We start from the raw sequence: 72,089 nt of genomic DNA, 5'->3' as shown, positions 1-72,089 counted from the left end.
GTCCAATTCAGAATATCACAACCTGGGAATTAAATGTAATTCGAATTACAGAATATTTTGATGACACGGCAGCATTGGGTTTGCTGAAACCCCATACCTGACAGGATGTATAAATAGTCATGCCGTGTGGTTGTGTCTAAGCCAAAGACACGTGCAAGTTAGCATGGTTTCGTGCAACCAATGGTCCTAGGAGTGATACCAGGAACTGGTCCTCTCTTGACCCAGTACGTGTCCTCTCTTGGCCCAGTACGTGTTAGATAATTTGGAAATAAAGTCCTAGAGAAGCCTGTTTGAACATCATTACAAGAACCGTGTCATCTTTTTGGTTTTATTTGAAGTGTTAACAGATTCTTGAAGACATCCGCACAAAGGTCACTTTAAAGGCAACGTTTCTTTTACGCGTAGGCAAAAGAGATAAAATGCACATGAGCACACGCGCGCAAACACTCACATCCAGACACACACAGAGTCTCACAGAGAGAGAGAGAGAGAGAGAGAGAGAGAGAGAGAGAGAGAGAGAGAGAGAGAGAGAGAGAGAGAGAGAGAGAGAGAGAGAGAGAGAGAGAGAGAGAGAGAGAGAGAGAGAGAGAGAGAGAGAGAGAGAGAGAGAGAGAGCGATACACATGAGCCTGAGACATTCAGGCAGGCTGATACAAGCCCAGAGCGTAAATATATTTCAATTACACAATTGAAACCGAAAGTGTTACATTAGATATCTCATGAAAGCAACCCAAAGCACAAGCAATTACGTTTATTGCCGTGTCTCGGAGCACAAGGAAACGTGAGCATTATTCCAGTTATATCACGGCGTGTCAGTTTCATGTTTCAGGAAAGCCTGACGCGATGCAAGCCCGAGAAACCCACGAGCACAGGTTTAGGACAGCAGAAAGCGTGTTTATACACGGATAGAGTATGTTTAACAATGCAATATGTTCCTGCAATCCTTCTTCAGAAGGAATATGTTCACTCTTAGCACTATGTTCATTTATGACTGCTTGTCAAAACTCTTCGCCTCTTACGACAAGCATTATTGGGTTACTGAAGGTTCATTCTAACCCGGACCTTCACATGTCTCATATTTAAAACCAGAGTTGAGTCATGGCTTTCTACTCCTTTTTCTTTTCATCATTTTGATACGAAATATAGCTTTTAAACATAACAAGGGTACGGGAACCTATGGCGAATACGTCACATAAAATAATGAAAAATCTGAAAAACATAATTTAACCAAGTCTTCCTTGAAACACCAAATTCTAAACTGCCACTTTAAAGATATTTGATACCTCATTAACAATGTGTTAATTTTACTGACGCTGACATTTCACTGTTAAAAATGAAGGCAAGCTACGATGACGCACTCTCTCTTTCTGTTTTTGGTTTTGGTAAACTTAAGGAAATTAAATACTTATAAATAAGCTTAGAACAGACCAATCTTCCTGGCTAGTGATTTCCCTCAGGTTCCATCGATTGATCGATTTTGATCAAAGACTCGTGTATGTTTTAAGCCTGTAGGCACGTAACCGTGTAGTTAATCTTTTAAAATGTTGTGTTTTGAAGTTTAATTGCGTTCTTGTTTCTTTTAACACGGTTTTACTGCAATTTACTTGATTGGGATGTACTGAATGACTGACTGAGTTTGGGTTTCGCCGCTTTTAGAAATATTCCAGCAACATCACGGCGGGGGACACCGGAAATGGGCTTCACACATTGTACCCATGTGGGGATTCGAACTCGGGTCTTCGGCATGGCGAGCCAACGCTTTAACCACTAGGCTACCCCACCGCCCCTGATTGGGATGTAGATGACGATAGTGATATGTAAACATTCTCTTCAAGCCATATATAAAAGTACATGGACACAACTGCATTGAAGCAACATATACAAGTTGGCCTGCATTGCCGACCAAAATTATAGGCCTCATGCATGTCATGTCGATCCAAACTGTAACCCTTAAGAGTGAACGATTTGATCAGCATTTTGATATAAAACATGTCAGCTTTAGAAAGCTTGATTTGGAAGGTGTAAATGAAAGTCTTACAGGTTTACCAATTGTTAAACCCACAAGCTATGCGTGTTAACATCGTAATTATGACCCATGTCACAGGAACTCAGGTTTTTGCTTTTCTGCTACGCCAAGGGAAGTAACTCTTTTTCATCCAAAACAACTTCTGAACTTTTCAATAAACGTCAATTGTAGATGTGTCTGTTTGAGTTCGATTCCGGTTCGCCTGTTTATGTTTATGTTTCAAGTCTTACAAGCAGTATTCCAAGGCTTCAACAAAGTGGTAAACGTCTCAGACCAGCATCATTTCGGGGTTTCTTCCCACATTTATCTGACACACTATATGCTAACTGGAAAACTTCAAAACGGCGTTAAACCCACGAATGTCGTGAACTGTGATATGAGATCAATAACGTTACTCTCGGTCAGTTTCGGGTCTAAGAACGTCCAGGTTATTGGCAGTTGTGTTAACCACGTCGGTCTAGACAAAGCAGGTGGGTTACTCAAATATGAATCACTTTGGCTTCATAACGTAATCTGCCTGGAACACGTAACCCATCAATGTTCTTCAGATCGTTACTTTAGTTAATGTGGGACCGTCTCAGTGAGCTAGTGGATAAAGCAAAAGCGGAAGTCGGTGGTTCTCTGGCCGTGATACTAAAAGATTCCATAAATCCCCAGTTAATGCTACCCTGCTTGAGGGGCGGTGGGTTAGCCTAGTGGTTAAAGCGTTCGCTCGTCACGCCGAAGACCCGGGTTCGATTCCCCACATGGGTACAATGTGTGAAGCCCATTTCTGGTGTCCCCGCCGTGATATTGCTGGAATACTGCTAAAAAGCGGCGTAAAACCATATTCACTCACTCACTACCCTGCTTGAAAGCTCTGAATTAAAGGATGACGAAAGACGACTGGAGTCAGTATACTGTATGTTAAAAGGGTATCCATATTGGATTTCCGCACATGATCTCAGTAGTGATTAGTCCAGACTAGTACAAACAGCATACGGTCACACGCACATGCACATCTCGCTATATAGTATAATATTGTTGTATGTACTTCATGATGATTATAAAGATATGTCATACACACGTAGCACAGACAGCCTGCTCAAATATACTGACAGTAAACAGACGCAGAAAATATTAATAACAATACACTTTTTCATCTTCTTCAATCTAATGCTATGTGGGTGACAACAATGGGAAGACGTCAGACATAAACTTATTGTACGAGCGCAATGTCAACGTCAAATGGTCAAACCAAACGAAAAACGTGTGCTGCTATCGATTTTGAACTAACAAGACCGTTCAATTGTTAAATAATTGTCCAATCGACAATTCCTTTCCACCTGAACAGGAAATACATGAGGCCGGTGATGCTGCCTCATTTGTTTCACATATAGATCAGTGTCTTCAGTTTAAAACAGTGACAAAGGCTGTATGATAAGAGAAATGACTACGACTTTCCAATCATCCACTTTCCCTTCCTGTCAAGCAATACCACAGCTGCTTCAGCCTTTGATGTGTACATTTCACAGCGTTTGATGTACAATTGGTCACCGTCTTAGATTTGACTCAAATGTTTTTTGATTATAGTTGGATCCATGCAAGTCTAGTGAAGCTTTTATTAAGCTTAATGTGGAGGACATTTTCAAAGTTGACCAAAATGATGATGTCTGAAGTAGGTCGTTCACGTTTGTTCAGCTGGACATTCGACCTGCCTTTCTAAGTGATTGGGCGACTGATGGGATGTCCTCGCGAACAGCTTGTATCATCACTATTTTAGGGTTACACTTATGAAAATATATTCAGATGTACCTCATACAAAAATGTAATGTTCGGAAAGATGTCGTTGTTATTGTAGATTATGGGAAGTATCATGTAACAACTAAGTTCTTATTTTGAAATTTAGGGATTTCCGGTGATTTCCGGTGATTTGATCTATGTATGGTGTGAAGAAAAGTGACAGGAACCTTTCCACGTTCATAAAAAATGTCTGTTAAAAGCAGAGTGGACTGTAAATTTCGAACAATATCACGATCACGTACACCATGAGAAATGTGTAATTTCCCGATATGTTTTAACACAGATCTTTCGATGGCCTTGTTACGCATTTTGTGGTGAAATATTCTGTTCATCTGAAAGATATAAAATCTTGCTGATTGACACCTTAATAATGGGTATCACATAACGACCATCTCCCACGAGAACACACCATATTATTTCGTTGCATTTTTTCATGAACATCCCGTCAATGGTCTGATGAAATATTTTACCATCACATACAACCTGGCATCATATTCATCTTTGCCCAGCAATGTACTGGTATGCAAATGCGTCAATATGTATGCAGACAGTGTTAAGATCAAGTCTGAAGTATATATGTTTACCCAAATCTGCCAGAATATTCACCTTTGGTCATTTCTCAGTTATATTCATGAATATTAACAGATGGAAGTTAATATAACAAGGTATGAACGGTAAAGGCAAATGCCAGTAGTCAAATCGATCCTGGTTTTAATTGGTCAAAATTCTTGGATAAAGAGGCATATTTGCATGTTCTCAGTTGCCGGGTCTTACAAATATTGATGGACCGAAATATTTATAAGCAGGTGACAGGACATTCATAGCCAAACAAATTCATAAGCATCATGGGAGGCAAATGGCAATAGCAAATCAGTCGTGAGTCGACAGGGACAGCCCAGGGAGCTACTGATTAATAAATGAGGGCAAAATGTTGGTTTAGAAAAGAAGGTCACTGTGTTGCCAATATTAGGGAAGCCAAATGTCCAAAAATCATTATTGCAGATATTCCAAGTTGAGCACAATACAAAATTTTCCATTTGAATGGATGCTGCAACATGAATAATGTGAAGTTGTGACCATTATTCATACTAATAGTATTTAATAGATCAGGATATGTTTTATGCATATGTCCATCAAACAGTATTAGTAGTCAAAGCCTGTGTCACTTTGCCCTCTCCATTTGTAGGTCAAAGCATGTATTGATCGGGTCATGAAATAATGCAAATCCTGATGTGGCGGGTCGAGTATGTACAACCATTAGGTTTTCTTCATTACAACGCGTTGATCTGATCCGTATTTGACTGCTAATATGTGTCTCAGTTCTAGTACATGAGTAGTGTTGGTGCAGTTCGAAGTGTGTGCACTCACGTCAGTGATCCTATGTTTATGGTGTTTTCTCAGTCCTTATGTATGTATTGTATTATTGTCAAGTGAATAAGCAGGGTAAAAGTCCAATATCTCTGCAACATAAAGGCGAACGACACTAAAAATGTACTTCACACGTAACACCCAGTTGGACATTCAGTCTTTTGCGTTTGTTAGTTTGTTCTCTGTCTTGACCAGTATTTCAGTTATCTCATGACGTTATAGTAAGCCTTATAAGTGTTCCACTCTGTGAAACCCTCTAGTGCAGATGTTGTGCTAACAAACCCAGACATATAATCAGGGCTAGTCTGGATTCCAACTCCTGATCATAGTTTTCAGCATGACGTACCTTAAGTGACCTTAACTATGTCGCTGGAAACATTGAAAAACGTCCCTGTCTCAGATGAAAGAATGATGACATTCAAAGTCGAGATGAAACCAATACAGAAACGTAGGAACTGAAAGTGCAGAAGAGCCCTTTTCAATCCACTAATCACATCAAGGCAAATAAAAGTAGAAATTTCATTCAATTTTCAACCCCTTAATCCATTTAAGGCAAATAGACGTGGTAATTCATATCAAGTGATGGGATATTGATATCAAGGGAGCCGAATACATAAACGATAGTGGCAGACTGATTTCGAAGACGTTCTGTGACAAACGTGATTTTTAATAATTACAAACGGCCCCGAGTGAAATTTATTTTCTCCAGAAGTTATGAGCTTGCCCTTAGATATTTGCCTTGCTTTAACTCATAAAAGTGAGTCTTTATTCCGTTTCTTTATTCTACAAGTTTTCCGATATCGTTATGGCATTCGAGGTCCAATTCTTGCATATTACCTTTCCCTTCTAGCCTCCAAGAACTCAATTTCAACCTAATGCATGTGTGGGTGCAGAATGTTCATGGCCTCACATTTGGCAGAATTCTTGTTCAGTGTAGGTGTTTAACACTCATTGCGTGTTAATAAAATTCAAGGCCGGGTGTTGCAATGAAATGGGAGTATGAAAAGTACTGCCATGTCAGTGTCACTGATCACGCAGAAGAGCATGATGCACTGACATACCATATAGTATAACTGAATGGCTGTAACGCATGGACTGCAGTTGGTTCGACGTTTGTTTACGTTCCGATTTTGATGTGATTTGCTTTCATAAAAGAGTTAAGCCTGTGCATACCGACAAGTGAAGTTGTCACAGATGCTGAGGAAAAATAATCTCACCTTTGCGCAAAGGATTGGCATCCTCACTAATTGATAGTGGCTCAAAAACACATTCCCAAGAAATTGCCAGAATCCTACAATAAAATCTGATGACCATGAAAAGGATTTTGTTGCTTTCAAAGACAACCATCAACATCACTCGAATTACTTGTTCAATTGACCTTATCACTATCTGGGAATGATGACACGGTAGCATTGGGTTTGCCGAAACCCGATGCCTGACAGGGTGTATATGAATAGTCATACAGTGTGGTTGTGTCTAAGGCCACAGACACGTGCAAGTTAGTATTGTTGTATGCAACCAATGTTCCCAGGAATGATACCAGAAACTGGCATCACGAATTAAGCTCATTTTGGTCCTGTCTTGGCCCAGTACGTGTTAGATAATTTGGGAATAAAGTGCTAGTAAGCGTAGACGAGACGCCTGTTTGATCATCATTACAGAAACCGTGTCATCGGTTTGGTTATATTTGAAGTGTTAACAAATACTTGAAAACATCCCCACAAAGTGACGTCAAAGGCACCGTTTCTTTTACGCGTAGGCAAAAGGGATAAAATGCTCATGACCACACTCGCGCAAACACTCACATCCAGACAGACACACAGTCACACAAACACAGGCAGTCAGACACACACGCATACTCACACAGACATTCAGGCAGGCTGACACAAGCCCAGAGCGTAAATGTTACAATTACACAATTGAAACAGAAAGTGTTACAATACATATCTCATGAAAGCAACCCAAAGCACAAGTAATTACGTTTATTGCCGTTTCTCGGAGCACAAGGAATCGTGAGCATTATTCCAGTTATATCACGGCGTGTCAGTTTCATGTTTCAGGAAAGCCTGACGCGATGCAAGCCCGAGACACCCACGAGCACAGGTTTAGGACAGCAGAAGCGTGTTTATACACGGATAGAGTATGTTTAACAATGCAATATGTTACTGCAATCCTCCTTCAGAAGGAATCTGTTTCGCCCTTAGCACTATGTTCGTTTATGACTGCTTGTCAAAACTAACTCTTCGAGAATGCTGTTCTGTCAATAGTGCAAAAGAACATGTATGTGTATCAGTTTATTGCATGAAGGCCAGAGGCCCATATACAGAATAAATATGTATGATATGTACAACATATACAACATGCGACACACACGTTACATTGAATCTCTTCTCAATATAAGCGCGTGATAAATAAACATGTATGACGGAATAGGACAAGTAGAAGTCCAAAACACTGACACAATCGTATTTGAGACTGACGAAACCCAGTTGCTATTTCGTAATAAATACATGTTGAACTCAATTAAACAATCTTAAATGAATAATTTATTTGTTAGGTTGGAAGAAAGCACACTTAGCAATTGTGTGATGTTTCCTGAACATATATCAAAGGTCTTGGTTCCCTGACAAGGTTCATCCGCTCCGCAAGTAATTATAATTGACACGCGTTCAGTTGGAAAGTTGCATTATTGGAGTCTGGGTGTTGTTGGAATATTGCCAAAAGGCCACATAAAGTCATAATACCACTCATCCCCGTTAAATCAGAACAATAGCTCTTTTGTTTTAATCTTATTAGGAGAAGGTAAGTTATTGATCACAGGCATTGTATTCATTTATGCCCAAACCAGACAAAACACGTTAAAATTGTTTAATATATACCTACTAGTTCTTCACAATCCGTTACAAAACTGTTCCTGTGTGTATGGTCTACTATGTGTCTAGCTCAGAACCTCTGAGGAAATAAATTTGTTTGTCCATGTTAATAGAACACCTAACATCATCTGTTTCTATGTCAACCATGACTAGACTACCCATACAGATAGCCGATCGATATTGGGAGTTTATCTGACACACACAGTCTACTGCGGTGGCAAGTTTATACACTCGGGCAGCAAATCAGACTTGTTATTCTGCAATTTGCACTCCGTCCGAGGCTCAGTTCCACAAATTATTTAAATATTAACCAATATGAAGGTCAGTGCCTTCAGTAAGTATACGTGACACTTTTATGACGTATATAATCTGTCTGGTACCAGAGGTTGTATAGGGAGTACAGGATATGGAATTAATGGTACTCAGAGACATCTGGTTGACGGACCTTGCAACCTAATGGATCGATTGGTTAGGCTATCTGACTTGGTTGAATTGCGTGTTATTTAGCTCATGATATCATTCAATTGGCTGTCTAGCTATGGGTCTCTACCACACGCATATTCAAATGAATTGAAATGAATTCAAATGAATTGTTATTATTCCTGAAATCCGCCGGTACTCCAGGGAAGAATTTGGTCAATAGCAATCCTTCGTATCCTACCGCTGTTAACACCAGAGACACCATACGTGTGTTCCAGAACTGTGGGCAAGATCCTGAGTGTCTTCGGGGTTACCAGAAGATATCAGATCCTGCCAGGTCCTATTTTATGAACCGCTTCCATGGTGTAGTGGTTAGCGCGTCCGCCCGGAGAGCGGAAGGTCGCGGGTTCGATCCCCGACCGCGTTGTACCAAAAGACGTTAAAATATGGTACTTGTTGGTCCCTGCCTGGCGCTCGGCATTAATGGGTACAACAAGGACTGGTCGGCTCGGAGTCAGTATAATGTGTCTGAGTGGGGTATTCATGCTTCACTGCGGCATGGTATCTCAGTGGGCTAGCACTATAAAACCAGCTTCAGTCTGGGCTAGTACAAGAAGCCGCACACACACATACACACGCATGCACGTCGTCATATGAGCGAAATATCCTCAAGCACGACGTTAAACCCAATTTCACCTCACCTCACCTATTTTATGAAGTATGTCAAAATGTGTGGTACCAGAGATTCTGTGTGGATTACGGGATGTAGAATATATTGATTCTTTCTCACTTGATTGAATGGCGTGTTACTTAGCTCATTTGACGCATTGTTATTATTCCTGAAATCTGCATGGGCTCCAGAGACGAATTGGAATGTATGTAATAATATTGTACTCCATAGTATCCATCGTATCCTGACGACAGACACCAGAGATGTGTGTGCTCCAGAACCGTGGTGAGGATCATGAGTGTCTTCGGGATGACCAGAAGGTGTTGCAGCATTGGTCTTATTACACCAAAGACTTGTTTCTTTCCTGCCAGTTAAACAAAGGATAAAGCAGGGTCTGGTCGGCTGGAAGTCATAATTCTGAACCCGACCTTAAACCCCAGTTCACCCCACCAACAAGCCGGCGTTATACTGGGATATTGCAGACGGCGGCGTTCAATATCATATTTACCATAAAAAAAATCCATTTTTTCCCCAACAATATTATGGTTGACGTGTTCATTCGGAGGAATTTACTAGCTATAACACTTCCTTTGTGACCACGATACAGGATGACGTCACCATACTGTGGACTTCACAGAGAGTTTCCATAACCCCTCACACACCCCACTTCGTGCCTTGGTTGACGGCGTTGTACCACAAATATGTGAATCACTGATCATGTTACTGATCACTGGATTGTCTGGTCTACATTCGACGCTGCCATGATGTGTATTGCTGTATGTGGACACCAAACATCAAACCAACAGTATATGAAACGGATGCTGCTTGGCGTCATCCCTGATTTTCAGTGAGCCATTCATATAGTTTCCATTTTACTGCCAGTGGAATCAGTCCCGCAAAATACTCGACACTGAATCGAATACTTTTCATCTTACGACTGTATGATTCTACGTATTGACATGAGGGTAATGTCTTGTTGTCGTGAAACGGTCCGCCATGAATGCCTCTGTAAATGAAGAATCCGCGAATCACACAATCACGAAGCACAAACTAACCAGAACTGATTAAAAGTGCTTTGCCAAAGGGGTAGTGTCGCTATTCCCGAACTGATTAATGTTAGAAGCATGTTTTTGTTTAGAAACAACACATATAGTTTCTTTTTACCCGTTGTTTTCTGAAAAGGCCAACAGCGTTATAATTCGTTCGTGCATGTATGCACCTATAGAACTTACCAATTTATCGGAATCGGAATATAAGACGCTATATGCCCTGTATTGGGCTACAGTTACCATGTGTTGCACATTTTCGTGATAAGTAAGAGATTTGCAGACAGAAAATGTCCAAATTGATATTTGGAAGGGGAGACACATTGTGTTTTCTGCAGATGATGTAATTTGAATATTGCAGACACGCAGATGAAGAATGCATTCTGGAAATTGACAATAGGTTATTATGTTTTGAACACTAAACGTTAAGTCACAGGTTTTACAAAACTGAATGTAGACTGATAAGAATATTGCAGCTGTGATCGGATGGTACTGAACAAGATCTTCAGATTTTTCTGAATGTTAGGTCACCAAGTAATTATAACTGCGAATGTTTTTCAGTATTTAGTGTTATCCTTGTCAACATGACGACCTATGCTGAACGTGACTAGAAGACATTTGGTGCGGAGCTGGGGTTAATTATAGCTTACTGTACCCGGAAAAGGAGCTGACCTTTGGTGTTTGTATTGCAGTTTCAAGTCTAGGCTTGGCAGATGTGTGTGTAATGGGTATTTAATGTTTAGTTACTTACATATACATGTATAATTTTACTTTAAGAGTATTGGGGAAATACTTGGGTTTTTTTACTTGTGTTGCCTAAAAAAACCCGACTATCAATATCCCTTACTGTGGCTTTGTGAAGCTACCTACATTAACACAGATTCATATATCACATACACATTTCTATCAATAAAAATATGCTACTCGGACCTTCATCGTACATAAACATAAATCGAATCAATCGTGTCTAGACGTTGTTCATGCATCTACAGCCCAAGAGAAATCATGGGCGGTTTTCCCATCTGGATTATGTTTCAAGATCAGAGAAGCCATAAACTCACTTATTTTTACAATTGGTTTCTCTTGAATTGTATGTAACGTGCCTCGGGATAGAGTTAAAGGCACAAGTCATATCTTGCTGCAGCAACAATTCAGTCAGTAGTGACCCCGCCGCATTTACCCCTAATTGACCAACCCGTGAAGATCCGGGTTAGAATTGATCTTCAGTAACCTATACTTGACGTAAGAGGCGACTAACGCGATCGGATGGTCTGAATTGCTGATTTGGTTAACACATGCCAATTGCGTATATCGATACTCATGCTGTTGATCACTGGATTGTCTGGTCCAGACTATTATTTACAGACTGCCGCCATAGAGCTGGAATATTGCTGAGTGCGGCGTTAAACAAACCAACCAATCAACCTAATTGAACACTCGTCTATCTAGCAACGGCAAAGCTTTAATCGTGTAGTTGGTAGCTACAACATTCCTTAACCATGGCATTTTATGAATTGGCTGGCAAAATAAAGTAAACATATAAATATGAACTCCCATATCGCTTGACACCTAGCTTCGTTTGTCACAGTTTTCTGCTAAAGTGTGTTGCTATGGGTGTATGAGGGGTTCCATCGAGTGGATAAGAGATAACGCTTTGGTGATGTGATCTTGAACTAACGACTTACCTATAATAAAGTGCTCAGTATTTTATTTACAGTGATCAAAAGATTCTCTTAACATTTCAAACAGAAGCGATAAAACCTTTTCTAAATTTTTATGAAATCTCTACTAAAACAGAGCTCACTGTATGATTCGATTCCGACCATAATTATGAATGATAGTTCCACTTTTTCTCTCCATTTATGGCAATGTCAGATATTATTGTGACAGCATGTTTTGGACAAATGAATGACTACAATGTCATTTTAGTCGAATTGTTACTTATGGATTTATATTTATCCTTCAGTTCATCAATGATTATGCAGCAAACAGACTGTATATGACTGTTATCTGCATTATGTTAAAGGTCTGCTTCAGGCATTGGGTGATTTGGGTTTTGAGCATTCATCAAATGAACCTCGTAAGATATTTCATGTGTTATGTAATACAGTTCAAACTGCCATCCAGCTAGTTGTTTATAGCCATTCCAAGGTTACAGCGAGACCCACCAGAACAGACGACCGCATGTCTCCGATATTGCTTGGGTGTACAGATGGTTTGTAAAGCCGTCAAAGTCATCTGTTGACAATTTTCGTCTGGCGGAACGTTTGATTGTCGTGTTCGGCTCTTATGATCAGTCACGTTGAAGTGTTATCAGACCTCTGAAACGGACAACTGAGAAGTTTCATCTGAGAATTGGAAGCAGGTTTCTAATAAAAGACAGCTCGACAGAGAACTGGCAGTCAACACAGATCTTTCAGGGTGATACCATCAGACATCGTCTTTCATCCATTACCTGTCCATGCTGCCGTCCATACATCTCGCCATCGCTGCTACAGCCTGTCACGGGCATCTGTCGTAACCCAATGCAGTTGAAAGCATCATTTGCAGAAGAGAGTGCTCATTTCATGTTGCTGACCACAAATTACAAACCCGCATTGTTGGAATCTTTTGAGCAAAGGCAGACACACAGAAGTGATGAGATAACTCATTATTTTGAAGCAGTTATGAACAAATGTTGAATGTCCTTATATACTTCAACCTACGTTTCTGATCTGCTGCTGTTTAAAAATTTGTCAATGTCAATACTGTTTAAACATTCTCTTAAAAATTACGTGGCCGAGAAAATATTCAGGCTGCTGACACACGACAGGAGTATTGCTGTGCGGTGTCAGGCCACTTAAAGATATTGGAAACCGCATTAACAATGTGGTAATTTTACTGACGCAGACATTTCACGGTTGTAAATGTAGGCAAGCTACGAAGACGCACTTCCCCATTCCCGTTTTGTTTCAGGGAAACCAAAGGAAATGAAATATTTCTACAAATGTTCAGAAGAGACCAATCTCCCAGGCTAGCGATTTCCCTCAGGCTTTCCTTTCGACTGATCAATTTGATCATAGACTGTTGAAGGTACGTAATCGTACATTTAAACTTCTAAAATGTTTTGTTTTGCAGCTTCATAGAGTTTCTACTTTCGACGTGGGTGTCTTGTTTAGGAGCTTGATAGACCATTTGGACATGGCGACCACGAGCATCAATATAGAAACAGTGCCATTGTTTGGTTTAATTGATGTGGTAATATTACCTTGAAAACATTCTCACAAGGGTGACTTAAAGGGCAACGTTTCTTTTAGGCGTAGATCCATCGTCGACAGGTTTTACTCTTCAAAATGTTTTCATTTTTTATTGTAAAGATTGCATTCGTCACGATATGGCTGAGATATTGCCGATGTGACGTTAAATATTAACTCACTCACTCATTTTAGGCGTAGATAACACGATAAACTATTTTCATTCCAAGTTATTACAAAACTTCCCCAAAATGTTTGTTTTGTACAAAGATAAGGTGAGACCATTAGGTCATTCCTTATTTTCAGTTTCCTGACGGATTGTCGTTTTAAGCCTTGTGTCGGTTGACAATATAAAAATATACATGGTTGAATTAGACCCTTCACTGTTTTGTTAGAACGGAGAAAATAGTAAACGTTCAACGTCCTTATTTCTTATGTAGTTTTTTGTGTAAAAAGTGTTAGGAATGCTGAACATGTTATAGTATTAACGTGGTCACGCACGCTCTGGAGTACCAGCGAATCTAACAGTACTAAAGAAATGCATATCATTCTTCGCGGCTACTTTCAACACTGAAAGAGACAGGCATAGAATGCGCTTTTGGAAAACATTTGGAAGTGGACAATATAATTTTTTCACCAGTTTTTTTATGTTTGCAGAAAATATAAACCAGAAGCCTTATGGATTAAGGTATGGATATGGACTCTTAACGGATGAGTGAACTTTGCTTCAGGAGTGATGTTTTATGGTCATGGAAATGGTGTTAGTTGCTTGTATTTGCGTAGTCATTAACTTACAATGTTCATCCAGTAGCATTGTTCAGTGCAATAGAGTCCTGTCCACTCTTTCATGAGCTAATAAGGAAAAAGCAATTCTGTCGTAGCCGCGAAATATATTTTAGTCCTATGGAAACGGACACAAGCTTCTTAAATAACTCGTTGGACCTTGTTTGAAGGTAATGTAAGTTCATAATTCATTTACTGACAAGACAGTTTTCAGGCACCCGAAATTTGCTAAAGGTTCGTGGGTATGTATCATCAAAGTATAGTATACAATGATGTTTTTTAGGCCAGGTTTGCTTGTAGTCATTATCACTTAATGTTTCTTACTTCTACTTCACACTTCTCGTCAATGTGTCATTCAAAACACACTTTCATCTGTTTCTGTATCATATAATGGTCGCCTTTGTTCAATGGGAAATGTTTTGATGAGTGCGAAAGAAGCCTATATGAGACAGTGGAAATAAAGTATTACGAAAATGGCAATGAGATTTGATGACCAATGAACATTTTGCTGCATGTTGAGTACTTTGAAAGAGAGACTGATTAATTTAAATTAATGTTTCTGTTTGTCTGTATCTTAAAGATTAATCCTACTAAACTAATACACTATATTGTTGTTTTTGCCTTAAACAATACAGGATGATATATCATATAAAACACGTATTTCAACTTTTACTGGCTCTTCTCGTTTTCTAGTTAGAAAAAGTATTTCGTGGAGTGTTGAATATCACCCGTCTGGTTATCCTTTCCTTTTTAATTTAGTATTACTTCGCCTTAGAACGATTAAGCTTAAACTTTACTCGAATTATGATATCTAAGGTGTTAAACTTTGCGCACAATTCATATCGACTTTGAACAACATCAGCTGTATTCAGGTGCGTCATTTATGCGTTAACATTCCGTTGACCCATGACATCGTATCCCACTTTTGTAGACCGATGCTGATGATGTAAATCACAGGATTGACTGATCCAGACTCGATTATTTTCAGACCGCCGCTAAATGTCTGGAATATTGCTGATAATGGCGTTAAACAGCAACCAAAACAAAAACAAAACAGGCATTTCTGCATATATAATCAGTATAATTGATACGCAGTATTTTTAGGGATACCGTGAATCACAACCAACCTGTGACGTGTTATCGTCTGTCTAGTATTATTGCATTTCTGGATATCCTCTGGAAGTACAGAGCCGTGAAGATCCGGGTTAGAATTGATCTTCAGTAACCCATGCTTGTCGTAAGAGGCGACAAACGGGTCGGATGGTCAGGTTCGCTGACTTGATTGACACATGTCATCGTATCCCATTTGCGTAGATCGATGTTCATGCTGTTGATCACTGGGTTGTCTGGCCCAGACTCAATTATTTACAGACCGCCGCCATAAAACTGAACTCTCTCACTCACTCAATCTGGAAGTACAGAGCCCATGACGCAGAAACCTTTCTTGCATTTTTCCAGTTATAATGTCTCCAAAAACACTTCACTAAATTGTCGACGTTAAAACATGGCTTTTATGAAATGTGACGTACAATAATTATGAAGCATTGCTAAAATCTGTGCACATATGTTGTAACATCCTAAACCTGTGTTATTGCTTTTACTGCAATACTGCCATATTAGTTTGGATACACAGGCAATATTGATATTGGTCACTTACCTCACCAGTTCGGTTGTGTTTTCTGTTTGCCTGCTCACTGCGATAAGACATTTCTTTTCTGGGTTAATATAATCATCAAATGAGCTAGAAATATCTGTTCCCGTTTTTTAAAAATTATTGTAATCCTTAATGGTGTGCACTTGTCACATTCAGGTGCCACCAAATGTCACAAGAATTTGATAAAATACACATAGACACAGACGCTCACACAGACACAGGACAAGGCACAAACGCTCACATACAAAGACACAAACACTCACACAAAGGCACACACACAGACAGAGACACAGAGCCTATATAGTACGAAATATATTCATTACAAAATTGAAACGGAAAACTGTTCTAGTTTATATCTACTTAAAACAACAAAAAGCACAAGTAATTAAGAATATTGCTGTTTCTCGTAGCACAAGGAATGATTCCAGTTACGTCACGGAGTGTCTGCTTGGTGTGTCAGGAAAGTCTGACGTGATGCAAACCTGAGACGTTTACTACTTCACTACAAATCCACGAACACATGTATAGGGCTGACGAGAGAGTGTTCATGCGCGAATAGTGTATGGTCAACAATACAAATTCTTGCAATCTACCTTTAGGAGACACACCTTGATAGTCAGTGTATTAGATTGTTTTAGATATGGACTCAATGAGCTGGGTGTAGCGCCGCTTTGAACACAATCCAGATACTGCAGTATGTTGAATGAACTGGGATTCAAATCCATGGTCATAGGATACTGGCAAAGCAATGAGAAACGACAGAACCATGTGTTGCTATTCGGGTAATGACCGCATGTATGCCAAGGAATGCATTTGCGGATCAAGAGGGAGTGATCATTGAAACTCTCGTGTAAACTGGGTTTAAACCAAATATCCTACATGTGTACAACTATTGAAGTGTGGATGTTGCCAAAAAGTCACATAAAGCCATAATACCACTCATTCGAGTGCGATCAAGGCAACAGATCCTTTGTTTTAATCTGATTAGGGAAAGGTAACTTATTGAAACAAGGATCAAATGCCGATGGGTTCACCTACGCCTAAACCAGACAAAAAGACGTTAAATTTGTTTATACCTACTAGTTCTCCCCATTCCGTAGTCTGTTATGTGTCTAGCGCGGTTACTGTGAGGAAACAAAGAGTATCTGTTTCTGTGTCAAAATTGACCAGCCTACCAATAGAGAAAGGCGATCAATAAGTTTATCTAACACACAGTCTTCTGCGGTGGTAAGTGTATACCCTTGGGGAGAAAATGGGACTCGTTATTCTGCAATTTGCACTCTGTCTGTGGATCAGTTACACACATTACTCAGATATTAACCTGTACGAAGGTCAGCACGTTAATTAAATATGCGTGACAGTTTTATGATGTATGTAAAACTGTCTGGTACGAGTTATTGTGTGGGGATTACGGGAATTAATGGTACTCGGCGACATCTGGTTGCCGGACCTTGCGATCTAATTGATTGATTGGTCAGGCTATCTGACTTGGTTGAATTGCGTTTTATTTAGCCTATGATATAATAAGATTCAATAACAGCCTGGTTATGGGATTCTATCACAGGCATGTTGAACTGAATTAAAATGAATTAATATTATTCCGGAAATCCTCTTTGACTCTTCTATTCTTTCCGCAAATATTTTGGTTGACATGTATATTCAGAGGAATTTACTAAATGTAACACTTTGTTTGTGACCACAATGCAGGATGATGTCCCATACAGTGATCTTCACATATCGTTTTCATTACCCCTCTGCACCATAGTCACTGTACTTGCATCCATGGATCATCTTTGGTGACTTGGCTGATGGTGTTGTGCCACAAATACGTGATTCGGTGATCATAACAATGATCACTGGATTGTCTGGTCAAGATTCGACTACACGCCGCCATCATATGACAAGTGTAATACTGGTTGTGGACACCAAACATACATTACACGAAATGTGTGTAAGAGGCGAGTGCTGCTTGGCGTCACATATGTTCTCCAGTAACCCATTCATATAGTGTACATAAACTTTTTACTTTTAACAATGGAATGAACTGAATACATCTACTGTTGCGACTGTACGTGTCCACCTGTTGGTACAAAGCGTGAAACGGCTGGCCATGAACTCCTCTGTTCGGTGAAACACAGTCACGAAGCAGAACTGATTAACAGTGTTTTGCCAAATCAAATTTTGTTTCACAGAAAAAAGACCAACCGACTCCAAGGCATTGGCACGGGAGCATGTATATTCTGTATGTAAAAATGTCCTTATCTACTTGAGCTTATATTTTTGGTCTGCTGCTTTTTTACGTCACTGATGACTTTGTCCATGTTATTACAGCGCAAACAATCTCGAAAACGTCCGTGGCCGGAAAATATTCAGACAGGACTATTACTGTGCGGTGTCAGGCAATATATGCGTAGCCTTTCGCGAACACCTGGTGTGATAACATATTTTCAGAGGTCTTCTCAGATGTGTCTGCCTTCGATTGAACTGAACTGGACACACGTATCAAACAACTGTATGATTTTTAATGTTTCCTACGGTAAAGAACAGAGAAGCACAGGAAATGGGAAGAAGGTGTTAAGTCTTCTGCCTTTACAGGGTCCCATAGTGGTACCCTTGAGGTACCTTCAACAAAGCAAACACCCTGGACCACCTCATCTCCAGTACCCTACCACGGTGGACGGTTGGCAGTTCGATCTTTGGTCCCATCGTACCAAGAAACCTTCAAAGTTATTGCTTGTTGCCTGAACTGGTCACACATTTCAAAGTGTTTAGTTGGAAAGAATTTTGTTATCCTTAATGTTTTCCGTGTATGTGGTAAAGAACACAGCATATCCTCGGCCGCCCATACCAAAACACATTCAAAGATATTACGTGTTTAGTTGGATGTCAGTGTTAAACTTCTATACGGTATCTAAGTGAGACAGAACTATAACTATATATTCTTTGATGTCCGCATTAACAGAGTGGTAATATTACTGACGCTGTCATTGCACGGTTATAGAGGCGGACAAGATCATTGATTCCCGCATTAACAAAATGGTAATATTACTGACGCTGTCATTTCACGGTTATAGAGGCGGACAAGATCTTTGATTCCCGCATTAACAAAGTGGTAATATTACTGACGCTGTCATTTCACAGTTATAAATGCAGGCAAGCTATGATGACCTACTTCCTCTTTCTGTTTTTGTTTTAGGTAAACTCAAGGAAATAAAATACTTATAAAACGTTTACAACAGACCAATCTTCCTTGCTAGCAATTTTCCTCAGGTTGCATCTATTGATCGATTTGATCAAAGACTGTTTCACGTTTGAAGCATGTATGCACGTAATCGTAAAGTTAATCTTTATAATGTTGTGTTTTGAACTTTAATAGGGTTTTGTGTCTTTAACAATGTATTTCTGCAATTTAGTTTGATTGGGGTGTAGATAACGATTGTGATCAGTAAACATAATTCTCTTCAAATACATAGACACAACTGCATTGAAGCAACATATACAAGTTGGTCTCCATTCACGACCAAAATTATGGGCCTTTTGCATGTCATGTCGACCCAAACTATAACCCTTAAGAGTGTACAATTTGAACAGCATTTCAATATTTCACGACATGTCAGCTTTAGAAAGCTTGATTTGGAAGGAATAAATGAAAGTCTTACACGTTTATTACTTGTTAAACCCACAAGCACAGGAACACAGGTTTCTGGTACGCTACGGGAAGTAACTCTTTTTCATCCAAAACAACTTCTGAACATTTCAACGAGCCTCCATTTTAGATGTGTCTGTTTCGAGTTAGATTTACGGTTCGCCCTGTTTACGTTTACAAGCAGTATTCCAAGGCCACTGGGCTTCATCAAAGAGCTAAACGTCTCAGACCTACAACACTTCGGGGTTACATCCCACATCTAGCTGACACGCTGTGTCATAACTGGAAAACTTCAAAACGGCGTTGAACTGTGATACGAGATCAATAACGTTACTCTCGGTCAGTTTCGGGTTTAAGAACGTCCACGTTATTGACAGGAGTTGTGTTAATCACGTAGGTCTAGACATAGCAGGTGGGTCATCTCAAATATGAATCACTTTGGCTTCATAACGTAATCTGCCTGGAACATGTCGCCCATCAATGGTCTTCAGATCGTTACTTTAGTTAATGCAGGACCGTCTTCGTGATCTGGTGGATAAGAGCAGGAGCGGAAGTCGGTGGTTCTCTGACCGTCATACTAAAGACTTTATGAATCCCCAGTTCATGTAACCCAGCTTGACGCTCGGAATTTAGGGAATAAAACAAGCTCTGAGTATACTGTGTCTTGAAAGGGAATCCATATTAGATTTCGGCAGAATCTTAGTGTAAGTCCAGACGAGTCCAAGCAGCAGACACAGACACACAGACACACAGACACACAGACACACACACACACACACACACACACACACACACGCGCGCGCTTTATGAATCCACAGTTGGAATTAAAGGATGACAAAAACTCACGCACGCGCACCCGCCCATCTCTCTATATAGTGCAATATTGTTGTATGTATTTCGTAATTTTTATAAAAAGATATGTCATATACATGTATCACAGACAGCCTGCTCAAATATACTGACGGTAAACAGTTGCAGAGAATATTAATAACAATACACTTATTCATCTTCTTCAAGCTAATCCTATTTGGGCGAAGACAATGGCAAATCATCAGACAGAAACCAATTGCACGAGCGCAATGTCAACGTCAAATGGTCAAACCAAAGGAAAACGTGACACTGTGTTGCTATCGATTGAACTAAACACGAGCGTCCAATCTTTCAATAATGGTCAAATAGATAATACCTTCCACCAGAACAGGAAATACACGGGGCAGTAAAACTGCCTAATTTGTTTCACATATAGATCAGTGCCTTTAGATTCAAACAGTGACAAAGACTGTATGATAACAGAAATGACTACGACTTTCCAATCATCCACTTTCCCTTCTTGTCGAGCAATACCACAGCTGCTTCAGCCTTTGATGTGTACATTTGATAGCGTTTGATGTACATTCGGAGACCGTCTTAGATTGGACTCAAGGTCTAGTAAAGCTTTTAAAACATTTTATGTTAGAAGACATTTTCAAAGTTGTTCAAAATGATGATGCCTGAAGTATTTCCATATTTTGACGTGCACTTTTGTTCCCGTTTGTTCAGCTGAACATTTGCCAGTGATTTTGCCACCGATGGCATGTCCTCGCGAACACTTTAAATGATCACTATGTTATGGATACACTTATGAAAATATAATCAGCGGTAGCTCATACAAAATGTAATGTTCGGAAAGATGTCGCTGGTATTGTAGATAAGTTCTTGTTTTGAAGTTTGGGATTTCCAGTGATTTGATCTATATATATGCTGATCACACGAACCGTTCATTTTTCAGGAAATGAAAAAAGTGACGTTTACAAAGCTTCACTTTTTTTCGTTTACACGATTTTTTAACGGATCTAATTTTCCTGAGGAATCCCCGAGTGCAGTGTCCCTCTTCTCTCCCATGCATACCACGATCGTGAGGATCGGCAATGTCGTACAATACATTAACGCTTCTTTTTTACACAAGCTTTTATTAAAACGATTTCACACAACATAAAATAGATACACTGAAAAACTATTTGAATACGTTTCTGAATTTGATGTCAGAACATCACTAACATTCAATTTGCTTTGGGAATATTTCAGAAATTCTCGAACATTATAGTAACATTGAATAATATTATTTCCTTGTACTGAAGAAAAGGAGGAATGAGGAATGACGGAAGCTGTGTGTTTAGTATTCCACCAGAAAATGTTTTAACACAGACCTTGATAAAAAATAGTTATTGGATTGGTGTGAAGAAAAGCAATTAGAACTTTTCCACGTCCTTAAGAGATGTCTGCTAAACGCAGAATGGATTGTACAATTCGTACAATACCATGAGCATGTATCAGAATAATGCTGATAGCAGGTGTTTGGGAAAAGGTTAGCGTATCCTCCATGGTGTGAGCAATGTGTAATTTGCCGATACCTTTCGATGGTCATAAGCTTTGTGGTCATAAGCCTTTGAGGATACACAATATTATTTCGTTGCATTTCCTTCGTGAAAACTCCGTCAATGGTCTGATGAAATATTTTAACCAACATATACGACCTGACATCATATTTATCTCTGCCCAGCAATTTACTTGTAAGCAAATGCGTCAGTGTGTATGAAGCCAGCGTTAACATCCAGCCAATGGTCTGATGAAAAATGGGTACCCCATTCTTCGACCGGCCAGAAATTCACCTTTGCCCATCAATTTACATGTGTGCAAATGCGTCATTAAGTAAGCAACGAGTACTTTTTAGCTGTAAATGCATTACTATAATTACCGCAATGTTTTCTACATCAATTACCCTGTGATATAGTGATCTATTTCTCCTTTGCGCATGTTGTTCTGTGGCACATGCAAAATTACTGGAATGCCACCTGAACCCATCGACGGAGGGCAACTACTGGGGAAGCTGTGTAAACCGGCACACATCCGGACTGAAGAAATAATCCGGTTTAGACAGCGTATCGGATTGTAGAGCTGACTCGGTTAAATATGTAAATAATTCAGAATGTTACAGGTGAACGCGATAAGGATTCGATTGCAAGCCAAACTAGTTCATACTCGACAATCCTCATGACAAGTAAAGATATGATTCAAATACAAAAATAATCATTTTTATCAATGCCCTTTCTGAATAATGCTTGTCAATATTAGCAAATGGAAGTTAATATAACAAGGTACAAGAAGTTTGTTTTTCTGAACGGTAAAAGCAAATATCAGCAGCCAAATCCATCCTGATTTTAATAGGCCAAACGTCCAAGGATAAAGAGGCATATTTGCGTGCTCTCAGTTCATGTCTCTTAAAAAGATTGATGGACTGGAATATTAATAAGCAGTTGACAGAACATCCATGGCCAACCACATTCGTAAATATTATGGGTGACTAATGGCAATAGCAAATCAGCCATGAATCGTCGGGGAACAGCTAAGGGAGCTACTGATTAATACATGTGGGGAATATGTAGATTGGTTTAGAAAAAAGGTCAGTGTGTGGACATTTCAATGTAGAAGAAGAAGAATGTATTTCAAGTTTCAGGCCACAGGCCCATAGAACATACATATTACACAAAAATACAAACGAATAGTGTATAACACAAGGAAATATAATCATTATTTTTTAGTAACTCTCGTAGTTTAAAAACATCAAAAAGATATTTCGACAGTTGGGTAAGAGTTTCTTTACATTTACAAGACATTAGATGTACAAACTTTTCCTATGATGGATTTGTATAAAAATATTTATCGATAAAATTAAGTCTTAAAGCTGAATAAGAATTACAGATAAGAGGAAAACGATATTCGTTTTCAATAAAATTAAATCCTGCTATTTGACACTGTGGGCATAATCTTTTGTCTTCTTCTGTGTTTTGATGGCATCCAGTTTCAATTATCAGTTTATGACAGCTGAAGCGAAATCTTGTTAGTGTTTCTCTATATACCTTGGTATCTATCAGTTGTAGGTGTAGTTCGGTGTCAAATACAGATTTGAAAGTGGCATAGGTTTTAAGTTTTGATTTTCAATGTCAATATTAGGGTAGCCAAATATGTCGTCACCATTGTTGCAGACTTTCCAAGTTGAGCACAATACCAAATTTCTCAACTAATTGGGAGACAAAAACAGCAGGAATGTCAGTGATTTCTGATCAATAAGGTCAAAGTGACATGCTGTCAGAAGTGAAAATTCAAACGCCAACAGTGGACTAATAACGGATGTAACCACCTCGAGCAGTAAAACAAGCAGTACACCTCTGTCTCATACTGTTCAGTGTTCACCAGACGTTGCATGTGGAAGAAGGCTTGGGGTATTGTCTGCCATTCTGCAATGAGATACTGGGTCAGTTCTGCACGGCTGTTTGGAGGGGCGTGGTTGTTACGAAGCCGACGTCCTTACTCGATCCAAGCATGTTCAATAGGGGCTAAATCTGCTGAATATGCCGGGCATTGCATGTGCTGAACATTGTTCTGTCTACGGAAATCCGTCACAACACGGACACGGTGTGGTCGGGCATTGCCACCTTCGAATATGGATCCGACGCCGGTACGTTGTAAACATTGCAAAACAAGGGGTCTGATAATCTCCAGTAGATAGCGATTTCCGGTCAGGGTACCATTAATGACATAGAGAGGTGTCCTTTGATGAAAGGAAAACGCACCCCAAACCATGACACCCTCGCCTCCATATGGCAAACGTTGGTTGACGTTAACGTCAGCAAACCTCCCTCCTGGACGCCGATACACACGAGTTCTACCATCATTGAACTGTAGAGTAAACCTAGACTAGTCGGAGAAAAGAACTGATGCCCACTGAGCACGTTGCCAACGAACATGGCGTCTACACCAGTCATGTCTTGCCGTCTTTTGTCGCTGAAGGAGCGGTGGTCGTACTGCTGGTCACCTTGCCCGAAGATTGTTCCTCGTCAGTCGGTTCCTGACAGTCTGATCAGATACCAGCGTACTTGTGGCAGTTCTCAGTTCGTCACGGAATTGTCTGGCAGCTACTCTGCGTTGTGGGAGAGCCATATTTGTCAGGTATCGGTCTTCTCTAAGAGTTGTTGATGGAGGCCTGCCAGAACGTGGTCGATTAGTCAGCGTTCCAGTGACACGAAACCGGTGCCATAACCTTCCAATGACACTCGACTCACATTTAGTCTCTGAGCCACACTGCGTTGAGGTTCGCCATCTTGAAGCCACGCAAGAGCTCTTCCCCTGTCTGTCATGCTCAGTTGATGTCTTGCTATTGTTGAATTTCAAGTGACAATAACAATGCGACAATTACAAGTTTTATAGGGAAAACAAGCATGCACAGCACTGATCCCACGAAGAACACGTGCACATGTTGTTCATGATGAAACATCATCTTTCACACGCACAGTGGTGGCGCTTCTGTGAAGCACTCGATGTTTCATTTTGTTCATTTTTTAACACCCTACCACATAATGACTATTGGCACCACGGTTATCTGCAGCCTTTATCCAGGTTCTGCAATAGTTTTGAATAAACTGCCATACACGGAATATAAAATGTTATTTATACATAATGCAACCAGCCTCATCAATAACATTACATGATGACATCGCATGACCCTTAACTTGTTTTGAGTAGTATATATAGCCATCATACAGTAATAGTAGTCGAAGCCTGTGTCACCTTGCCCTCTCCATTTTTAGGTCAAAGAATGTATTGATTAGGGTAATGAAATACTGCAAGTCCAAACATGGCAGGTCGAACATGTCATGTACAAACATCAAGCTCCCTCATGGAACTGATCCGTTGTCTTTGTTTCTGTTGTGAAGGCATTTGACTGTTAGTATGTGTCTCTCCTTCTTGAAGCTGATGCACCTTCTGTATGTGCAGTGGGCTCTGTATGCATTGACTTCAATGATTCTATGTTTGTTGTGCCTTCACAGTCCCTATAAATGTTTTGAAGTATTGCCTTTTGTAAGGATATTTTGCACATATAATCATACCGAAACTGTGATTCGAACTCCCGATCATAATCTTCTGCATATCGTGGCCTTACGTGGCCTGATGCGTGTCGCTGGAAACAAGGAAAAACGTCCCTGTTTCAGATAAAAGAATGATGACAATCAAAGTCGAGATGAAACAATACAGAAACGAAGGAACTGTAAGTGCAGAAGAACTCTTTTCAATCTCCTAAACACATCAAAGCAAATAAAAGTAGAAATTTCATATAATTTTCAACCACTTGATCCATGTACGGCAAATAAAAGTAGTCATTCATATTAGGACATAGGATATTGAAATCACTGGTTTCAACCGGGAGCTGAATAGATAAATGATAGTGGCAGATTAATTTCAATGATGTTTTGTCACAAACGTGATTTTTAATAATTACATACAGCCACGAGTGAAATACTTTTTCGTAGTCGTAATGACTTTTCCCTCAGATATTTGCCTTACATTAACTCTCCATAAATAAGGACTTTATGTTAATGTTAGCCGTTTGTCCGTTTCTCTCTTCTTCCAGTGTTCCGAAATTGTTAATCCATTTCAGTGCTAGTTTTTGCATATTAAAATATTGAATCATCTCTAATTGACAGTGGGTCATCAACACATACTCCTGTCGGAATCGGTCAATAGAATCTTATTATTATGAAAAGGATTTTCTTGCTTTCCAAACATCACTCATCACATTTGATGAATGCATGATATCACTACCTTCACTACTATCAATGTAGTTATGTTTGCAGAAAATACACGGCAGCAATTGTAACGGGTTTGCCGAAAACCCCTGTCTGACATGGTGTATAAATACTCATACAGTGTCCCTGTGTCTAAGGCCACAGACATGTGCAAGCTAGCATGGTTTTATGCCCCCATTATTACCAGGGGTGACACCAGATATTGGCGTCACGAATCGTGGTCATTTTGAACGTGGGCCACTGGAAATGTCATGGCCCATTACATGTTAGTCAAATTGAGAAATATAATGAACTAGTAAGTGTAGACAAGAAGCGTATTTGACAGACACACGAGAGACGTTGTAGAAGACGTCAATAAACTGCAATTTCTAAAAAACACCCGCAGCATCCATTGTTTAATCTGCTACAACATAAATGTCTTATGATTGTCGCTTCTATTTCTGTCTGAAACGAGCGTATTAGGATGAGAAAATTGTGTATAAAATATCCAGCTTTGTAATAATAAATCATGTCAGAAATACTCCTTACTGAAAATATTCAATATATTTAAGCCTGTGTCCGTAGTCGAAATAAAGATATTCATAATCAAATTATCCCTTTAATTATTTTTTGTTAAAACATATGGTCGGAGAAAATAGTAAACTTTATTTCTTATATAGCTTTTTCTGTTTCTGTTTGTGAAACGTGTCATGGATGTTGAACCTTTTTTAACGTCTTCACGCACGCTCTGGAGAACCAGCGAAACTATAAGAATTATAGACATAAAAAGCTTTTGAATTGGACATTTGAGACATTCTCTATCATTTGTTTTTGCAAACATACGCAATAGAACGCCTTATGGACTTATATTAACGGATAAGTAAAGAGATGTTTTTGATAATAAAAATGGTTTCAGTTGCTTTTATTCGTCTAGTCGTAAGCACACAATATGTTAACATTGTTAGCATTGTTCAGTGCAACAGAGTCCGATCCACTCTTTCTTAAGGAAACAGTAGATCTGTAGTTGGCGTGAGCTGATTGTTTAGCTTTATTGACACAACCACAAAATTAGTTCTAGGTTTGCGAACGGAATGCTATATAATCTGTTGCAGTTCATTTAATGAAGGAATGAGCGAGTGAGTTGAATGACGCGGCTAGCAAAGGTACGATATATAATAGCAATCTGTGATTGAAAGCATGAGTATTGGTTTACGAAATTACTTTCAAAGTCAAATAGACACCAAGAACACCTGGTCCATATTTGAAACTCTATTTGGATTTTCTCTAGTCAATGTTGTTAAATCAATCGTGGAAATCTGTTTGAAGGTCAACTGATCAACAGCTAATAATTCAGTTACTGATAAGATGGTTTTCAAGCACCTGAAATTTTAGAAAATGTATGCAAAATGTAAAGTAAATGTAAAATATATAATCATGAGATTTACGCCAGGTTTGTTTGTCGTCATCATCACTTCATGTTTCTTACTTCTACTTCACACTTCTCGTCACTGTATCATTTAAAACTCATTTCCACATACTTCTGTATCATATAAGATCGTCTTTGTTCAATGAGAAACCCTTTGTTGAGTTCGAAAGAAGCCTTCTCAGCTGTTTGATGAAAGTTGCAATGAAATTTGACAATCAATAGACATTATGCTGCATGTTGAGTACTTTGAAAGAGAGACTGATTAGTTTAATGTTTCTATTTGGCTGTATCATAAATACAAATCCTACTAAACTAATGCTTTATAGAGGCTGTTTTTCTCTTTGATGATTTCATTGGGTGAAATGCACACGCGGATGTAAACTATATATATTTGATAAAATGCATTTCAAGTTGTCTTATTTCTGCTGGTTTCTAGGTCACCTGGCGAAAGATAAAACGCAGTATTTCGTCGAGTGTTGAATATCATCCGTCTCGTTATCCTTTCCTTTATAATCTATTACTTCTCTGAAACTATAAAAATAAACTTTAGTGGCATTATGCTAGCTACGGAGGTTTTTAGATATGTGGCACACATTCAGATTGTTAAACAACAAACCAAACAAAAAGCAAACAGGCATTTCTTCATATATAATTAATACATTTAATATGCATTAAATACGTGTAGAAATGTATTAAGTACATGTTTATGGGTACTGTAAGCCAGAATCTCTACAATCTTTGACGTATCATAGTGTTTCTAGTGTTATTGCGTGTTCTACATGCCTTCTGGAAGTGCAGGTGCATTGAAGCTGAAACTTCTTTTAAAGATATTTCCAGGTATAATGTCACAGAAACAATCACTAAATTGTCAATAATAAAACTTGTCTTTCATCTGAAAATATTAAAACAATGACTGGTTGCAATTGTTTTGAAATGTGACGTAAAATATAAAATTATGAAGAATAACTGAAATGTTGTGTATATACGTTGTATTTCTTACATTTAAAACATCTTACACCATTGAGCTCATTTGTTTTAGCTGCAGGTATTGCCGTAGTAGTTTGAATAAACGAGCAATACTGGCCACTTACCTCAGCAGTTAGACATGTGCTGAAAATTCCTCGAGAATGTTCTTTTTTTTGTAGTGAAGACAGTTGTTTCTTCTGCTTTTCCTTGCTCTCCACCATGTGGCCTTTCTTTTCTTAATTAATATGATCATTAAATGAGCTACAGGTCTCTGTTCCTGTTTTTTAAACATTGTAATCTCCTTAATGTTGTGCATGTATCATATTTATGTGCACCTAAATGTCACGACATTTGGATATACTTGTCCTTTGTGGATGATTATGTGACACACAACTGAAAATGTTATTGTGAAGCAAACGACACGAGACGTCCTTACACACGCACGCACACACTCACGCACATAGACACAGACAGTCACACAAAGGCAGACACATACACACACACATATGCATACACAGCTAGTAATGATACATTATATTATTATAAAATTGAAACAAAAATACATTATGTTTCTTATCACATATAGTATGACCAGAAATTATTGAGAATTTTAGGAATATGTTTAATTGGATTTCTAGTATAAACAACCTTGACAAGCTATCAAGTGCTTGGTTTCATTCAAGAGAGACAACTCCGTTAATCCTTTTTCATTAGTTTGTGAAGAGTTATTCCCCTTTGTTTATTTGCTGGCAGACGACATTTTCAGTGATCCTCAGTATGGATGATTTAGAGAAGAGGAAGTTGATTTTAAGGTATTATAACAAGGGCATCAGATCAGCTAAAGTGATTTCAAGTAGAACAGGCATCCCTTTGTCCACTGTTTATCGTGTTTTGAAAAATATTGCAAATGGATATGGCACTGAGCACCAGTGACTGTCGGTGTCGGCTGTCGGTGACAGGAAGTGGCTTGGTATTCTTGTTTCTAAAAACAAACGAAGGAGTTTAGAAAACTTAAGGCTTGATATGATTGATAGAGGAACTGTGGCTGTCTGTAAGGAGACAATTAGAACTGAGCTGCATGCAATGGGTTGGCAGAAAAGTCGAGGAATTCCATCACCGATCATGAAACCTAAACAAAAGGAGCGAAGGTTGAACTGGTGCTTACAGCATAGAAAGTTTAACTTGGACAAATGTGATTTTCTCAGATGAAAGTTCTGTGTGGCTGTTTCCTACTACAGTGAAATTCTGGAGGTAACAAACTGAAAAACCTTTGTATCAGCGCCCAAAGTACAGTCCGAAATTTAGCGTGTTGGTTGGCATATCTGTGTTAGGGGCAACGCCCCTCTGTGTATTTGAAGGGAGTATGAACAGTGAGCGGTACACAGATATTCTCGATGGACATTTACTTCCATCTGCTCACGTGTTCTATGGAAATCTTGGATTTCCCAGCAGGACAACGATCCAAAACATCGTTCAAAGCATTCGCAGGCCTGGTTTCGGACCCAAAATATGACATTATTAGATTGGCCAAGCTATAGCCCTGACATAAATCCAAAAGAAAATGTTTGGGGACTTATGAAGGAAAGTGTCAATAAGAAAAATCTGACAAATATTGCTGAAATGAAAGAAGAGGTAGTCCGATATTGGGACAGCATGGACCACGATTTTCTAACTTCTTTGATCGGTAGTATACCCGCCGCATTGAAGCCTGCATTGCTGCCCATGGTGACTTGACAAAATACTGACTGTTCACCTGTCTTTGAATCTGGAGTTATGTTCTGCTAATATTCACATTTAATACGTGAGTAATGAGTGAAAAACAATTACAATCTTAAATTCTCAATAATTTCTGGTTGTACTGTAAATGCAACCCAAAACACAAGTAATACAGTTAATGCTGTTTCACGTAGCACAGGGAATTATTCCAGTTATATCAAGGTGTGAGGAAATGATGTATCAGGAAAGCCTGACGTGATGCAAGGCGGACGCTTACTACTTGTAGAAATCCACTAACACAGGTACTGGGCTGGAGAAAGAGTGTCCATACAGCAAAGTATGTTAAACAATGTAAAACTGTTCCTACCATCATCATTTAAGAGTTGTCTGTTGACATCCTTAACACTGTCTCGTTTATGGTAGCTTGTCAAAACCAATTGTTTGAGGCAGCTGTTTTGTCGACAGAACATAAGAAACAGACATGAAGACGTTTGACATCACAAAAAAAGAGAATAACATAATTATGACAAAATCGAATTTGAGACACATTTCTGCGCCTGACGAAACCTAATTGCTATTTCGTAATCGTTTAGTGTAAAGAAGCGTATTTTGTCGATCTCGTTCGTAAATCCAATTAATACATGTTGAACTCAACTAAGGAATGTTAAATGAGTAAATTTGTCTTTAGGTTTTTAAGAAAAACCCATAATAATTGAGTGGCACTGCTGTTATTCCTGAACATATAGCAAAGGTGGAAGTTCCCTGACTAGGTCCATCCGCTCCGCAAACAATCATACATGACACGCGTTCAGTTGGAAAGTTGAATTATTGAAGTCTAGGTGTTTTTGGAATATTGCCAAAAGGCCACGTCAAGCCATAATACCACTCATCCCTGTGAGACCAGAACAATAGTTCTTTTGTTTTAATCTCATTAGGAGAAGGTAAGTCACTGAACAAAGATCATGTGTTGATGTGTTCATTTACGCCCAAACCAGACAAAAAGACGTTAAATTTGTTTATACCTACTGGTTTCTTAGCAATCCGTCACAAACCTGTTGCTGTATGATCTGTTATGTGTTTCGCGCGGAAATCTCTGAGGAAACAAATTTGTTTGTCGATGTTCAGGCATCTGTTTCTATGTCAACCATGACCAGACTACCAGTAGAGAAAGGCGATCAATTTTGGAAGTTTATCTGACACACACAGTCTACTGCAGTAGCAAGTCTCTGTCTGGTACCAGAGATTGTGCTGGGACTACGGGAAGTAGAATTAATGGTACTCAACGACATCTGGCTGGGGGACCTTGCAACCTAATGGATCGCGATTAGTCAGGCATTCCTAGTTGAATTGCGTGATATGTAGCTCATGATATCATTCAATTTGTTGCCTGGTGGTATGTCTCCATCACATGCATATTTAAATGATTAGAAATGAATTGAAGTATATTGTCATTTGTCCGGAAATCCTCAGGAACTATAATTAATCATTAATAACTTACGGAACAGTTTGTTTGTCAACATGATAATGGATGCTGTCCCACGCTGCAGAGCGTTTTCATTACCTCCCACTCACCGCTCTTCCATTCATGGATCATGGATCATGTTTGGTGACTTGGTTGACGATGTGTCGCCACAAACGCGTGAATCACTGAATATGATACTGATCACCGGATTGTCTGGTGTAGACACGACCATACGACGCCATCACATGACAGCTGCATTGCTGGATGCGAACACCTAACAATAAACTTACATTGCATAAAATGGTTGAGTGACAGGTGCCGCTTGGCGTCATCACTGTTTTTCAGTGATCCAATCATATAGTTCCCATGACCTTCTCACTCTTCCGTTTCGCAAGATAATCGACACTGATTATTCACTGACGTTTTGAATTGAATACTTCAATAATAATTGAATACTACCACTGTACTGTCTGTGTAAAATAAGATTGTCAGAAATGATTAAACCTTTTTGATGAAATGTGTAATGACGCTATTCTGAGTTAATTATGAAAGAGGCGTGTTTGTTTGAGGAACAAAATCAATTTATAGTTTCTTCTTCCGGGTAATCTGTTATCTGAAACACGCTCGTACATGTATGCACCTAAATGTATATACATTACCAACTATTCCGCATTGATATATAATTATGCAATATTTCCCGTGTATGTGTTACAGGTAATATGCGTTGCACATTTTGATCATGAGAAACAATTTGCAAACAGAAAATGTCATAATTAATATTTGGCTGCTCGATATTAGCGGGAAGTGGATACCAAATATTGTGAAGCTTAAGTTTGACCCTGTGTATCAAGTTGCAGTCGGACATTGTTCTGTCAGGCAGATGTAGAATTCCTTCTGGATATTGACGACAGGTTTCTATTGTTAAGTCAGTAAGTCATAAAAATGGTTGAGTGACAGGTGCCGCTTGGCGTCATCACTGTTTTTCAGTGATCATATCATATAGTTTCCATGACCTTCTCACTTTTTGCAACCAGTGGAATCCGTTTTGCAAGATAATGGACATTTTGATCATGAGAAACAAGATGCAAACAGAAATGTCATAATTGATATTTGGTTGCTCGGTATTATCGGGAAGTGGATATTTGCGAAGCTCCAATTTGACTCTGTGATCAAGTTGCATTGTTCTGTCAGGCAGATGAAGAATGCCATGCGGCTATTGACGACAGGTTTGTTTTGTTAAGTCACTAAGTCATTATAACTGACAATGTTTTTCAATATTTAGTGCTGCTTTTGTCAAAACGATGACTTAAGTGACCACAGGTAATTTCAAACCGGTGATATTTGGTGCGGAGCTGGGGTTGATGGTAACTTCCTATACCCGGAATAGGAGCTGACCTTCGGTGTTTGTATTGCAGCTTTATGATCAGGCTCTACAGAGATGTATGTACAGTGGCATTGAATACCTTTACGCATTTAATGATACTATGATTGCTGGGTACCACTTCTAAACAGGAATCATCAATGGGATTCATCTAAGGATATAAGTTGATAGTGGACTGTCGGATGAAGGGTGGACGACGGACAATGGTTAACGGACACAGTGGCGCATACAGTTTTGGGTGTCCTGCCCTCAAAGGCGCTGCAAGTTCAGAGTTGAGTACCTTGGGCAACCTGTTAAACCTATGATCGTGGTTTAGTATCCAGGTTCACCCCGATTATATTTCAAGGTCAGAATGGTTTTAAACCCAAGTCATTCATTTTCACAGTTATTCCCGAATAAGCATTTGATCACATTTCTCATGAATTATATGTATCGTGCATCTGGACAGTATTGGGGCACGAGTCAAATCTTGCTGCAGCAACAATTTCATCAGAAGTGACCCCGTCGCTTCATCACTCAATTTAACACAATTCAGGTGTCTCTTTAGTAAAGGCAAAGCTTTTGCGGAGTCGTTTTTAAATCGTGTAAGTGGCAGCTGCAACATTTCTTAACCATGACATTTCGTGAATTGGCTAAGAGAACAAAGTGAACACATAAATCTGAACTCTGAGTTCCTGGTTAACTCTTGGTGTTCTGGGTGGATGAGAGGTTCATACAAGAGGGCGCCACCTTACTAGCGCCTTGCTTAAAAGCATAGCTAATTGATTTCTCTCTCTCTCTCTCTCTCTCTCTCTCTCTCTCTCTCTCTCTCCCACTGAACTGATCGTGACAAGTTATGGACAAATGAGTTACTGCAATGCCCGTTTAGCCTATTTATCATATATTTCATCAAAGATTTTGCAGCAAATGGATTGTATATGACTGTTATCTGCCATATAGATATGACACATGTCTATGTCCCACTGCGGTAATAGGGACACTGCATGTGTTTTGTCATAAAGCTCAATGCCGCTGTCCAACTAGTTGTTTAAACAGCCATGCTAAGGCTGCAGGGGGACCAATGCGATCAGACGTCTCCGATATGTGGCTTGAGTGTAACGATGGTTGGTCATGCCTTCAAAGTCATCTGCTGACAATTTTCGTCTGAACGTTTGATTGTCGTATGCGGCACTTAAGAGTGATCAGACCTCACAAGACGGACAACTGACAGGTTACATCTGAGAATTGGAAGCAGGTTCCAACTTTCAGCTGAGACAGCTGTACAGAGAACTGGCACCCAACACAGATCCATCCAGGATGATACCGCAGATATCGCCTTGCATCCATTTCCTCCCCATGCAGTCGCCATTACATCTTGCCATCATGGCATCAGTCACAAGCCATGTTGAAAGCATATTTGTCACGAGAGAATGCTGTCTTTTCGTATTTCTGCTCAGGGTTTACAAAGCCGCATCGTTGGAGAATTAATAACGCAGCTCAAACATTCTCTAAAATATCCGCGGCCGAGAAAATATTTAAAGATGTTCATGTTATTACCCTCAGGACGACCAGCGCTCGACCGAAGGTGTCCTAGGGTTTAGATGTCAGTGTTAAACTGCTGCATGGTATCTGAGTGGGATTGAACTATGAAATCCAAACCTGACCACAACTAGCTGCCTCACCCACACGTCGTTTAATAAATGCAATATTATTTCATATTTTACCTCATTTCATATGACTTCAACAATCTCGTCATTCAAGACAGAGCTGTGTCATGAATTTTCAATTCCTTTCTCTTTTTTTTAAGTTTCAGCACAAAAAACCCAACTTTTAAACTTGACAAGGATACGGAAATATGTGGCGAATACGTCAAATAGAATGATGAGAAATCTGAAATATATGAATCAAGCCAGTCTTTTCCTTCATACTTGAACTTCTAAACGGCCACTTATAGATATTTGACACCTCATTAACAAAGTGGTAATTTATAAATGGTTATAAATGCAGGTGAGCTACGATGACGTACTTCCCCCTTCCTTTTTTGTTTTAGGTAACCTTAAGGAAATTGAATATTTATTAAAATTAACAAACCAATCTCCCTCGCTAGCGATTTCTCTCAGGTTGCACGCTTTCCTTTCGGTTGATCGATTTGATCATTGACTGTTTTTGAAGCGTGTAGGCACGTAAACGTACAGTTGATCTTTTAAAATCTTGTGTTTTGCAGTTTCATAGGGTTTATGTTCACTAATGGGTGTCTTGTTTCTTTTCACACTGCATTACTGCAATATTTAGCTGATGAGGAAGGTGATAACGATTGTGATGAGCAAACATCATTCTCTTGAAATCATACCCGACATGGCTTGTTCACCTAAAATCTGTTCTGGTGTGTTAAGATTTAACTAAATAATTAAACTAATTATTCATACAGATTTTATGCAAGATTGGGAACTGTGCACAAAAAGCAAAACATTATTGTCTGTGCAATTTGTCGTGTCGAGCGTTACCATAGACCATAGCCATTCTAACCCAAACTATAAGCTTTATGCATGTCATGCCGTCCCAAACTATAATTCTTATGCATGTCATGCCGACCCAAACTATAATTCTTATGCATGTCATGCCGTCCCAAACTATAAGCTTTATGCATGTCATGCCGTCCCAAACTATAAGCCTGATGACCCACATGTCATGATGCGACCCCACACTATAAGCCCCAAACTATAAGCATGTCATGCCGTCCCAAACTATAAGCCTTATGCATGTCATGACGACCCAAACTATAAGCCTTATGCATGTCATGCCGATGCCCCAAACTATAAGCCTTATGCATGTCATGACGACCCAATCTATAAGCCTTATGCATGTCATGCCGACCCACACTATAAGCTTTTTATGCAGGTCATGACGACCCAAACTATAAGCCTGCCGATATATGCATGTCATGACGACCCAAACTATAAGCCTTATACATGTCATGCTGTCCCAAACTATAATTCTTATGCATGTCATGCCGACCACACTATAAGCTTTATGCATGTCATGACGTCCCAAACTATAATGCTATAAGCTTTATGCATGTCATGCCGACCCAAACTATAAGCCCTATGCATGTCATGCGTCGACCAAACTATAGGCCTTATGAATGTCATGCCGACCCAAAACTATAAGCCTTATGCATGTCATGACGAACCAAACTATAAGCCCTATGCATGTCATGTCGACCCAAACTATAAGCCTTATGAATGTCATGACGATCGAAACTATAATTCTTTATGCATGTCATGCCGACCCAAACTATAAAGCCTTATGCATGTCATGCCGACCCAAACTATAAGCCTTCTGCATGTCATGATGACCGAAACTATAAGCCTAATACATGTCATGTCAACAAAAAACACAAACCTTAAGCGTGTCCAACCGATCAAATCTATAAACCTTAAGCATGTCATGCCGACCCAGACTATAAGCATGTCATGCCATTCCAAACTGTAGGCCCTATGAATGTCATGACGACCTAAACCATCACAGCCTTATGCATGTCATGCATGTCAACCATAATCCTTATGGATACCACTTTGTGAAAACCCTGAAGCATGGGTATGGTAATAACTCAATTATGACATATATGTATCTGCGTTTGGAACGCAGGTTTATGGTGCGACTAAGGGAGGGAACTCTGTTTATCCAAAACAACTTCTGAACTCTTCAACAAGCCTCATATTTAGATTTGTGTGTTTTGGCATTAAGACCTCTGCCAGTGGTTTTAGGGATGTTATTCCCTGGTTTGTTAACAAAGTGTCAGGTATAGAACCAAATAATTCAATACGCAGACAGATAATCATCAGGTAAAATCACCAAAACCTTGTCACAGGAGTTACATGGTGACACATTTGGCTGACATGGCATTAGTTCTGTCTGGTATTTCCTGATTGTTGATCTTGTTCACATGTGTTGGTTAGTAGCAAGTTCTATAAAGGTCAGTTTGGTTAAATTGTGAAACACGTTGTATTTCCAACAGTATCAGAAATACGGATACCTTGTTTACAGATGTTACACGATATGCCGGACCTTGTTTACGTTATCGATTATCGACTAACACGACCGTCCAATCATTCAATAATGGTCAAATAGACAATTCCTTTCCACCTGAACAGGAAATACATGAGGCCAGCGATGCTGCCTCATTTGTTTCACATATAGATCAATGCCTTCAGATTCAAAGTGTGACACACACTTTATGATGAGAACGATGATCTCCAGTCGTCCATTGTCCCCTAATGTCCTGGAGCCCTCCAGCCATTGATGTCTTCACTTCAGAGCGTTTGATGTACAATCGGACATAGCCTTCCTACAAAGAATTTTTTACGTTATATGACTGTTTTACCCAAATGTTGTTTGATAATGGTTCGATAATGAAGGCCGAATAAAGCTTTCAGACTATATTCCCGTTTGTACATGTCAACATATGATTTGCCTTTGTTGTGTCGGCCACCACCGATGCGAACCCGTAAAGATCCGGGTTAAAATTGGTCTTCACCAACCCAAGGTTATCGTAAGAGGCAACTAACGGGATCGGGTGGTGAGGCTCGCTGACTTGACTGTAACATAGCATCACCAACCCAAGGTTATCGTAAGAGACAACTAACGGGATCGGGTGGTGAGGCTCGCTGACTTGACTGTAACATAGCATCACCAACCCAAGGTTATCGTAAGAGGCAACTAACGGGATCGGGTGGTGGGGCTCGCTTACTTGACTGTAACATAGCATCACCAACCCAAGGTTATCGTAAGAGACAACTAACGGGATCGGGTGGTGAGGCTCGCTGACTTGACTGTAACATAGCATCACCAACCCAAGATTATCGTAAGAGACAATTAATGGGATCGGGTGGTGAGGCTTGCTCACTTGACTGTATTATAGCATCGACAATCACTATACTGTCAAGCGTCGATTATTTACAGACCACCGCCATATAGCTTGAATATTGCTGAGTGCAAAATTAAACAAACAAACAAACAAACCACCAGTGGGGAAGGATAAGTACACGTTGTTTAACACGTTGCATCATCATTATTTTAAAGAAATACATATGATGTAGGTGACGTACAAAATTATGATAGTGGAAATATTGTAAATAATGGAAACAGTCTCTCATATAAAAAATATCCGACCATCCTACCCATCCACTTCAGAAAGACATAGGTCAGATTTGCTCACATTTGCTTGAGCAAATGTTTAACAAATGGATGAGGCCCAACTCCAACTTGGACCTTGACGGAAATCACTATACAGTGACATGGGGAAATTATAATAGAGCGACATCGGACTTAGTTGAACTTACTTCCGAGTGACATGGGCTTCACTGAAATTATTATCGAGCGACTTGGACCCGGGATGAAATTACTATAGAGTGACTTGGACCTTGGCAGAAATAACTCGTAGTTTGAGATTACTCCAGGTTGTTTTGAGCCTTGGCTTACATCACAATCCGTATTCTCAGACACCACCACCCACGTAGACCCAAATCACTCCCCAGTCTATCGCCAAAGTGATCGTCTTTGAACGTAATAGATCATGTATACGTCTATCGCATAAACAATTAGGTTTTACATGCCTTGCGGTTGTCAGCCTGTGTAGCGACTTCCGATCTGCAACTAACCACTCATTCTCCGTATTCTCCTTCGTCTTACTGGCTCCACACGCGTTCTTTAAATGTTGTTCTATGTAATATCTATAGTTTGGGTTCAGGAACCATATATCACTACTGCTTCTATCAATGCCTACGTTAACCGCATATCTATGACAACTCTCTCTAATTTACTTTTGTTGTATATTTTTATGTTTAAAAATCACACCAAAATGTCATATCTCAATTGCAATTCTTAATCTGTCACCACCCTACCAGTACACGTCACGCACCATTCACGCTGTGATGCAATCGAAATACTGTTAAACTGTTCTCGCAAGAAGGAACATGGTTCCATGACGTGTTGTTCATTGCTGAAGTATCTGGTTCCACCTTCGTCCAATACCCAATAACCTCAAAAGCGATTAAGTGTGAACACAGCGCCACCACTGCATGTGGTGTGAAATTTTTATTAAGTTATTCCGTTGTCGTAGAAAAAAACAACATAGTCGTTGAAATTCAAACTGTACAGAGAAGGAAATTAGCAAGTCCGAATCAATTATTTTCCCGCAGATGTACGCCATGAATATATATGTTTTTGTTGAACACTGCATCGAAGGTCTCTGGGCATTGCTAATAGTGCATCAGACAGAGAGCTCGATACCATGTTCTCTTGCCATTCTTGTAACCCCTTATCAAATAGAACCAAAATGATACTTTAGTTGGAATGCATGACACCGTCTATTTATCACAATATACAGACTTACATTAAAATTCTACAAATATTCTACATGATGATTTCGTTTTCTTCAGACGGAATGAATTGGTAAGTAGGTGTTGTTAGCAACGATTCATCACAACGTGATCCGACATCCAATCATCCAGGTCACAGGTCCTAATCACCCGACCCTCTAAAACCCGGGTATGATGACAGGCAACCATCCAGGTCACAGACCCTGACCACCCGACCCTCTAAAACCCGGGTATGATGACAGCCAATCATCCACGTCACAGACCCTGACCACCCGATCCTCTAAAACCCGGGTATGATGACAGCCAATCATCCACGTCACAGACCCTGACCACCCGATCCTCTGAAGCCCGGGTATGATGACAGCTAATCACCCAAGTCACAGACCCTGACCACCCGACCCTCTAAAACCCGGGTATGATGACAGCCAATCATCCACGTCACAGACCCTGACCACCCGATCCTCTAAAACCCGGGTATGATGACAGCCAATCATCCACGTCACAGACCCTGACCACCCGATCCTCTGAAGCCCGGGTATGATGACAGCTAATCACCCAAGTCACAGGCCCTGACCACCCGACCCTCTAAAACCCGGGTATGATGACAGCCAATCATTCAAGTCACAGATCCTGACCACCCGACCCTCTAAACCCTGGGTATGATGACAGCCAATCATCCACGTCACAGGTCCTGGCAACCGGACCCTCTAAAGCCGGGGTATGATGACAAACAATCACCCAAGTCATAGGTCCTAGCCATTCTTGTCAATGGTCATATATGTGCCAATCTTTCCCAGCAGGTAGGCGGACACATGATTCTTTGATTACATACTTAATTTGTTGGATTGAATGATGTTCCCTAATTTACTGTAGAAACAGTATCATGTTCTCACTAACAATGAAAAAGAAATCAAACACACAAAACCCCGGTCATTTTCTTCCCACAGAGGTTACTTGTCATATCTTCCTACGAACCTCTGTTCTAATACGGCCATATTTCCCGGTTCTCGTAAAATCCCCTAGCGGTAAAAGATCGCAACAGGAATTCTCTCCCTTCTTTCTATCCAATCAGAACACGTGTTACATCGACTTAGATTCAACTTGACTAATACAAGCAAATGTGGGGCCACAAATATCCCCCATCTGCCGGGGACTTGTGTTGATATTACACACAAGACGTTTAATGGCTAGCTTGTCCGTTGTCAACGAGGGCGATGGAGACGCCACTGATCCGCCATAACATGACTGAGTTCTGTCTAGAAGAAACGTTTGCGCATCGCGCAGGGGAAGAGGTTTAGTTTTCTCGAAGCAAACGGAAATTACCGAGGCCTTGCGAATGATCACTTTTGAAACAACGTCGCTGATTGCACAACTAAATCTGATTGCCTCCAATCACGAGTCTTGAACGCTCACACCATGAAAGGGCCGTATTAGAACAGAGGTTACGTAGCAAGATATGACAGGAGAAACCTCTGTGGGAAGAGAATGAACCCCGGTATGATTCGAAAATAGAACTCAAAACGGCATAGATATCCTGTAATATGGCCTTGTCATTCTAAACAGATTTGCCAACAAGGCAAAAAGACACCATCAGATGGTTCGGAGAAAATTAGAAGCTGATCATTCTCTGGCGTTGACGTCATAAGTTTTCGATATATCTACAAGGCGCCCTGTATCATTTCAAATAAAAGGTCGAATACCTCGAGGATATCCCGAAATAATCATTTTCAGAGAAGTATTAGTGGAAAATCTAAATCTATTCACAATATTTTCAGATACATTGAGGGCATCCAATTAGTACTTGCAAGAAGATGGGATACAATTCCTAGCATAAAAAGAACGAATCACCATCATGTCACTCGTGTATAGGCTCGGCAAACCTTCCAGAACCTGTCCCATCTTGAAACTTTCGGAAAGCTCAAGACAGCCATATTTGTTTTTGCACCAAGGCAGATAACTCCAAAGTACTCGATGACCCATGTACTGCATTTAAGTCATTTGCTGCCACATAACATTTTCTTGCTTCAGGAGAAGAAAGTTTGAATGCAGTGAAATCGTTCTTTTTAATGAACAATTTTATGGGTAAAGTTTATCTTTCACCCTCTATTAAAATGTAAATCCAACTTAGCGACACGACCAATACACCAGAGACATAGTTACCAGCCATACTCAGAAAGATGATATCTTTTCTGTCAAGGGACTGTTACAAAATTCTGATCTTCCCAAACGGATCCCAGACTGAATATGCTCACATGTGTTTCCAAGGGGCGGAGTATCTTAGAATCTTAGAAAACATAAATGAATTTTTTATAAAACTTTAAGTTTTCAAAACTATGACTATGACACCGAACAGACTAGGTCAGATGAAATGGACTGTGATATTATCACAGTACTATGGGTCAAACACATCATCCGTCCCAGGGGAATTAAAATCTGGTGAAAAATTCATCTCCCGCAGAAGCGTCAGGACATTTTCCATTTTATCATCAGAACAACTGCCACATCGAGAGAAAGTATACATCCAGTGAATGCCCATGATCTGAGTTTCAGGATCATCACGCGTTGAACAAATTACCTACGTTTGAGAGAAAACAGAAAAAAAGAAGTAGTTTCTCAACAAAAGTAGTCTCATTAAAATAGAATTATTAGTTATTCTGAAGAGAATGAACCATGATTGTGCCAGAAATCTTATTAGTGGCATCATTCCCGTTTGAAATGTCCTGGGGGATCGTTGTAGCCACGGGTCACAGCAAATGAAGGAAATATACCAGGATTTTTTAAATTGCTTCTTCATGAAAAAAATAATTTGCTGTGAGTAACGACGGGCGATATCGGAAAGGCAAAAATGCTCACCAATTTTGCGTACGTGTTGTGTCGGCACTGATTTTCAGTAGTCCATTCATATAGGTTTCACAGATAGTTTGTCAGTCACAGCAGATGAAATCTCTCTCTTCTGACTGAAGACTTATTATTCCCACTTGACGTTTTATATTGAGCCTCAGTAGTGATTGGCTCATTGCTAACCGACAAATCTGTAGCTCTGTCTGCAAATCTACAAACCGGAGAGGCGCACCTGTAACTCCAAATTTATAGCATAGGAATAGGTTTGTAATGTGTATATATCATCTTTAAGTGACTCAAAACCTTTAAAATATATCCATAGAAACGAATAAGGGAACACATGAAAGTACACGTGTTCCTTTATTTTTTTCCAGAATTTCACCCGCAGTGCAATACATACCTTGTGAAGGAACCTGGAAAAGAATAAAGAAACACTTGTACTTTCATGCGTTCCCTTAATCTTTTCCATGAGTATATACGGACAGTAATTGTTATGTAATGTTCACGGGTGCCAGATTCGGTCGCCTCTTACGATCAGAAATGGGGTGCTGTGATCACATTCTATCCCTGGGTCCCCATGGCATTTACATGCGTGAATCAAAGCAGTAGATACATATTATGTGTCAAGAATAAAATATATAATAACCATATCATTTTTAGAGAATAACCAACGGGGTACGAGTGATTACGGGAAATATGCCCGAGTTGAAATAATGTTCACATTATTTTAACGAGGCACTGAACATTATTTTAACGAGGGCATATTTCCCGTAAATACTGGTACGGAGTTTTGCTTATTCTATTTATTACCCATCATGTAATTTAAAAAGAACCACGAAATAAAAACCACCCGGAGACAGGACTTGTGACCTCAAACAGCTGATTCATATTCATGCGCGTATTAAACCTAACTTCTCCAGCGGTAATAACATAACTATGCTATGGAAGATAGTACCTAGTAAAATCGCTTTGAAATACAACAAAAATATTTTGTCTGGAATACTTAATTAACATTTGTTAATATGATAAAAATGATCTTTTAAATATATCATTGAACTTAATAACAGCTAAACCGTTATTTGATCAAGTCAGTGCGACGGAACATCGTTCATTCACGACTGACGTGTGTCTAGTGACGGGTGACAGTGTAGTGTGGAAACTTTGTCAAAAACTTGTCAATTTTGGGGAAAGTCGACCGTTAAAAGTTTGGAAATCTAAAAGGCAACCATCCCACGAGTTGTGTGCTGAGTTGAGTTGGGCTTTACTTAACATCGGCATTATTCCAGCTAAATATAGTGACGAGATCAAGTTTCCATTTATTACCATTTTAAGTATACAACTAGAAAAAGTTTTCTGTCAAGAAACTCAACAAGTTTGAAGATTAAACAACATTTTGTTCTGTGGAAGGCGTGTTTCAGTCACGTCATTGGTCCCAGTAGAGTACAGCAGTTCCAAGAAGGATAACTATAGTCGGAATCCGAGTGAATGGGAAGAATACCTCTCTTTGGAGCAGATGGTCGACTGACAGAGGAGTCATTCGGAGATGTTGAAGTGGAATACAGTACCATAAATTGGACCTGAGAATAGTGTATGTACAGAATGAAGAATTACGTCATGCGACAAATACTGTGACGTCATGGTGGAAGCCTGAGGCTGAGGAAGAGAGGGCAGAGTGGTGGAGTTACAAGGGTTTGACAACAATTTATTGATGGACTGATGTTGTTTCTCATTAATATAAGAGTAACTGTTTATTGATTGAACATTTTTGTGTCCGGAAATTTGCATGATTTGATGTACTGGTACACCATTGTCTGAGAGGGTCTGGATGAGACGTTTTCGGGCCATAAACGGGGTTAGCCTAATGGCTGCCATGTAATTGTTTGTTTACAAACAATGCAAACGATTGTTGTTGTTTTTTAAGGTTATTTTAAAAAGACTACTATTTATAACGTAATTTTATTGCAAAATAATAATGTCTAATAAAAGGAGTATTCATATTCTTTAACCTTTATGTTTTCTTTTTTTAATCTCGGAATGTGTGAGTACAGCACGTTCTAATTATCAATGAAACGGTTAAAGTTGTCAGTGAACTTTCATCATGAAAAGTAGTTCCGTCAACCAATCATAGTTCTTCTCTGCTCAGCTGACAAATCAACGTTGAGAATCACTGAAAAGCACATGTGCGATTATTACAAAAATAATCACCTGTGTATCCCGTATGGGTAATAATTATAGTTATTCATCTGATGGCTGATTTACCTAATGTCATCATGTATGTGAAACAGATGTCTTTCAATAATACTACTAATGTTCACAGATAATAGCCACCGTCTATTAAGTAGGAATAAATCCACATTGTATTGACGTCAAGTCAGGTTGATGGATACTTTGACGCTGAAATAAACCTACTTATTTATCTTTGATGTACCTTGCAGTGAGCTTTACATGAAACAAATGATGTTGAAACTACGTTTTCTGTTCTATTTATGTATTCTTATTAAAAACAATATTACAATTTACGTAAATAAAAGATATTAGAACGTCAAAGAGTCAGCAATTCTATTAGGACCAATTCTTGTATCCTCGGTAAATATAGGAATCGGAATTCATGTGCAAACATATTCCGTATATATTCATATTTTATATACATTATATAGCCCGCCAGCAAGCGTTCATGTAGAGTCTTTTCGCTTATGGTGGCTACTTCAAGCAACAAAGAAACCAAGTGATATATATGTTTTTTTTCGGAATCGTCTCCATTTTTTCCAAAATAATTTTATAGTACAATGGATGTTTTCAAATGCGAGACGAACGTCATCAGAATGTGTTCGATGCAGTTCCATAATTTGGCTTGTACCATATGTTCGATTTTTCAGTTTAACAAATGATTGGCCTATATTATAATTAGAGGCCTATTAGAGCACTCTGTACAGCCAGAGTGAAGAGTCTGGTGAGTGAGTCTGGACTTTTAAAAAACATTGGAGATCACTCAACCCTACAGTGATAGGGTCATCACGATAGGCCAACATAAAATTGGCATTTTATGAGCGCATCCTTTGCTGCCACTTGCAATTAGCAGAAATAGTGTTACACTAATGTACTGCTGCTATACAGAGCATGTCGCTTTATAAGTGCAATAATCTTGCAAATACACAATAACGTGTATATATAGAACATCAGTGCAAAATAATCGGCAGTCTTAACTAGTGTCAGAAACAAATTCCGTTGGGTGTATAGGGAAACATAGCTGTGAAAAATAAGTATTGCAACTATAAGTCACTTCCAAAGAGTGCACTTAAAGCGCATCTATCCTGGCGTATGCGACACTGATAGTGAAGTCATGACTCTCTGGTATATGTAACACCTCCTTAGAAATGTTCTAATCATAGACATTTGAGCATCTGATTCATCATTTGTGGACAGCACCAATGACAAGTTTGATAAAGAGGGAATATGAACTGCTGTGATTGCCCTGAATCTTGAATATGACGTTATCGTTAGTGTAGTAAGATATTCGCCAACAATCCTATATTTCAATTAGTTATACTCCCCTAGGCGTATCCCACGTACCCCACGTATCTGTCCCATAGGCAATGTTAGTACAGGCAGCAGACATGACATTAGGCTGCAGCAGTAAGCCAACACTGACACTTCCTGTTTTGAAGTGTATGGCAATTGGGGGATATGATTTTTGTTTGTTCAAGATACAGTCCAATCAATTCCAACCGTATCATGAATCATAGTTTCGAATGTGAGAAAGATAAGCTATTGATTGCTATTTTAAGGTCGAGGCACGGTGACCAAGCCTGACCAATCGATTCAATTCAGTAGCCTGACGAGTGAGTGAATTGTGTTTTATGCCGCTTTCATCAATAGTCTAGCAATATCAGGGGGACACCTGAAATCTGCTTTACACATAGTTCCGTTGTGGGGAATCAAACCCAGGGCCTTCGGCGTAACAGGTGAACGCTTTAACCACTACGCTACAAACCCCCACCCCTCATACGGACCGAATGCTGGGGACATGTTCTAATAAATATGACATTTCCATATTTACAAGAAATCACAGCAGATTCGATTCCGGCTATATCATGAGCATGTCTGCACGAATCAGAACCAAACAGTGGTGTTACCAGGCATTCACGAAAACAATTGCCTCTCCTGCTCAACTCCTCATAAGTTATGCTAGTATCCTACCAAGATAGCACTAAGGTGCTATTACGAGCGGAAGCTAGTAGAAGTACGTCTAAACGTCTTGTACATGAGACATTTATACATGTAACTTCAACTCCCATTCAATACAGCGTGTACTGTCTGGGATTTGACATTCGAGATGACCTTGTGGTAAACCGTGATTATCCTGAAGCAACTGATCATGTTCCGAAATAACTGTACCTAATGTGGTGCTGAGGAGTCAAAGAGTCTCCAATGTAGGTAGATTAATTATCTCTTAGACGTTCAGTCATACGATACGGTGATACACTTGATAGAATGTATCAAGAAATACTCTAAGTACAGTCATTTATTAATAAAAATAGAAATGAAACAGTTATTTGGTCAGCTTTAGGTTCTTTTAATAGGAGACAAACAACAAATTTAGGGCCTGTATAAGATACATGAATGCTCACGTGTCTTTCACAACGACTGTGACGGTTACTCCTACAGGGTCAAAGAATCTAATCCCATATTTTCCCATATGATGACTAAAGGAGTGTGGTGAACTGTATAAGGCTATGTTTTTATAACTTATAGTATCTAAGGGGAATCTAAATTTGTACTTTTGTCACAAACAGAATAAAAGTGACGAATTCTAAATTCATACTGCAAGCTAATGACAGTTAATGTGTCCGGCCATTCAGATGGCCAATGCCGTTATTCTCGATATACATCATCAAGGCAAAGCAGCAGAAATGAGCAACTAGGTCCAACATCACAGAAATACAATGATTAACATAAAGACTTCTGATAATGTACACATACTTAACATAGTATCGTGGTGTATCATTGATGCTTTAAAGTAGTTTGAAAACTGAAAATAATATTTGAATATTTAATTATGTATAACTGCTAAAAATGGAGGAAACAGATAAGTTATCACAATCGCTCGTAGCATTAAAGATCGGGCCGGGGTTATCTCTTAATAATGCAATGTAATAGCTTTTGCCTTCAACAAACCGTTGCTTAACTGATGAAGGAGTAAGCATACACTCCGAAACGTCGTGTTATTCACAATAAAGAAGTTGACATCCATAAATCTTGTTTTTCTTATGCGTTCCACTTCTAAATGCCCTTCAAAGATTTAAACCCATGCTTGTCGTACAGGGCGATTGACGGGATGGGGTGGCCTGGCAAGACCATTTATGTCATAATATCCCAATTAAGAAGCAACTACTGACTGACTGACTGAGTTTAGTTTTACGCCGCTTTTAGCAATATTCCAGCAATATCACGGCGGGGAACACCAGAAATGGGCTTAACACATTGTGCCCATGTGGGGAATCGAACCCGGGTCTTCGGCGTGACGAGCCAACGCTTTAACCACTAGGCTACCCCACCGCCCCAAGAAGCAACTAACGGGATCGGGTGGTCAGGCTTGCTGACTTAGTTTAAACATGTCATCGTTTCCTAATTACTCAGATCGATGCTCATGATCTTGATCTCGTCACGCCGAAGATCCGGGTTCGATTCCCTACATGGGTACAATGTGTGAAGCCCATTTCTGGTGTCCCCCGCCGTGATACTGCTGGAATATTGCTAAAAAGCGGCGTAAAACCATACTCACTCACTCCCTTAAGCTTTTGATCACTGGATTACCTGGTCCAGACTCGATTATTACACACCGCCGCCATATACAACAATAGTGCTGAGTGCGACGTTAAACAACAAACCAACCAAACCAAACCCTGTAGACTAGTTGAAGCTGCGACACAAATGAGTCTCCCTTTCCACTGTTGGCCAACTGACATACAAAGTCTGCTCAAGGTTTTGTCCGGTCCACGCACATCTGCTCCTTCTTCATTTTTACAAAAAATACCAACGGCAGTAATTGCTGCATGTCAAATCCACCAGCAGATATTGATTGCGGCTTCAAGTTTTGTGGCAGGTGAAGATGCCATGCACAGCCAAGAGTCTTCTGTAGGAGGAAGTGCTTCCCATTATGACAACTCCCAGTATGACTACTCTACTCATGAACATATACTGGAGCACCCCTACACTTGATAACGTACTGTACCTGTATAGCTGATTACTCCCAGTTTGTCTACTCTTTGAAATAAACCTATAAGGGAGACTCCCAGGGCCTACATATGATGATTAGAAGCCAAGTGAATCGGGGATCTTGTGAACATTCATAGAGATAACTCCTCTACTCGGATTAAGACTTTGTAAACTTATATATACAGGTTGTTTGTTTTGAAAATTGGACATAATCCATTCAATTCAACTTCCATTCAAACTATTAACTGTAGAACGCAAAGATATTCTCAGTCATTTTTACAGGCCATTAAAACGTTATTCACTACATTTTTACATGTCGGAACTATCAACATTTAAGAACAACTGTGTATTTTTATATTCAAGGATACGATGTTAAATGTACTGGATCGGCGTTTATATAAGCCTCTAGGCTTGTTCGCCTATCCAGGCTTCTGCTTTGACGGAATAAAGATATGTTTAAGCCATATTATAGTACCAGAGTTTCATTGTCAACGGCGGACCCATGACAGTGTTTACAAAGTCCGTGTTGCTTATGCTCCTCATAGTTCAAAATATTATACAGCACAATAACTTCTTAATTCACTTACTATGTAGTGTATATCGTATATTGTGTAAGTCAGTATATGTGTACACTTGAACTCTTCCACAACAATGACCTATGTAATTAGCTGAATAAATATTTATGAACCTAGTACAGCTATAACTATAAGTGTTGGTGGAACAGTCTACCTAATGGAGGGGAGAGAACTAGTAATTTAAAACCACTCGACTGGAACAGGTTGTGTATTGGACGGGTAGTCAAACTGGGAGTAGTAATAATGGGAATGAACCGCAAGGACCAGCGGCGAAGTGATCTAAAACATAAATTGAACTACGTAACTATGCGTAACACACTGGTGCACTTATTCGCCATTATCTCTTAAAGGGATGAAACAAAATGTACTCACTCGGCCTCTCCTGTTTAGTATATTTTGATTTCGTCTGACTTGAATTAATTATTTCTGGCCACCACCTTGTCACACACCAAGCAAATAAACCGCTATATGAATCATTATGGGTCATATGGTGAATGTGGGAGATTTCCATTGTATATATCATCTTACTGTCGTTGTTTAAAATATTGGTGTAAAATAATTAATATGCCTGAACATCGTTTACCTAAAAAGCCTTCAATATATATGCTTGCACATCTTGGACATCACACATTCGCACCTTACTATTTAGATAAGGTTTGGGTTTTATTTGGTAATAACAGACAGTTGGCAATGTAAATATGTTTATTAGGCAGTGTCGTATGCGGCCTATTGATATGTTTAAGCAGGAATGGCATTCAACTATTCATTTAGCTAACGTACGCTACAGAAATGTTCGCAATCCTTTTTTATGTTTTAGGTTAGGCCTTAATGATTTAGTAGTTAACCGTGGAAGATATTTTCTTTGGAAAACACCCCAAAGTTATGCCCATTTTGTAACATTATTGAAAATTAATTCCATTTTATGCTTATTTGTCCTGTATATGAAAATCTAAGAAATAACTATCTTCCACAATTGCCTTTATTTCACATTATTGTTAAATTTTTGTCCCCCTTACTTTCATTGAAAGAACCTTCAAAACAACACAAAGTAGCCTTATTCATTTACAATGCATTTTTGTTGAGAAAAGAATTGGTCGGTTAGGAGTTGATTATATGTGCCATTGTTATTATGTATCTCTTTTGTATATGGGCCTATGACCTTTCATGCAATAAAGAATGGATTTCCAATATTCATCAACCCTCGGTGTCAAGATATCATAACTGTTCAGGTACAATCGAGAATGCTCTTTCTTCAATCTTGAAGAGGGTGGTGCAACTCGTTGCAAATTTGTGTACAACATTCAAGGTATCAGTAAAACTTTCAAACGGTTTGATGATAGACATGTGGATGACGTTTCAGGATGTGACACCCCTGTGAGAACAATGAAGTCAGTTCACTTCTATGTGTTTACTTGTTGAAACCTAACCTTGTCAATCTTGCTAAAGGAAGTGAAAAAGGGTTTTATGTCAGTTTTGATAGTCATTTCACTTTTAGGTGCAGCCACAGTGCATACACATAAATGCGATGTACGAAAACGTTACACGCACATTTAATGGAAACATTTTTTCCAGATTATTAGAGGGCACTAACAGTTGAAGCCATTGTATGAACAAGTACGTATACATTGTGTATGAGATATAGTACAAAGACCAAACACATAACATAACTGGTTGCGTTATTCATCAGACTTTCACCGCCATTTCAAAAGTAGTTGGTGCATCATGGGAAACGTGTACACATGTTGTACAGAGGATAATTGGATTTACGTAATAATTATTTCATTTTAGCGAAAGGAAGTCTCAGACAGGCAGATGTATGGCGCTACCGTTGTGAATACTTTCTGTCAGTAAGGGTACTTAACGGAAATTAAAACTTCCAGAACAGCTGTGTAATTGTTACCTATTCGCAATTGTGTACATTTGTATTTAGCAAACCTCGCTATTAGTATCTTCTGGTATCTGTATGAAACACGTAAATAATATATCTCTCAACATAGTTGGAAAGGTCGCGCAGTGTAAAACCACAAGGTAGAATTGTTTAGAAATACGACCTTCAAAGTAAACGATTCGCTCATTTGATGCAACTGATTCATTTCGCCTGATGTCATTGGGACAATTATTTATTTATTTTTAATCATTTATGGAGAAACTATTGACACATGTCTGGCGAGGCATTGTGAATTGTGCTTTACAAGGGAAACCAAATACAGGACGTATAACAGCAGCATTAGTGTTTAAGAACACACAAGTGAGTGCACATGCGCACTAATGACCCACTTAAGACAGGCAGCAGCCACATACTGCTGTGCGGGTGAACACAAATTCTGTGAGTTGCGAGTGTTTCTGGTAGTATAGGACATGTTTATCATTTTCGCGAAGTGACAGGTTTTCCGAGATCCATTAATATACTTTTCACCGCTGTGTTCCTTTTATGCTCAATGGAATCTGTTTCGATTGATAATCCAGACTTTTATTCTCTGGTCTTGACGTTTAGTATATACAGGTATTGTATGTTGAGAGAAAACTAGTTGTTTACATGATGGAAACGTCGAGAGATGAACGTGGTAATGGATGACCCACCAACAGCCAGACTTGTCAGGGGATTTATACATTTCACTAATAAGTTAAGTTTTCTGCCACCGTCTAGACAACCTCGACATATATCCGCGTGTCAAAGAATGTCGACGCAACTGAATATCCTGGCCCATCGGTGGCATCCGTCAGAAGCACATGTGCGGGCCTGTCATTTGTTTACGTGTGGACTGACTGACTGAGTTTGGTTTTACGCCGCTTTTAGCAATATTCCAGCAACATCACGGCGGGTTTACGTGTGGAACATGTGGTAAAAGAATAATGAGACTGATTAAACAACGTTGATAAATTTGAGCTAAAGATATGGCCTGTGGTCCTTACATTCAAATTTAATGGGATTTAGATGATTGCAAGGATGTATACATCTGAGTTAACTTCCGTCTGCATTTAAAGATGTCTTATTTAGAGCAAGGGTTATGTGACGCCTTTGGAAATGCTCACAGAAAGAGCATACTTGGTTGTACACCAAAGGTTGTTTCAATAGTATGCCAAAGTTTCTGTGACATTGGTGTACTTTTGCCGGTATTGGATTTACGACCACACCTGTTGTTCACTTGTTGTTTCTATATTCCATTAAGGGGGTTGTTTTTGCACACATAGGTTCACAAGATTTAATTACCTGTATACAAAAGTCTATTCAAATAAAATACTTTTAGATTACACAGAGAATTATTGAAACCGGTTCATTACGATCGAGAACCCTGTACTGGCAAATGACTGGTGATTATGAAAACACTGAGACGAGTTTACTGGATTGATATAACGGCTCTAGGCGAAGGAGTGAGAAAAGTCTAATTTCCATCTTTTTCTCCCCAAACCTTACATTACTTAATCGTTTTTCTGGGTGTATTCAGATTTTTGTGGCATGTTCATATCATTCAGTTTACATAATACGTTTTTGTATGGCAACATAAACCTTCCAGTCATACTGGATACCCCGTACTTGAGCAATTCATAAAAGCTCGGGTAAATGCTCATATTAAAGTGTGAAATCGATTGTGAGAGCCAGATCCCAGAAGCATTAAATCTCAGTATAAACATTAAACAATACGTTTTTGCACACCACCGCCTTTTGTTTAAACCAAAAAGCACGATACAACACAAGTAGCAAGTGAACACATAAGTGAACCTTATGTTGATTATGGGGACTGGAAACCAACGGAAGAATTGCATAATGGAAACATAGGGCAAGCATTGCCTACTGGAACCGGAGGACGATCCTGGGTAACTGGATCCAGAGGACAAACATTGCCTACTGGAACTGGAGGACGATCAGGGGTTACTGGAACCATTCGACAAGCATTGCCTAGATCTATCTATCCATTTAAGGATTGACTGTGTATTTCTTTCGTTGCATTGAACCAATATGAACTTTAAAACCAATGTGCGCTACGCGGATTCATACAGAATCCGCTACATTGGTTTTAGTTTCATACAGTTCAACACATTGAAAGAAATACACAGTCAATCCTTATATCATTAATTTCAACAACAAATACTATAGGCTTTCAACAATATTTTATTTAAACACAATCAAATTCATCGAAACAGATATCTTTGTTACCACCGATTTACGGATTAACATTTCGGTAATGGCGTGACATGACTCAGGTGACTTATTTACATAAAATGACACGCCTACCAAACCATTAGCCAATCAGCATAGAGCACCCCCAAACAGCTGTCAATCAACCAAGCTAACATCGGGGTTGCGAATCAGAGCGGAACAAGACAACGTGACGCATGCCGGTAACGGCAAAGTTTCAAGTTCAAACATTTGAATTATTACCAGCGAACTGAAAGACACAGTTTGAAAAGTGAGAATTGGAAATGAAGCCCGATGACATGAAGTTAGTGGAACTGAGATTGTTAGTGGCAGCAGTATTTGCGCAAGTGGAAAGGGGCTGTGATGTGACTGGGATTGCGATGCCATGAACTGATGTTCCAACGTGCGCATGCTCTTGTCGAGGCGTTACAATGGCGGAAAGCGTCTCGCTAATTCTTAGTTTTTGAGTAGTCGTTGTGTGGCGACTATAACTACGCACGGAACTTTCATTCCTATGGCCACTCATAAACATTATGTGACGAAGTTCAAAGCCAGCGTCACTCATGGCTTGGATTGCTGTGGCGCGAAGGCAATGAGCAGTGTATGACTGACTACATTGGGCATTGCGACATATGTCAGACATGAAACGAGTGAACTGGTATTTTTTTGACTGGGGTTGCTGTATACCAAATGTTGTGTGCGTCTGGAGAACTAAGTGCATCTTTTTTTATTTTCACTTTATTTCTTTTTTACCCATTGGTACAGTTTTATCATTCATACACAACATTATTTCAAATACACAGCACAATAAGTAACAAGCATAAGTGAGATCGAGTAGGTTATGTAAATAAGTTGTGGCATGATGACCAGAAAGTCGTGAACTTGCTATATTTGCATACAGAGTATGCATTATATTTGTGGAGATTGTAACTGTGGTTTAATTTGGCTTTGAGACTTTCAAGGGTTGGACGTATATTTGCTAGTTTTCTGGAATATATATATTCCTTTGTTATGATAAATATCAAGTTCAGAACATCGTTACGTTTTTCATGAAAGCCCAAAAGGATTGTTTTCGGATCCAGGTTTATAGTAGTGTCTGTTTTATCTTCAATCCAATTTAAAAGGTCTTGCCACAGCCTATTTACGTATCTGCATTCAAACATCAAATGAACAATTGTTTCTTTTCAGCCTTGCAAAATGTACATAGTGGTGATTCTAATATATTATAGTTGTATAGGTCTTTATTGGTTGTGAGAATTCTGTGGACAATACGATATTGAAACCATCTTTCATTAGTGTTATGAACAGCTCTGAATGGTATAAAGTGATAGGTATTCCATAAATCAGGTGGGAAAACTGTGATGAAGGTCGTTTTCCCATTTACATTGATATCCTAAACTTGGAATAGATTTAGCCTTGTTTAGTAGCGTTGTGTAGAAAATATTGCAGCCTCTCTTATTTTCATAGAGTATTTTACATTCGGGGAATAAAGGGTAAATGTCTTTGCTTTGTCAATAGCGTAGCTTCTTGCTTTGAATATTGTTTTATTGAAGATACTAATCCCGCAATACAGTGCGAAAAAGTGATCCGGCATTTGGGTCACTTTTTGTCAAGGAGCTGGCGAAGTGCATTGACGGGACATTGGTTTATATCATTCGTCGCGTACATTCGTTTGTCGCTTTGCGCTTCATCGCTGCTGAGACCACCCTGGATGTTTTTTTGTTTCGTTTCGTGGGACAGTGTGACATATTCAACATTGCTATCATCTACCGCAAATTCAAAGGATGTGGGCGTAAGCTGCTGGTGAAATTCAATACCACGACTTACAAAATGGATGGCCAAGTCGTACCATACTTTGTACCGGAGGATAACAGGATTGGATGCCGAATGCAGATAAGTGCTAATTTTCATCAGATCACTTGTTTCAATGATTGATTTATGTTGTGTGGGACGTGACAAGCCATGTTGTACATTGTACTTTAATTTGGCATCAAGCATATCATTTGCAGACTTAAACTGCTTATCTCTTACAATGTCAATATCTCTCCCGATATCATTTAAGTGTCTTTTCAGGGCAGAACGAACATTTTTTAAAGTGTTCTTGTGATACTCGGCAGCATGTGCAGCCGGCATATTTTCACATCTTGTTTCCTGGTTTTAGGGTGTGCCTCAGTGTAGAAAAATCTCAACTTTGTGTTAAGTTCCTCTGGTGTAATTGTTGAAAATCCACAGTCCTCCCTCGCTCTCGAACGACCAATCTAAATAAACAGAACGAAAAACAATATCTAGAAACCCGACTATGACAGACCCAACTATGTAAACTTTGAACTAGGTAACTTTATAGCAAATCATTTTTCTCGGTTAGATCTACATAATTTAATCTCATTCTGATAATTGTTCCATTTTTAAAAAATACAACTTTGTGCTGATGAACGGTCTTTCTTTTGAGAAAATATACGTAGGGATGGAATTTGAAAATAATATTTATATGAATTGTGTATATCTACCTTGGAATAGTTTAACACCCCATTTTGTGTTTCTTTTGTGGATGTTGATTGTCTGTAGTCGTCCATTCGAAGTAAATCATTATTTGATAAACGTTTGAAACGATGTGTTTGGGATGGCTTATCATCGACTTGCATTGCACTAGTCATCTCGTGATTTGCCGATGTTTTGTAGATCTGGTTGATGCTGTTATCTCTAACAAACTTTCAATTTCTTCCAGGTCTAAATCATCCGGAAAATCAATGTTATCCGTGCTAAGAGTTGCAACGTTTCCGGTAGATTGATCTTCGAAAATCGACTCAAAATTCCCCAGATCGAAACTTCCGTACTTGGAATCGGCCATCTTGTTGGAATGTAAACAAGACAAGTTGCAGACGACCGTTCGCTGACTGCACGTGGTAACCACAGTAACCAGTCAAATAATGTATTATGACAAACACTTTTTTATTAAATAAACACTTTATTAACGTTCACGGATAATTTTGAGTTATTTGTTTATGTTAACTTACAATGTATCACCTCAATGTTTATCCAAAGTTCATTAAGGTACCTGAGTGCAAGGGAATTCCCTCGCTGTGTAAAGGTTTTCCCTGACATTCCTCAGGTCCGAAAGTAGTCCGGTTCGGTGGGCGTGGCTTATTTTTAGATTCATTGGGAAATGAAATCAAAAGAAATGTTCCCAGTTAACCAATCAGATTGCCAGAATTTTATGAACACAATAAAAATTTAATTATTCATACATACATCCATCCATCCATCTTATGAACGAAAAACAACACGAAAAAATCTTGCTGTCACACATTGCGACACCATTTGTGCAAAAAGAAGACACTCTGCTGGATGCCAGTCTACAGCATCCCTGCAGCATGTAGCAGTTCGTCACGTTGCAGGCGTCGCATATATGGATGTGGTTTCTTTCTGAGACGATTCATGAATTTGTACAGCGACCTGAGTAATGAAGTCCAGTTGTGTTAACATGGTTATGCATTTACCGTCACATATTATGTTCCCTCTTTCTACAGGTGATTCATTAAAATTCATTTTTTAACACAGAGTACTAATGTATTTGTACGTAATTCTATAAAGAACTTTATGACGAGCATCCCTAACTTCAGAATGTAGTATAATAAGATTTATGAAATTTGTCGTTCCCCCTTTAGTGAATGGACAATTCATCTATTCTAATGCGCTAAAGCCTTTATTATTTCTTCCATTGGTTGAACCCCCCCGCAAGGAATCCGTGACTCTTTGAAACCTGATTGAAATGTTCTATACATCACATGGCTGTAAAGACATGTCGTAGAACCGGAACAGTCTTTGAAATTGAAAAAAAGAATTGATTAATAAAAACCACGAAATCTTATAAAATGTTTCCAAATTGAAAATGCCATCATTGATTTGTGTTGCCATTGAAAAATATTGATTTTGATTATTTCTGATATCATCCCGATCCTGCTAGGCATAGGGTAGTGATTCCTGTATCAGAAGCAACGTGTTTTTTTAAACAGCATTCAGTTGAGACTTCCTTGTCATCTCTGTGCATCGTACCCGTGAAGGTCCGGGTTAGAATATTGAGCTTCAGTAACCAATGCTCGGGATCGGGTGGTCAGGCTCGCTGACTTGGTTGACACATGTCATTGGTTCCCAAATGCGTAGATAGATGCTCATGCTGTTTATCACTGGATTGTCTGGTCCAGGTTCGATTATTTACAGACCGCCGCCATATAACTGGAATATTGCCGAGTGAGGCGTAATACTAAACTCACTCAATCTCATTCTAATTCTAATTCTAATTCTAACATTTTGTTCGTAGATGTGGTAATTTAAAAGCTTTTTTCTTTCCTCCGTGTTCTAAACATGTTACTGGGCTAAATGAAATACACCAACATCGTAAGGTATAGGGTTAATTTGAATATATCATTTTACAAACTAGGCAAAAACTTTAAGAATTAATTATTGCAGAAGACTCCTATGCGGAAAAGCACCAAACTTATCCGTGTTGAAAAAAATGATATTATGTTCTTTTAACAACTTACTGGAAGTACAACATCACCAGAGGGTAATATTTTTAAATCTACTTTTCTCTTGGAAATAAGAAAAAATGTAGGTATTAAGCTTGACATTTAAACCATTAGGGGGTATGGGGTGGGTTAATATTCTTTATTCAACATGGACACATGTATCCTTCCTAAAAAAATCCTCACTTTAAAGAAATGATGATACTTATTGTATTAATTGTTCACTTGGAACTGATGAAATACTGCTCAACATAAACGGAAAGTAGACTGCTGGAAAGTTGAAATCATTCCTCTTGTCCAACAGTCTTGTGGAGTGTTTTGCCAACGTGAACCTTTATGTAGAGATCCCAGTATAAACAGATGGGACAGTTTAGATGGTTTCCAATGTTTCATTTAGATAAAGTGTGCACGTGTCTGAACGTTTTAAGATTAAAATCAGTCAGAAGCTCTTTTTTAATCTGTTTCAGATTTTTAAAACGAAGATTTATTAGATTATAATACAGGTGTATGTTATTTGTAATTACATGTATCCTTTAAATAAAATTAGAATTGACATGTTGTAACGTACCCACATTTGCACAATAGTTGTCTTTCATAATATTTTAACTCAATTTAAATGATACAGTAACAATTTATTATAGCAACTTTGATACTATCTTTGTATAAGAGTAGACGCACTTACTAAACTGCTGCATTCACTATCGTTAACAGTATTCGGCACAGTTGTCGCAAGAAAGAAAACATATCAACACAAGCATATTATTATGTTTTCCTCGGCTATTCCAATTGGTGATTCTCTCTCAGTCCTTCCATACACATCTTGTAATCTTTCAACATATTTTTTGTCAAGGAATTGGTTAAGGACTGTTTGTGTCTGGCACCTCAAATGTATTTAGTGAAACAAATCTTAACTGTTTAAGACTTTAACATGAGTAAACAATTAAATAGACCCCGAGTTATTTATGGATTCTTCAAAAGTTATCAGCCTTTTCGAACGGACCTAGGTCCGGGCCTTACAAACCATGCCTCACATCATAGATGCTCTACTCGCATGAAAGTCCTCTCATATGGAAGTAAATGAAGCCAGTGAAAAATTGTACTTCCTTGTGAAATGAGTACACAAAATAGTTCTATTCGTATTAAATTTGACAAACGTAATCTATTTGTAACCGTTATAGATGTATTGTATCTATATTTCATAGATGTATTGAATCACGGTATCACAAATAAATGGGTTTCGCTCTATTTCAGAATGACATATTACACCTGAACAAATAGTAAGCGAATTTGGTAAGTGAGGTTATATTCACAGCGGGGGCACACCAGAAATGGGCTTCACATTTTAGCCAGATTGATGCTTAGCCTTCTGCGTGGGGAGTCAACTATTTAACAACATGCTATCTTCCCTCCCCCATAAGCAAATGGAAGTATATCTCAGCATGTCACTGGCAATGTGTAGCAAACAGCCGTTAAGCTGGTGGAAGTAATGTTGTAAGAACGACAAAGTTCAAGAGCGCCATGTGGCTTTCTGTTAATTTCCAGAAAGTTGTTTGTTTAGACGTTTTAGAACTAAATGGTTCATCGCCCAGTAGAGGAGACAAAAGTGTCTGTAAAGGAATTCACCTTCAACCCTGTTATTTATCAACAACATGACATCTGAGGACTGTATCTGATCGTCCTGGTCGGAAACCCCTGATGACATAGCGGCTCGGAGTAGACAGAGACGTACTGGTAGAAAACCCGTGACCATTATGTAAGATGATTGTTTTGTGGGTTAGACGATATACCATAACGCTCAGCAAGTTCTAATGTAAATCTGAGGGGAAGTTTAACGTTATAATAATATTAAAGGAATTAAATAAAGGGAATTTTATTAAATCGTTTATCACTGTATAAGTAAATAACCAAGTCTGGAGCAGACAATTCAGCGATCAACAGCATGAACATCGATCTACGCATGACATGTGTCAACCAACTTAGCGAACCTAACCCGTTAGTCGCTCCTTACGACAAGCATGTGGTGCTGAAGAATTCTAACCCGGATCTTTACGGGTCTTACCCAGAAAGTGCAGTATTTGTTTCAAATCAATGGTGAAGTGAAATACCACCGCAAGACATCAGTCCATTCATGACACACAGTTAACTACGGTTATGACGAACTCAAAGGGACCACTACTTTTAGTTCGTTAACCATAGTTCGATATACCCATTTCGACTAAATATACATCAAGTGACAGGGACGTCAAGAGTTTGTTCGTTATATCCGTCTGTTTGTTATGACCGTAGTATACTGTAGTCGATGTGCACAACACAGTGATTCTTGAAGTGGCCATTAGATTGACAGTTGCTCTATAGCTGAATATAAAAATTGCCAATTTCAACTCACTCATTAGAATGGCGCCTTCAGGGTGTTCCATCTTAGTTACAGAGCGTTGGAATATTGAAGTACCACTCCAAACACCAAAGTCATTATTCCATTTCTGAATGAAATAGTGTTTGTGGTCACCACAGTCATGATCCTGATTATCATGATTGACGCCTTCGGGTGGTTCTCAGGGGTTCTGCCTATGAATGAAGGTCTGAAGAATAAGTGTTTAGTATAATATTAATCTATACCATAAGGAGTGCATAGTTGACGATATGATTTTGTGAAAAGTTGATATAAAAACACAACGACATAATAATATAGGCAGCGAGAAAAAAAGTAAACGAAACTGCCAAAATATAATCGGGTAACGGAAAACGGAATTTCAAAAATTATATACAAAGAATTGAAACGAAACATTTCAATTTCAAAAAATAAATTTGGCTACAAACCTTTAAGGGGCTTTCGTATTGACGAGGGTAAATCGTACAGTAGCATTGAAACTGATAGTACATACAGTTGCTAAAGCACTGACTTCAATACATGTGTGCATTTGTGCAGTTTTACGATAATGTTTCGATAAACGCACAGCTATTTTTAAGTACATAGTTATTAATATATAAGTGAACATAACTTCGCAGACAGCTCTTAAAAAACATAAAAATGTAACTAAATTATTGCTTGGTTAACCACTGAAGCGCCGCCGCATATTTTGAATTGTGTTTAAACTGAACAATACATGAGTAAAACGTTTGAATAACGGAGTAATTTTACCACGCTGTCTACAGTCAAAAGTACTATGTGAAGGCAATTTCAGTGTTCCAAGTAATGGCCCATGTAATTCAACAACTTGATTTCTTTTGTTTCGCTATTCAAATTCGCCAACCGATGGAACACAGTTATTACAAACAGGCTGGAGACGCTATTCGGCTTGTTCCGGAATCACTCCCCACAAACCTTAATACATATGTAAGCTGTTTAAAAAAGAAAAAAAGAAAAATAAGAAAGAATCAAATAAGAAAGAAACTATCTGTTTATAATAAATGAAATACAATTTATAAGCTTGTAGCTAAATATAAATTCGGAATGTAAACCATTAGATATATGTGGGCGTATAGTGTCCGTTGTTAATGAACATACACCCGTGCACACTATACGCTCACAGGCACACATATAGCCGTAGATACACTTATAGGGCAATCAGTGATGGAGTATAAGTATCTGGGAACCTTCATTGACTCAAAGCTAAGCTGAACTGGAACTCAAACACTGAAGCTTTATACATCAAGTGTCAGCAGCGTCTTCATCTAATGCGTAAACTCAGATCTTTTACTGTTAACCTATCTGTGATGTTATCATTTTATGTAGCATTTATTCAGAGTATTTTAACATTTCCTTGCATTGTTGGTACGGGTCTCTCTCAGTTCATCTCAAATCTAAAACAGAAGAAATTGTTAACACTGATAGTAAAATCGCTGGGGACAAATTTGAATGTTCATCATCAATATATGAGGGTCAAATCGATAATCAAGCTGTAAAAGTTATATCTGACCCAACTCACTACTTAAATTCGGAATACAACCGCCGCTACAAAGTTCCAATTGTGAAAACTAAGAGAGCCCATACATCCTTTATTTCCAAGTACCATATCTCTCTTAAACAAATGTGAAGATAAATTCATGAATTTATGTAAATATGTTTCGTATTTGTATCTCTCTGATGTGTCAGTAGCTCTGTTGATGTTACACAAATTCCTGAAATGTCAATAAAGTATCATTCTATTCGATTCTATTCTATCCCATAAGGGCGACACGCAACTTATGTTCTCTTCCGCGAAGAATTTGTGATGTCATCAGTCAAGATGGAATTATATCTTAATAGATCTTGCATTTCTAAGGATTTACATTCTAGCATTTTGAACATGTAAATAAAGAAACCACCAACAGCAGCAACAACCATAATACAACCAATTCATATGAAGGTGTGCAGAAAATGGGTGGACCAGTAACAGTGCTGTCCGTTCGATGTTCTGAACACGAGGGTCAGTTTTGGGCCGGACAATAAATCATTATCTCGGTTCATGATCAAGTGTATGTGGAGGACCACAATGTGAAATTGATTCAAGTTTCTCTCGCGACAGTAATGGCCTTTGGCTAAAGACAAGCATGTGGTTGGAGAAAAATTACAAGCGTACTGTGTCTATAACAGTTATCGTGCCAGAATGATCTGATCAAGAACCTTGAGGAAACGATAATATTAGCAGTGCAATACACAGACCACCGCATTCTTTTTTTTAATACAATATAATATTGTTATCTATTGACAAACGGAATGAAATATTTTCCATTTTGAATTCTTTGGCCATTATTGGCAAGATTTTGATGTTATTCATGTAAGACGAGGAATCCTTGTCCAGATTAAATTCTTGTACGCATTGCTTTTTGACGGCTTCGCCAAACAAAGCCAATGCAAGCCCACGAAGAGGCTCATGTTTTCATGTTTAATTTGGAGAAGATGAACAGGAAGGTTAACATTCTCTGCAGTTAAATGTGTTACAAGTATAAGCACACCATCGTTTGTTCGGAATCGTGGAACCATGGTGCCATAAAGTCGTCTTCCTTGTAACTCTTTACTCCGATGATCAGCAAGACAGTCAGGAACAACAAGATCGGAACACAAATTACATAACAGCGGAGTTCTTCCCGACCGAGAAACCTGTCATATGATGTACAACATACAAACAGATTATGCAATCGGGGACGTTAGCCAGAAAAAGGACACAGTTTTCAAAATATAGTCTGTAAAATTATATATTTTATATGTACCATAACTCCAAACGTTTAATAAAGATGTATCCAAAGATGAACTGTATCAAATTAAGCCTATGCATATACCACTTTGCTACATTCAATTTGCGTCGATTAATGCAAAATCTAAAAACTCAGCTTTTATTACTTTTGTTCACAGTGTGATTTAAAACATCGTTATTATATAACATTTTTGAAATCTCAAATCGATGGAAGAAAATTGTCATAAATGATACAGCAATTTGAGATAGGTATAATTTCCGAAAAGCAACGCTTTGAATGATACTGATTTGTTTAGCTGCCAGTTGGCTTATCGACAATAAATGTGTACCATACGTTTCTGTGCTGTGCTGTTTTGCATTTAAATCACAGTATATTGGCTACTTTTATTATTTACCTCTGTCTGAAATGTACATACCCCCGTGTCCTATTGCTCAGTGATGTTGAATTGTGTTGTGTTAAATGCCGAAATAACCCGGGGAACACAAGCGGTGCTAAAGTTCTCTCTCTTTTTCGTGATGCTGGTCTCCGATTCCAAAGGGAGTACAATCGTATTCCACTAAGGCTACGCCACACGCAAACACGTTGGGATTTGACTGAACATCACGTAATTTGGTTAGATCAGTACTGGGCACCTGGACTTTTCATTGATGACCACTAAGATTTGGGGTGGGTATACAATCGAAACTGTATGCTGGTGCAGTCGTAACAGACTTCATCCTCATGCACGTCCGGGTCGTTATGGCTACTTTGAGCATGAAACTATTGACTTCATGGAGTGGCCTGCTTGGCCATCTAACCGCAACCCCATTGAACACGTGAAACGAGCTGCACGTTTCTTCATTAAACATGTCTTCAGAAATATTGTCTTTGGTTATTTCAGAGATGCACGCAATGTGACGTGTCACTTTCAAAATGGTGATCTTCAGCAACTTTTCGTAGTATATAACTGTTCAAATGGTGTATGCACAACATTATTAATGAATTGTGGTGCTGCTAACAAATCCAGAATAGTAAACAAAATATGTATCTGTCCAACAGAAAACAAGCGGGGGACGTGCATATTTGCAAACAAGCCTGTATTCAAGCTCCTCACAGCAGAGCACTCTGTATCGCCAGCGTGAAAAATCTGACAGGCTGACAAACTCTCGACATTTTATGAGCGCACCCTTTGCTGCCACTTGCAATCATCAGAAATAAAGTTACGATGGATATACTACTATACAGAGCATGTCGCTTTATAAATGCAATAATCTTGAACGCTACTTAAAGTCTACAACTTTATGGATGACAACTTCTTGTTTATTGCGTTAAGCGACTTTTCGATGTAGATTCTTACATCGTTATGTAGTAGATTCACTTTTAGCTTGATAACGATGTAGGAATCAACATTGAAAAGTCGCTTAACGCAATAAACAAGAAGTTGTCATCCATAAAGTTGTATGTTTCATTTTTGACTCACCAACTTCTAGAATGCCGATGAAACAATTACTTAAACTCTATATTTCATCTTTTCGTCTAAAAATAAACAATAACGTACACTGCGACTTATATAGTGAACGTCAGTGCAGAAGAATAGGCAGTCTTATCTATTCTCAGAAACAATTTCCGTTTGATGCATTGGGAAACATAGTTGTGAAAATAAGTATACTTCCACTTCCAAACAGTGCACTTAAGTCTTATCTATTTTGGCGTATGCAACAAAACTGACACTGATGATGAAGTCATGGCTCCCTGGTATATGTAACACCTCCTTAGAGATGTTCTAATGACAGAAATTATTAGAATCAATGATTCCAATGACAAGTTTGATATAGTGCGAACATGAACTGCTGTGACTGACCTGAATCTGGAGTATGACGTCATTAGTGTAGTACGATATTCTCCTATAATCCTATATTTCAATTACTTATACTCCAACGTATCTTCCCCATAGGCAATGTTAGTACAGGCAGCAGACGTGGCATTAGGCAGCAGAAGTAAGCCAACTCTGACGTTTCTTGTTTTGAAGGGTATGGCAATTGGGGGATATGAATTTGTTTGTTCACGACACAGTCCGATCAATTCCAACCGTAATATGAATCATCGTTTCGAATGTGAAAAAGATAACCTATTGATTGCTAATTTGAGGATCGTCGTGGTCGGGGCACGGTGACCAAGTCTGACCAATTCTGTTGCCTCGCCAGTGAGTCAGTGAGTAAATTGTGTTTTATGCCGCTTTCATTAATATCACGAGGACACCAGAAATTGCTTTCACACATTGTACCGTTGTGGTGAATCGAACCCGGGCCGAAGGCTACTGATCTACAAGCCCCCATGCTGGGACATATTCTAAATAAAAAAGAGACGACATTTCCATATCCAAAATAATTCTCAGCAGTGTTGAGTGTCTGATTCCGGCTATATCATGAGCATGTCTGCACGAATCGGAGCCAAATAGTGGTGTTACCAGCGAAAAAGTGAGCGTATCCTGCTCAACACCTGAGTTAGCCCAGTGTCACTAAGGTGCTGTCACGGGCGGATACCAGTAAAAGTACTCGTAAACGTCTTGTACATGAGACAATTATGCATGTAAATTCAGCTCTCATTCAATACAGCGTGTACTGTCTGGGATTTGACATTCGAGATGACCTTGTGGTAAACCGTGATTATCCTGAAGCAACTGATCATGTTCCGAAATAACTGTACCTAATGTGGTGCTGAGGAGTCAAAGAGTCTCCAATGCAGGTAGATTAATTATCTCTTAGACGTTAAGTCATACGATACGGTGAAATAACACTTGATAGAATGTATTCTTGGTATCAAGGAATACTCTAAATACACTCATTATTCAAAAATAGAAATGAAACAGTTATTTTGTCTGCTTTCCGTTCTTTTAATAGGAGACAAACAACGAATTTAACACCTGTATAAGATACTTTTATGCTCACGTGTCTTTCACAACGACTGTGACGGTTACTCCTACAGGGTCAAAGAATCTAATCCCATATTTTCCCATATGATGACTAAAGGAGTGTGTTGAATAGTAATGCTATGTTATTAAAATGTACAGTATGTGAGGGGGGATCTAAATTTGAACTTTTCTCACAAACAATATGAAAGTAACGAATTCTACATTTATACTGCAAGCTAATGACAGTTAATGTGTCCGACCATTCAGATGGTCAATGCCGTTATTCTCGATATACATCATCAAGGCAAAGCAGCAGTGTGGCCATCCATGAGCAACTAGGTCCAACATCACAGAATCACAATGATTAACATAAAGACTTCTGACAAGGTATACATACTTAACATAGTATCGTCGTGTATCATTGCTACTTTGGAGAAGTTTTCAAACTGAAAATAATATCTGAATTTTCATGTATCTTTGCAAAAAAGGTAGGAAACACATACCCCCATAACATTTGAGATCGGCTGGGGTTATCACTAAATAATGCAATGTGATAGTTTTTTGCCTTCGGCAACCCATACTAAATATACGGGGCGATTGACGGGTTGGGTGGCCTGGCAAAGTGATGTGTATCATCGTTTCCCAATTACGAAGATCGATGCTAATAATGTAAATCACTGGATAGTCTGGATTTTTAACAAACCACCATCATGGAGCTACAAACTTGCTGAGTTCGTTGTCAACCAAGAACACTTTAAACGTTAATCTCAATACTGTACTGTATTGCATACAAACGTTACCCGCACACCATGTAGACTAGTACCATTGAATATCCGGGTTACAACTGGTTTTCAGAAACCGTGTCGTAAGAGGCGACTAACGGGATCGGGTGGTCAGGCTCGCTGACTTGGTTGACACATGTCATCGTTTTCTAATTATTCAGATCGATGCTCATGATGTTGATCACTGGATTGCCTGGTCCATACGCGATTATTACACACCGCCGCTTACATACAGCAATATTCCTGAGTGCGACGGTAAACAGCAAACCAACAAACACAAATCCTGTAGACTAGTTGAAGCTACGACACAACTCCCTTTCCATCGTTGGCCCACTGACACAGAAAAGTCTGCTCAAGGTTTTGTCCGGTCCAGGCACATCTACTCATTCTTCATTTTTACAAAAAAATACCAACGGCAGTAATTGCTGCATGTCAAATCCACCAGCATGTATTGATTGCGGCTTCAAGTTTTGTGGCAGGTGAAGATGCCATGCACAGCCAAGAGTCTTCTGTAGGAGGAAGTACTGAGACGGCATGGACCAGCAGCGAAGTGATCTAAAACGTAAATTGAACTACGTAACACACTGGTGCACCTATTCGCCATAATCTCTTAAAGTGATGAAACAAAATGTACTCACGTGTCCTCTAATGTTTAGTATATTTTGATTTCATCAGGCTTAAATTAATCTTTTCTGCTTTATTCGTATGCTTGCCAGGCACTTTGACTTTCAGTACTCAAGAGAACCCATCTACTACATTCATTCAGTATCGAACTTCATAAATGGCCAACGTCTCCTGGCGCCACGGTGTGAAAATATCGTACTTTTTCCGAGTTGATTTCCAAGTTGAAACAAAATCACAACACAATTTACGATGAAAGGCACATTCTGATGCAAAAAACCCGCAACACTATACTATATGACTCTTTTAAAGCGTGTTATACCACAGAAAAAAACCCATTTGCTTGCCTGTATAACGTTTCTAAATGTTGGTTTGTCACCACCAAGTGCTATCATAATGGGTTATGGTGAATGTGGGAGATTTCCATTGTACATATCATCTTACTGTCGATGTTTAAAATATTGGTGTAAAGTAATTAATATGCCTGAACATCGTTTACCTAAAAAGCCTTCCATATGCTTGCACATCTTGGACATCACACATTCGCACCTTACTATTTAGATAAGGTTTCGGTTTTATTTGGTTATAACAGACAGTTGGCAATGTAAATATGTTTATTAGGCAGTGTCGTATGCGGCCTATTGATATGTTTAAGTAGGGATGGCATTCAACTATTGATGAAAGGTCTAGATATGATGCACATCGTCAATTTCAGTCTTTGCTTGAGCCAGTCATATTTAGCTAACTTACGCTACAGAAATGTTCGCAATGCTTTTTTACGCTTTAGATTAGGCCTTAATGATTGAGTAATTAATCGTGGCAGATATTTTTCTTTTGAATAGTTCCCAAAGTTATGTCCATTCTGTAACATTATTGAAGATGAATTCTAGTTTATGTTTATTTGTCCTGTATATGAAATCTAAGAAATAATTATCTTCCACAATTGGCTTTATCTCACATCATTGTGAAATTATTGTCTTCCTTACTTTCATGGAAAGAACCTTCAAAGCAACACAAAGTAGCCTTATTTTTTTACAATGCATTTTTATTGGGAAAAGAATTGGTTGGTTAGAAGTTGATTATATGTGCCATTGTTATTATGTATCTCTTTTGTATATGGGCTTATGACCTTTCATGCAATAAAGCATTGATTTCCAATATTCATCTTTCCTTTTATACTGACCAATGTTCCAGAAGCTACAACCTTCGGTGTCTAGATCTATCATAACTGTTCAGGTACAATCGAGAATGCCCTTCTTCTTAAAGAGGGTCGTGCAATTCTTGCTCTAAGTTTGTTTACAACATTCAAGGTATCAGTAAAGCTTTAAAAGGTTTGATGATAGACATGTGGATGACGTTTCAGGATGTGACACACCTGTGGCAACAATGAAGTCAGTTTCAGTTCTCTGTGTTTATTCGTAAAAAACCTAACCTTGTTAATCTTCGCTAAAAGAAGTGAAAAAAAAGGTTTGATATGAGTTTTGATAGTCATTTCACTTTTAGGTGCAGCCACAGTGCATACATATATGCATGTATGGAAACGTTACACGCACATTTAATGGAAACATTTCCCCAGATTATTAGAGGGCACTAACAGTTGAAGCCAAGTATTGTATGAACAAGTACATTGTGTATGTGATATAGTACAAAGACCATACACATAACATAACTGGTTGTGTTATTCATCAGATTTTCACTGCCATTTCAAAAGTAGTTGGTGCATCATGGGAAATGTGTACACATGTTGTACAGAGAATAATTGGATCGCATTTACGTAATTATTATTTGATTTCAGCAAAAGGGAGTCTCAGACAGGCAGATGTATGGAGCTATTGTTGTGAATATTTTCTGTTAGTAACGGTACTTAATGGAAATTAAATTTCCAGAACAGTTGTGTAATTGTTGCCTATTCGCAATTGTGTACATTATATAAATTAGTATTTAGCAAACCTCGCTATTAGTATCTTATGGTATCTGTATGAAACACATAAATAATATATCTCTCAACATAGTTGGAAAGGTCACTCAGTGTAAAACTACAAGGTAGAATTGTTTAGAAATACGACCTTCAAAGTAAACGATTCGCTCATTTGACGCAACTGATTCATTTTGCCTGATGTCATTGGGACAATTATTTATTTATTTTTAATCATTTATGGAGAAACTATTGCCACATGTCTGGCGAGACATTGTGAGTTGTGCTTTACAAGGGAAACCAAATACGGGACGTATGACAGCAGCATTAGTGTTTAGGAACACACAGTAAACAAATGCTACTATCTGTGAGTGCACATACGCACTAATGACCCACTTAAGACAGGCCGCAGCCACACACTGCTGTGCGGTTGAACACAAATTCTGTGAGTTGCGAGTGTTTCTGGTAGTATAGGACATGTTTATCCTTTTCGCGAAGTAACAGGTTTTCCGAGATCCATTAATATACTTTTCACCGCTACGTTTCTTTAATGCTCAATGGAATCTGTTTCGATTGATAATCCAGACATATATTCTCGGCGTTGACGTTTAGTATATACAGGTATTGTATTGTGAGAAGTAACGTGCTCTTAAAATGATCGAGAGATGAACGTGGTAATGGATGACCCATCAACAGCCAGACCTGTCAGGAGATTTATACATTTCACTAATTAGTTAGGTTTTCTGCCACCGTCTAGACAACTTCGACATATATCCGCGTGTCAAAGAATGTCGACGCAACTGAATATCCTGGCCCAGCTGTGGCATCCGTCAGAAGCACATATGCGGGCCTGTCATTTGTTTACGTGATAGGAACATGTAGTAAAATAATAATTAAACTGATTAAACAGCATTTATAGATTTGAGTCAGTGTGGCCTCTGGTCATAACATCCAAATTTAATGGGATTTAGAAGATTGCAAGGATGTATACATCTGAGTTAACTTCCGTTTGCATTTACAGATGTCTTATTTAGAGCAAGGGCAATGTGACGCTTTTGGAACTACTCACAGAAAGAGTATAGTATTACTGGATAGTACACCAAAGGTTGCTTCAATAGTAGGCCCACGTTTCTGTGACAATGAAGTACTTTTGTCGGTATTGGATTTACGACCACACCTGTTGTTCACTTGTTGTTTCTATATTTCATTAAGGGAGTTGTTTTTGCAAACATATGTTCACAAGATATAATTACCTGTGTACAAATGTCTATTCAAATAAAATGCTTTTCGATTACACAGAGAATTATTGAAACCGGTTCATCACGATCGAGAACCCTGTACTGGCAAGTGACTGGTGATTATGAAAACACTGAGACGAGTTTACTGGAATGATAAAACGGCTCGGGGCGAAGCTGTGAGAAAAATCGAATTTCCATCCTTTTTCTCACCAAACCTTATATTCCTTAATCTGTATTCAGCGAGTATTCAGATTTTTGTGGCATGTTCTTTTGATTCATTTTATATAATACGTTTTTGTATGGTTACCTAAACCTTCCAGTCATTCTGGATACTCTAAAGCCCAATGTAAAAAGGGTTTCGGTAAGTTTGTAATATTTTGTGTGAAGGTTTTGTGAAAGTTTCCTCTGGCATTCTAACAGCCGTATATGTTCCGAACTGCAGTTAAGTTTGGGTTTGACTTGACGCCGTACTCACATATATTTCAGCAGCTGCTTCACGGTGATCAGTAAGTAATCGCGTCTGGACGAGTCACGCAATGACATACTATCGCATCCATCATCCATGTTAGTGATCCTGACCAACCGTTCCTGTACACATTCTAACCTGGATTTTAATGGGGTAGAGTCAGACACTTTATTCAATCTTTTATTAAACTGGAAATAACTATTCTTTTCTAACAACATCGAATAAATTAATCAATTTTATGAACCTGTTGTCATCAGCAATTATGATTGTCAGAAGAGTACACCAAAATAAATTTCTTTTGTAATAGAATTGGATGTGACTTATAACATGAGCAACGTCAGTTGTACTTGTTGAGCTGTAATTGTGTGTTATTTTTTCAGGCAACATACGCTCATTTTCTGGCAATAATTCCAATGGCAATCGCATCACACTGGCATTGTTCTTTTGTTATGGCTATAAATGTTTCTGCCTTATTGAGTGACATAGTTAGGCTTTACGTCGCTGTTAACATTATTCCTGTCCTAGCCTTACAGATGTCAGCTTGCTATGAGATCGTGTGAGATCTGAAATGATTCAATTGTTTAATAAAATGAACCTCCTTTTTCAGTTTTATTACTTTTCTTTGAACTTGAGCAACTCATAAAAGCTCGGGTAAATGCTCATATTAAAATGGGTACGTAAGTCCCAAAACATTCAAAGTAAATTTAAACCTACTACTATTATTAATCGTAGTATATATGCTATTTTAATTTATGGCTAGATTTTCTAAAATTGCTAATAGCTGAAGGGATGATGTAAATCCAGATAGGAAGCAAATGTACTGTAAGTCCCCATGGTCCCTAGTATGGTGATATACCTTCAGTTTTAAAATAACCTTTTATGACAACATGCTAGTTTTACTTTGATGTCTGGGATACACTGGTAGTTTTACTGTTCTTCGTCAGCAGGCTTTCAATTTCTAATTTTATTATTCTATAATACAATAATTAATTGTTCTCGTCACGATATGGCTCAAATATTGCCGATGTGACGATAGATATTAACTCACTCACTCACTTATATTAAAATGAGAAATCGATTGTGAGAGCCAGATCCCAGAAGCATTAAATCTTAGTATAAACACTAAAGAATACGTTTTTGCACACCACCGCCTTTTGTTTAAACCAAGAGCACGATATCACACAAGTAGCAAGGTCACAGGTCATAGTATTGAACATTGGTACTGTGAACCTTATGCTGATTATGGGGACTGGGAACCAACCGAAGCATTGCATAATGGAACCATAGGACAAGCATTGC

General features: G+C 38.8%; 1 long non-coding RNA gene across 1 annotated transcript; it reads left to right on the top strand.

The window, feature by feature from the left end:
* The first annotated feature begins 28,449 nt into the window (after positions 1-28,449).
* Positions 28,450-48,676, top strand: LOC124288573. The gene is made up of 3 exons (XR_006901475.1): positions 28,450-28,461; positions 33,324-33,327; positions 48,605-48,676. It is a non-coding gene; the product is annotated as an uncharacterized LOC124288573 (long non-coding RNA).
* The last annotated feature ends 23,413 nt before the right edge of the window (positions 48,677-72,089 follow it).

This window comes from Haliotis rubra, unplaced genomic scaffold (assembly GCF_003918875.1).
Source record: "Haliotis rubra isolate DU_JTF1 unplaced genomic scaffold, ASM391887v1 Scf42, whole genome shotgun sequence".
Classification (NCBI taxonomy): domain Eukaryota; kingdom Metazoa; phylum Mollusca; class Gastropoda; order Lepetellida; family Haliotidae; genus Haliotis; species Haliotis rubra.
This window is presented reverse-complemented; position numbering and strand designations above follow the sequence as displayed.